This window comes from Cornus florida, unplaced genomic scaffold, assembly GCF_030987335.1.
Source record: "Cornus florida cultivar Cherokee Brave unplaced genomic scaffold, ASM3098733v1 CherokeeBrave_3.0.0_Hap2_Chr04, whole genome shotgun sequence".
Classification (NCBI taxonomy): domain Eukaryota; kingdom Viridiplantae; phylum Streptophyta; class Magnoliopsida; order Cornales; family Cornaceae; genus Cornus; species Cornus florida.
Window position 1 is genome coordinate 53304126 of NW_026775574.1, and position 67195 is coordinate 53371320.

The following is a 67195-nucleotide window of genomic DNA, read 5'->3' on the forward strand; positions in this document are numbered from 1 at the left end:
CCTGACAACTGAAGGACTGGATGATGGCTCGGCTGGAGTAACTATATACACACGACCCTGGGTCCTCGGCCCCTGAGAACAACCTGCCTAATACCCAAACTGCTGAGTGGGTGCACTAAAAGAAGCCCATCTGCTCGGTCGAGAACTCTGAGCTGTCATAGCTGGCTGAGATGGCTGAGGTGGTGGTGGCAGTCGAAACCCTAACTGAACTGTGGCAGATTGTGTCTGCCTCTGCTAGGAACCTCCACCCCTGCCTGAGCCTCTGCTCTAATGTGGACAATCTCTAACACCGCTTAAACCTACGTGCACTGAGACTTGAGATGCCCCGTCTGCCGACACTTGAAATAAACCACCTGAGCCTGAGTGCACTAGGACTTGTAATATCCCGATTACCCGCATCTAAAACAAGTAACATTCTGTCTAGAAGACCCAATGGACACTGAAGCAATGGGTGCGGATCTGGCTGACTGCTGTCCCCTGAACCCTGACTATTCATTCTTCTGCTTCTTATGTAATTGACCCTCGGAGATAGCACCCATGCTCCTACTGTGCTTAAAAGACTCCCTAATAGCTTTGTTGTCTTTGATTTTGGCCTCAACCACTAAGGCTTTCCTCACTGCTTTTGCATGTTCAGTCAATCCTACGACGGCCACAATTGGCCTAATAGTGAGATCTAGGCCATCAACAAATTTTTTTTGTCTTCCCTTCCTCATTAGTAGCGATCTCTGGTGCAAACCTTAAAAGAGATATGAACTTATTCTCATATTCGGTGACTGTCATATTTCCTTGCTTTAAGCTGTCAAACTCTTTCTTCAACTCCCTTCTCTTGGGCGCCGAAAAATACTTCTCATAGAAAAGTTTCTTAAAAGCATCATATGTCATGGTGTCTAAATCGTGTGTGTGAGAAACGGTCTTCCACCACATCACCTGTAAAATTATAGGTCGCCAATGTAATCTTCAACTTGTCCAACGCCAAATTCATAGCGTTAAGATGCTTTTGCACCCTTTCCATAAAATTATCCGCAACAAGCAGATCTGGGTTGCCCTCAAATAGAGTCGGCATCAACTTCACAAATTTTGCAATATAATAAAGAGTCTCATTTGACTCGCTTTTCTTTGGATGTGGTACCGGTGGTGGCACAACTTGCGAAGATGACATCCCTGCCGGTTGAAACACATCATGCAAGACTGCCTGTACAGCCAACTTCAACTGCTCCTCACTTATCTGAAGAGGTGGATCAACGGTTCTCCTCGTTTGCTCCCCTCTTAGTAGGACCAAATCACCCAACAAGACATCTTCTTCGACTTGCTCCTGATCCCTTTCCGTGGGATTAGAGCTAAAACTCTCCCCAAGATCCTTTCGTGGTGGCATGATGCTATAAAATGAGAGAACGGATCAAAACAATGACACTTATACGCATATGAGAACAGAGTCTTCACACAATGACTCGACAGGAATGACAACACTTAAACACGTTCCATACTCCCGAAAAACCCGACCAATGATGAGCATGATCATGCTAATAGTATACAACAACACTAAGTACTTAGCACACAATTACGAAACAGGTAATCAAGTAAGCAAGTAGGCATGCTTTTCTAACAATTTAAACACTTAACACGTAAGCAATTAAACATATAATTCAACTTCCCCATGCAATCCTAGGTAGGTCTCTACCCGTCGTCCTAATGGTATTCGAACTACGGCTTTGATATCAATTTTGTAACGACCCGAACCCATGGGCAGAACCGTTAACCGGGTCTATACCCAGACCCGAGATCAACTAAAGGTACAATCGTCATTTCCCATACTAGTAGGTAGCACTCAATCCATCTCAATACTCAAGGAACTCCAAATACAGTTTTGGGAATAGAGGGTCAAGGTGCAGGTTAAAAAGGCAGGGTCAGTCGGGTCAATGGAAGGGTCAGCCGGGTCAATGGAAGGGTCAGCCGGCTGATGGCCCTTCGTCGGCCGGCTGAAAATGCATAATCGACCGGCTGACTGAGATGGTTAGTCGGCCGAAACGATCTCAAATTTTGCAAACTCTCGGGACTTTGCTATAAATGGTTCATCGACCGGCTGAAAATGAAGTTTGGTCGGCTAAAAGAGATGTTCGGCCGGCTGAAACGATTTGCCAAAATGAATGCTCTCGGGACTTCAGAAAAGAGGACTGTTGGCCAACCAAACATCCAACGTCGGCCTGACAAGGGGGGGTTCGGTCGGCTGATAGTGCTTATTAGCCGACCGAAACAACATCCATATTGAATCAACCTACTAGAATACCAAAATTTTGCACTATCAGCCAACTGATTGTCCTTGTCAGCCGGCTGATAAGCCTTGGAATGCTGCTATATGCAGCTGAGACATCAGATGAGCTAGGCTTGTTGTGAGCCAGCTTGTAACAAACCTGATACGCAAACAAATCCCGAATTCACGGCAAACACTATACAACAATAACGCACAACATTCTACAATTATAGATATCAAAGATTACTCAAAACATATATATATGTTTCCCGTTCATTATAATATGCCGACATAGTCCTCAATTTACATCAAACTACTTTCTAGTGTTATATTTACAGTATATGGCCATGCTATACGAAAGGAATACATTCTGAAATTGTAAGCTTTACAAAAGAAATGGTTTCAAGTGCACAAAAGGTAGCAAAATAAACTTCAAGCCCTCGAACTAAACTTGTGATAGACCGTCATCCGCCACTTCTTTCCTGAGCCTTGAAAAATGTTAATAATAAAGGGATGAACATAATGGCTCAGTAGGAGGTGCCTAAGACACACCTCTTTAAACCCTGTGAATCTAACTATGAATAGGAGGAGTAAGGGAAAATGGGATCATGCATACAGGGAGAAAAACAACCACAATATCAATATCAATTGTCCAAGTCATGAATAATCTATACCATGCTATGAAATGCAATGTCACTCACCATTTCCGCAACATTTTCATTTCATTATTCCAAACTGTTAATGCAATCCGACCCATAGTGCCTTTATAGCGTTATGAAAGAAGGATTGGCTAACTATCCCTGACCCATAGCGCCTCTATGGCATCGTCTAGGCCTAAGTAGCTGAACCACACTAGAGTCTCTCCTTAGTTCCCTCTAGATTACATTAACATCACGGACCGCTAGGCGCCTTCTAAGCGTCTAGATTTTCGTAAAACTTTTTATCAAACTTTCTCAAAACCTTTTACTTTTCATTTAAATCGAATTTTTCCATGCATGCCCAATGATATGCATAGATGTCTCATGTTTTCCAATGTTATGTCAATAAAGGATTTTATAACTCACAAATCATCATGCTTCTATATTTCAAATTTTCAATAATTCATACATAGTAGGCATGGAATTAACCACATAAGCATGCTTTCTCACACTATTCAACTAATACACTTAGGCATATGGTACATATACAACAATTAAGCCAATTTAGAGAAAATTTACACAAATTTAACTCGTTAAACTACAAATCAAATAAAGATTGACTCACTAAAGTCTAAGAAGTCATGGATTAGGAACCCCTACCTCAATTTGATGAAAAGCCCCAATTTTTCACCCCAAGCCCTAAAACTTCGAATTCCCTAAATGTGGCCAAATAGAGATTGGCTCCGATCAAAAGGACGGTCTCGCCGAGCTCTACAACTTTGCCCAAAGCGGTACTAGAAAATTCTCAATGGACAAGGCTAAATCAAGCCTTGAAGCTTGTAAAAAGAAAAAGAAAAATGAAGCAAAGGGAGAGGGAGAGGGAGAGGGAGAGGGAGAGAGAAACCAATGATAGGGAGAGAAAAAAGTGAAATTGAGGCCAAGAAATGGCCTCTTGGCCATTTAAAAGGAAAAGTAGGGTGGGCCTCACAGCATAAAAATCCATTTTTCTTTTCTATTTACGTATATGATTTAATTAAATTATCAACCACACCATTTAACAAATTATCACAAAATTATGCATGGAATATAATGAACCTTAGACATAAACCCCGTGTACAACAAATCCGGTAACGAGTCCCACCCGAGACCTTCCGGCCCGAAAAACGAAAAATGCTGAAATGGCAACCATTGCATTTTCCAAAGTCCTAAACTCAAGAAAATGTCCAAACCCACTCTCGGATACTTCCAGCACAACCCACGGTGTCTAGCACGCAAAACGAGAAAAGACAAAAATACCCTCAAAAATTAAAAAATTCTAGAAATTAAAAAATGATAAAATTTAGGAACATTACAATTTCTTACTTAGTGATTCACTTATCTCTTGGCGCAGCAAGAAACAGATTGTGGTTGCTCGATTTAGCACATAATCTGAATACAGGGTGCTTGCTGATATTGCTTCTAAGCTTCTGTGGTTGCGTTGGCTCCTTCAAAACATGGGAGTTTCTTCATCCACTGCCACTCCTATCTATTGTGATGATAGGAGTGCAATCCAGATTGCACATAATGATGTTTTTCATGAGCACACTAAATATATTGAGATTAACTGTCATTTTGTTCGTCATCATCTTCTTCAGAAGACCTTACAATTACGGTCTATCACTTCACATGATCAGATCGTTGATATTTTCACCAAATCGCTTCCGCCATGCTGCTTTCAAGATCTCATTTCCAAACTCAAGATGGTTTCATTGAATCCACCTTGATTTTGAGGGGGACTGTTAGAATATATTATAGAATATATTATCACTATATTATAGAATATATTCTAACCATGTATAGGTTTACCATATAGGGTTTAAGTTTTTTGCTCTCTACAAATCTCGTCACCTATATAAAGCCCTATGTATCTTCACATCTTACACATCAATACAATATACAGTTTCTCTCTGTTATATTTAACAGTGACTGTGTTGAAATGAGACCTCGAACTAAATTACATCATTAACTAGAGAATTAAGTACGCCATTCTCCTATACAGATCTTGAGATTAGTCGGGACAGAGCCCCCGATACTCAATAGTCCAAAAAAAAAAAGTTCAGCCATTCTAAAATAATACCAATAATTAGGATTTGAAGAACATAAAAATTATTAAATTAAAATTCATTTGTCTAAATGGCATAAACTCCCCCTTTGTCCTAAAAGAGGTTGACTGTTACAAAAATATATTGGCAACTTGTGTTTGCTTGAAATATGTCAACGCCCCAATTAAAATTGATCATATATAAAAGAGAGCAAGCACATAGTAAATTTAGTTAGCATGGTATCCATCCGATATAGAGATTCTGTAATGGTAGTCAAGTTGTCGGTGATTTATTCATGCATTTTGTTTTTTTTTTTAATTGCTGCTTTGCTCGACTGATTTTCGATCAACTATTATTTTTCAAGTGGCTCTTGGCTTTTTTTTTGGGTAGCTAACTTTTGTCCCACTGCTGTGACTTATTTCCGCCTTTTGTCCTAGTGCTATGATTATATAAATTATATCTCTTACTTTAAGTCGTGGGGCTCACAGTTCAGTTTACCGGGCCACGTTGTAACATCCCTCTTTTATTTATTTATTTTTCAATCCTTCTTTTATTGAGATAGTGATTTCATCACGGTTATGCACTTCTTGATTTTTCTCTGCCATCGGTACTTAACTACTCATTACCCAAAGAGCAATGATTTATGAATCGAGTTTAGAAAATATCAAATATAATTTATGTGGAAGGAATGATTATGATGACATGATATAATGAGGTTTACTATCACCACCGTCATATAAATTGAATTAGGTAATTATTATTTAATTCTTAAATTATTATTCTTAAATGGTTCAATCACAAATATACATATAATTTGTAATTACAAAATTTAAAAAGTAATATTTCCTTTGTCCTAAAAACAAATGTTTATATTTTTATTATCTTAAAATAAAAAAATACTAAAAATAATCTTTTTTTAAAGCTAGATTCTTAAAAAAGGATTTATTATTATAATTATTATTATTATTTTTTTTCAAGGGCTTTATACATTAGTGATATTTTCTTTACCTCTTAAAGTAGATGGTAAGGATTTGAATTTCTAAATGAACAAAATGGAATGAGATTTTCTTTTGTTGGGAAAGTAAATAAGAAAAATAGAAAGTGTGGCTGAATTTATTTCCTAAATAAATTATTTTTCTTATTTATTTTTATTTCATAATTACGGATTATTATGTGTATTTGTAATTGAAGCAACAACCAGTAGCAAGTAGTTGTGTCTCTCTCAAATGGCGTTTATTGCCTTTATAAAGTGCCTTTACGCGCCATCAGGGACCTTGCTATATTATTGCCCCCTGCTTTTAGGAACTTGACCTCACAGCTTGTATGCTTTTGAATAGCTCCATGTTCGGTTAATAGGAGATGAATAATTTCTTTCTTCAATTTCATAAAATGAATAAACAAACTGGATTGATGCAAGATTGACTTAATTTGTTCTTTATTTGTCACAAGGCCAACAGTGGAGCTTTGGTCGAAAAGGACTGAAAACAGGAAGAAGGGTTTCATTAGCTACGTACACACTAGTTTGAAACTTTTAGTCTTCTCAAGTTAGGGAGGCCCCTATGTAATTTAATTGAATAAGTAGGATTTAAAGATGGAAAAGGAACATAACACATAACTCATTATCACAAAGCCAGATCTGCCAATACTAAACAACAATCTAAATTCAATCAAAAAAATTATTTATTGATCATGATTTGTCAAGGTCCTGCCAATACAAAACGACAATCCAAATTCATATATATGTGAAGGCCATGATTTATCAACTATCAAGGTCCTGCCAATCTCCAACATTTGATTCCGAATGCTCTGTTTTCCTGCAAGCTCTTCTCTTTTGGAGAGAGACCTGTGGGTATATTTTGTGTTATGATTTTTAAGGATAATTTTGACATTTTACCTTCGTTTTTTTTTTTTTGTTAATGATAAAATAAGGTTAATTTATAAATTTTATTGCTAAAATTATGATTCGCTCTTATTTGCACTAAGTAAAAAAAGTATAGGTCTTTTTCGAACAATAGAAAAGTAATTGCACATTTTGTATATTATGTGAAAGTTTTTTTACACTTAACCGTAAATAATAAAAAGTAAAAAGAAGAAAAAAAATCACAAAACCTACATATACTATCAAATTGGTGCAAAAAAAAACTCCATTAAAATTAAAAACTCCCAAAATAAAAAATGTTATCAAGTTGTCGATATAAAATGACAAAACTATCCTTATAATTTAATGGTTAAATTTAAAACTTATAATATTATTATAAGATTACCAAAATAGATTACAAAAATACCCGAGTCTTCCTCTCAACACCATCTCTTTCTAAAACTTAAATGGATGGCCAGTAGAGGACTTCTGGAAATTGGAACCGTATATGAAGATTTTACACAATCCTCCCAAAAATATATAAACTTAAAGCGAAAACTGGATTATAATGAAGGAAAACACAGCACATATATGCTAGTTGCATACATAGAAACACCAAATGTATTGAGCAATTTACAGATACTCACTATGGCCACATCAACTGACACGAAAAACTAGCTTAACATTTTACACAAAAAAAAAAAAAAAAAAAAAAAACCGCTATTTGATACGACATAGAAATAGGCAATGCAATCAAATTGACCACCAAAATCACATGTGCATACCTCAGAGACCCACCAGGCGAATTGACGAAGAGTCTGATATCTTTGCGTGGGTCTTGTGCAACCAACAACAGTAACTGACTGATAATGGCGTCAGCAATGAAATCGTCGATGTTGTTGCCTAAGAACACGATCCTATCCCACAGCAACAACCCCATAGCGTGAGTTTCGGCGCCTCTCATGGCCGTGGTCGGCGACTGTAACTAGCATTTGTTCATAAACTGCATAAGCAGCATAAGGAAATCCTATGTCGCGGCGATCATCGAATCGTTGGAAACCTGAACGTTGTCGCGAACATCGCTGACGCTTCACTGAAGAATCAACCTCGAGAGCCACTAATTCGACGCTTGCGAAGTCGCCGACTCAGAATTCATGTGCAGATTGAGGAAATTGCCCTCGCCGTACTGGTTATATTGCCGGAGAATCGCGCTGTTGATCTACGTCGGACCGACACCGCCGACTTGCGAGGTTGATGCGGGGGGTGGTGGTGGTCCGGCGGTTTTCTGGCAGACTCGAAGATGAGTCTCTGTATGTCCTTGTGGTCCCTTCCGGCACCGTCCGGCGAAGATTGACCGAGCTGTTCCGGCGATATAGTCCGTAGAATTAAAGTGTTTTCACCTAAATGTTGGTCCGAGAAATGTTTTAACGCCATTTCTTGTGAGAGGTGGTTGGGAAACGCCATTGACGAAATAGCTAGTGTCACAAATATATATATATATATAAATAAACTGAAAAATGGGTGTGGTGAGAGTTTTAGACAGAGGTGTTGAAGGAAGAAAAATCAGGGGATATTTTTGTAATCTTATAATAATATTATAAGTTTAAATTTAAATTATAAAGGCAGTTTTGCCCTTTTATATCGATTTGGGAGAAACTTGATACTTTCGTCTGAAAATGTGAGTCATAGTTGTCAAAGTACTTAATTATTTTGGAACATTTTTTAGTTTTAGGGAGATTTTAATTTTGGTGAGGATTTTTTACACCAATTTGATAGTACATGGGGTTTTGTGATTTTCCCTTCAAACAAAAAAAGGATATATTTGTTTTTATATGAAAATCATGTGGGGTAAATTGGTCCTTTCAAGGGTAAGCTTATTCACGGCTTTCACCAAATCAAAATAAAAGAAAAAAAAAATAAAAAAAAGAAAGACATTTCACAACTAATGACACCAATAGCTTAATGACACTAGAGGTGTTGATAGAAGATTGTCACTGTAAAAATTAGATTTTAGTGTTCAAATCAAAATATAATTGTTCTACAATGACTAAAAAATTAAGGGTGGAATGCTCTCACACCTCACTCAAATTTGCCTTTATTATTCGCAGATTAAATTTGCGAAAAAAATAGCTATGATAAATGCAGATTAGATTCTACACTAGAAACGGGAATTGGGCCCAATTTGTAATTTGGGCAAGTCATCATTAGGTCAGTAGAAACCCAGAATCCAGCTCTGTACTCTTGCCCTCTAAGTCATGGTTTATAACCAAGGTTGTTAAAACCGAAATTCTACGTAGAATCGTTTTGGGCTCCGTAAAATCGGAATCATAGACACGGATCGTGAATCGTAAGATTCTACCAAATTGTGAAAAAATAATTGAAACTAACTTCCTAAACAATAAAATATGTAAAATATAACTAAAATAAGGCCAAAACACACCATATTACATATTCATGACTTCAAATCTCAAATCCTAGCAATATTCTATAGTCCGAATATAAATAAAAGTAAAAGAAAATATTTCAAAGTTTGAATATAAATAAAAGAGGATGTAACACAAAATAACATAGTCCACAAATCTCAAATCCTAACTCATACCTCTCCAAAGTTAGAAACTAAGATTACATGTCCATAAAGTCATCATTGAACCCTTCAACCAGATAAGAACCAGGGAGAGATCTACCATTCCTCCATGATACAATATCAAAGTAAATCTAAGAGAGAGAGGAAATGGACTTTTGGAATTCCAAGTGTGAAAGACAAACGGAGCAACAGAAAACAGAGCATGAACTGCAAATAAAGAAAAAACATAACACGAACAACCTTACTGAACTAGAAAATGAGAGAGACCGAGATGCCATCAAAGAAATTCTTGCAGTAAAAAATATTACCATGCCAACTGCTACACCATATCTTATGGACAACATATTAAAACATAGCAAACTCGACTTCATTTATATGGATTCAACTGATAAGAGTACATCTACCAGAACTTAAAGATGATGTTCATACTCCAAGTATTGCATAAATTTCAATAGAAGTGGTCACAGCAGTTCAGCTAGAGCTCAATTAGCCACAGTAAAAGCTCTAAAAAATAGTGATAAAAATTTAAATGGCCAGGTAAACTTAAAAAAAAAACTACAGAAATCGGAAAAGATAGTCAGAACTTAAAATTAAAAGTAAAATTATACCATTAATGCAAAAGATTATCAGAACATGATGAATAATTTCTAAGAACAAGTAGATAAAAGGTTAGAATAATCAAGGAATAATCAAGGTTAGAACAATCTTAGAATAATCAAGCTACGTAGGGTTATAGAGATTAGAGAAAACTCTTGAAATTTCTTGATCAAGGAAGAAAATAAATATAGAACATACCTGGCCGAACCTGTAAGCTGCTGTATGGATCCGATGATTCCGATCTGCTCACTATGAGCCTCTGCACTGCCGCCTCCTCTCAGTCCTCACTCCTCTCTGAGATAGGGTTCCCGTTTCTATTTTCTAATTCTATAATAGAGTAGGTTTTATATTTTATGATTTATAGAATAAATAATTAAATATATAATTTGGTAAATTAAAATAACTTTTTATACAAAATTTGGGCCAGGCTTTGGCCCAAACAACTAAAAGAATAAAGGCCCAAAGACCAAATAGTATAAAGGCCCGCCCAAACACACATTTTGATAGAATCGGTAGAATCGTGTAGAATCGTACGATTCTACGATTCTACTAACGATTCTATCGATTCTACCCCCGATTCTACCAATTGGACGATTCTGATCCGATTTGAGTCGATTTTAAGAGCTGAGTCGTAGAATCGTGCGATTCTACAACTCAGAATCGCGATTTTAACAACCATGTTTATAACATATTGCTAGGAAGGAATTTTAGAATGCACCAGAAAGCCCCGTCATCACAATCAGAGGTTCTCAAACGGGTCACCATTGCCATCGCCGGCACACTCAGCCAATCGAAGAAGGACAACATCTCCGGCCTCGCTACTGAATGGACATACGCTCCGAGCCATCCAAGACCTCCCCCACGTCCACCAGACTAATCCGTAAGGGCGATCGGCAATCAATGATCAATGAATCAATGATCAACGATCAGCTCCAGATTGCCTATGGTCACCATCATTGTCTCTGCTGTTACAGTTAACAATGCCTATTTTGCTCTGTATTATAATTGGGCTGTGGGTTGGGCCATCGTCCCATTCCCTTTGGATGGGCTTTGTAGGGGTCATTGCCTCTCGTGTTGCTTTGTTCTCCAGGTTTCCTGTTGTTGGTTGCCTGGGCCTTCTATTTTTTTTTTTTGGGAAGGTGGGCCTTGTATATTTCATACACATATATATAAATGGCTTAACCGTTTAAAAAAAAAAAAAAAACGTGAGGCGGTTTATTTTTTAACGATTCACATGCTTTTACCATTTTACGGTTCTTTTTAATTCAATATTCTCTTCCTTTTTATTTAAAAAATAGAAAAGGCTTTTGGGATCCATAAGGTGCATTCAATACAAAACCTTACCAACCTTTTGCCAACATCATTCTCGGCTAAGCACCCAACTGTGGCTCGATGACAAAGCACCTATGATCGGCCAAACACCCAACTGTGGCTCAATGACAGCAACGATATGTCTAACTATAATATGTCGGCGCTTGTCCATTTATCCAAAAGTTCGAACTATTAAGTAATGTTGCATACCCACCCATTTATACACACATCAATCCATATTCAAATCTGATTTGGGACAAGTTTTACTTGTAACATTCTCTCCCATCCGAACCCGCGTTGCGATTGGACCATCCTGCTTACTAGAGGACAGACCCGGACGCCCTCCGGGCCGGGCACTTGGCGTGACATCGGATTAAAGATTGGGTCTGGCTCTAATACCAACTGTAACAAGTGGGTGCTTGCCTATTTACCAAAAAATTTGAACTATTGGGTAGTACTGTATACCCACCCATTTATACACATATCAACTCCATTCAAATCCAATGTGGGACAAGTTTTACTACACCAACCATAATGCAGGTCCTACACCACCGTTCACTCCTTTTACCCAATTCATAAAATAACCATAGCAAAATAGATGGTGGTGGTGTGTCCATTTATGAGTAAATTAAAGCTAAACAACAATGGCATGCATCTGTATCTTCTCTCTCTCTAAAACAACTTAATACCAAAATTATCTTGCTTATCCATAAATGCCTTAAGCGATCAACAAAGGATCAAAGACAAAAATTTGGAGTCTAAATCAAATCTAGATCTTTTTCTCCATATCATTGAATTCATCAATAGATGAAGCAATTCTAGCAACGAAAAGACCTGTTTCAAACTCGCTCCCTTCATTCTGTTGGGTTTGTGACTCAAAATTTGTGTGTAGAAAATTAGTTTCCTTTTTCGTTTTGGAAACTGCGAGAAATAGTTTCCTGATTGGTTTTGGAATCCAGAAGACTTGGGGAAAAGGCTAAAGATTTGGGAAAGAAGTTATACCTACTATTTTAGAGTTGAAGATGGATATGGTAATTCCTTGTAGGTAAGTTGATCCTTGTCCAACAAGAAATTGGATTTGAGGAATACTTCTCCAACAAGGAATTGAATTTTGAAGACTCTATAAATAGAGATGGGTATGAGGGGTTTAGAGAGAGAAGAGAGAAAAGATGTAAGGTGTTTAAGGGTGAGTGTTGTGAGGAGAGAGGAAAATATATGTAATTCCTGAGTATATACATGTAACCTCAAAAAAGATGATGAGTGAGTGAGTGGGGTTTTGACATGTGGTTATATATTCTCTTTCTTGATTCATAATAGTGAAATCTCTCTCTCCCATGGACATAACCCTAGAGTTGGGTGAAGCATGTAAAATATTGTGTTATGCGTGGATGTGTGTGATTATTATTTTCATTTATGCTTGTGTTGATGTGATGTGATGATGCTTCCGCTGTGTGTGATGAAGGAGGAATTTAACTCTCAATAACAGCCAAACGTTGAGTGAGTTGGAGGGAGTTAATTATTCCCCAACACATTCACCCAAGACTAATCTCGACATCTCATCAAAACAAATACACAAGAAGTTGAACCAAATAAATCTCCAAATCAAAACCAAACTTTCATCCAATATATAAATCTCCAATTCAGAACCTCCATCGATGATAACTGCCGCTTTAGGACTCAAGAAATCCCAAATTTAGACTAGGGCTAAACACAAACCCGAAATTGATTTTTCAAGGTACGAAGAGAAGTGGTTTATGGAAATATTTAGAGAGAGAGGTGAATATGTGAGTGATAATTTGAATGTTGATGTAGAAAACTCTGGAAAATTAAGTGAAGAAAAAAAGTGTTGGGATGAAGGGGCATGGTGATTATGGCATTGATGCATAACCTGGAAATTATTTATGTAGCTAGCAAGAAGTGATAATGAGAGAGCAGTGTTAGTACAAGACTACTTTCAAGGTTTTTGCATGATATATGTGCAATTTTGGTTTAATAACCATTGCCTGAACATAAAGAAGTTCTAGTATGGATATTATGGAGGGGTAGTGTGGTTAAGATGGGAGAAAGAGAGAGAAGGAACTTGCGGTGGGCAGTGGCGTGGTGGTGGAGGTGGCGACTAAGGGGTCGATGGTTATGGTGGAAGTGGCAACTCTGGGAGCCGGCGATTGTGGTGGAGGTGGCCTGAACTGTATAAATCTGTATATAGTCATAGATTATCTATATAGTTATATATATCTAGTTAATTTAGGTCAATATTTGTGTCAAAATAAAAAATAAGTTACATGGTACTTTTGATATTTTATTTATTTTTGAATTAGTTTTCTTTTGACATTTGGGGTGTCAAGACAAGATTAACCAAAACTTAAGGGAGATACTAATAGGCATGTGGTCTAACGGTATAAGGTTCCTATTTCTTAAAGGGAAGTTAGGGATTCGAACTTCACCGAAAGCAGTATGTGTGAGTTTCAACTAGCAAAAAAAAAATCTTAGACAAATTTTTTAAACAATAAAGGCAAAATATTAGGATAGTATCGCATTTCACTCTAAAGTCAGGGAAAAAAATAAAATAAAATTAAGTCATTAAATTTAAAATTTAAATACTAATAAGTGACATTCCTTAGAAGCGGGCCTTTCAAAAATAATATTTTTGTCAAACCACTATTTTTAGTTTGAAGTTGAGCAAGGCAAGAAAATGTAAGACCGCGCATTAGCACCACCACTGCAGAAAGCGGCATACAAAATCCCAGTACTTCCCATTGTCGACAACGCCCAGTATTTCTCTCCTTCCACCACTCTACAAATGCTTTTTGACAATTTCTTTTTATTTCCAAAAAGCAAATAAGAAATATATAAAACAATTAATCATTCAATGCAAAATATATTAATATTAACTCTCTACTATCTGAAACTCGTCTTCAAAATTATTTTAGAAGTATAAAACAAAATAATTTACGCACTTCATTTGTTTTGGCAGCTTCTTTTTACATGGACAGAAATGGAAAGTGCTACTCCTTTTGGTTCACATCAATTTTATTAGTAAGCTCATAATTTCAGGAACAAGTAAAACTAATGACCTTGGTGATAAAAACCCTTTTGAGTAGTCTTTTAGGTTTAACTTATGAATTATAACGACACATTAAAATGAGGTCTAGATCTAAATTACATCATTAAATAAAGAATTAAGTTAGGCCATTAAGAAATAATACCAATAATAAGAATTTAGACTAATATTAAAATTATTAAACTAAAATTTATTTATGTAAATGATATAATCTCTCCTTTGTCTTAGAAGAGTCGAGTGTTACAAAAATGTACTGTCAATTTGTGTTTGCTTGAAATATGATAATGCCCTAATAAAATTTGATCATATTTAAAGAGAGTAAGCGCGTAGTAAGTTTAATTATCTATCCGAGATAGAGACTCTGAAATGGCACTCTGGTTGTCAGTGATTGATTGATGCATTTTTTTTTTTTTTTTTTGGAACCATTGATTGATGCTTTGCTTGACTAATTTTGGATCTAACTATTTTTTTCCAAGTGAATTATTTTTTTCGCTTTTGCGTAATTAACTTTTGTCCTAGTGCTATGAATTATTTTTAACTTTTTTCCTAGTGCTACGAATTATTTCTTCTACTTTAAGTCGTGGGCCCATAGTTCAGTTTTCGGGGCTCCGTTATAACATCCTTCTTTTATTAGATAGTGATTCCATCTCATGGGTTTGCACTTCTTGACTTTTCTCTCCAATCAATGCGTACCTCGGTTAGTAGGTGAGTTCAGTTTTATTTTTGTTAGTGTATTATAATGAAGTAAAAAGCACCATACATGTTTAAGTAATATTTATTATGCTTTTAAATAGTATCGAAAAGTTTTTAAAATTAAAGTTAAAATCAAAAATATCAAAATGGTAGTTTTGTTTGTTTCTGTACTATCAAAAATATCAAAATGATAGTTTTGTTTGTTTCTGTACTATAACAAAACACTATTCATAAAAAAATTAAATTTTTTTCTAAACTAACATTTTTAACTAATTATACAAATTTTCAAACTTTTAACACTTTTTACTAAATATGCTTTCATGTTTTTATTTCTAAAAATCTTGTAACAAATTTATGTTACCAAATAAACTTTTAAATAGTGTTGAACACACTCTAAAGGTAGAAACACTGTTTCTGCTTCGGATTAAAACAAAGTACAAAACAACTGTGGTTACTAAACGAGAAAGAGCCTTGACCCTTCAATCGATGTATAAGGGGGATCCGGGACTATAAAACAAGAAGAGTAGGGTGTAGAGTGTTGTTTGATAAAATAAAAAATTAAATTGAAATTTTTAGACTATAAAAAAATAAATATTTTTGAATATTTTTTGAATTTTCAAGGTACAATAAATTTGTCATTTAAAATTTTACTATATTTTAAGTGAGGCTTGCCACTTTTAGTAATATTCAAATATTACTTAATCGGTTGAGAATTATACACAGAATTGAGTTTTTATAGCACGCTTAAAACTAGGTGAAGCTATTTGAGATGGGATAATAAAGAAAAGCTCTCAAATCTCAATGTGCATGGTACCATTTGTATGGTACTGTCTTTTTTTTTTATTTCATTTTATTTTTTTGATTTGGAATCCTCTTTGAAACTTGCATTAGAGCATCTCCAATGCTAAAACTTATTTTTACATGTCAAATTTATATTTTGACAAGTGTTACAGTCTCAAAATGCTACATTTTAGCAATTCTGCTCCAATGGTACATTTCACACAAAATGCTATTTTTTAACACAACCACTATTCTTTTTCAACTACCATTCCCACTATTCATATTTGCATCAGTAATATTAATATTAGACACATTACAAGTCAAGTTGTAAACATTAGAAGGAAACTAAAATTAAACCTAATTAAAAAGAAGTACAAATCTAAAATATCTGGTCAAAAAAAAAAAAAAAACAAATTTTTTATATTTTTTTTACCACTATTTGTGAATTAATTTTTTTATATAATTTTTTTTTCGAAAATTTATATATAATATATATGTATATTATATATATATATTATATTATATATATAATATAGATTTGGAGATGAGAGTGGGTGATGATCGGTGAGAAACGGTATATATGAGAAAAAATTTGAGAATCTCAAATTTTGAAAGTTCAAATAAGAGCCCATTAGAGAGGCCCTTTTTTATATAACTCCAATATTTTGAGTTTGAGAGACCCAAATAAGAGAGTATTGGAGTTACTCTTAGCAAGAACAGTAAAAATAAAAATCATTTTACTAAGAATAAGATTAAAAAAACCACCTATGTGATCTAACAAAATAAAGTGCGCAGTACAACTATAAAAATAGACCACTATCATGATCGTTAAACCACACTTCCGATCACCAATTCTGTGTGTGTGTGTGTGTGTGTGTGTGTATATAGATGTATATATTTCCTTGGTCAATACTGTGTATCTCATTAACAGCCATCTCCTAACTCCTCCTCTATTTTATATTCATTCAATTTTGTAAAATGATTTTTAAAAACAGTTATTTTGCAATGCAATTAAACTATATATAAAATTTAAATCCTCAGTAAGTTTCATAGTTTTAATCAAAAAATAAATTAATGATACATATTAAACATATATACATATTAGACTTCCAAAGTACTCAATCATCTACCACTTACATGTGTAGGTGTTTTTGTAATAGTCGAAATTAAATAAAGTTTTAAGTAGATCAGTTTTAATATACATGTACAATGTAGAGCTAGTTTTTCTAGTACAGTTCTCTGTCTTCCCACAATAATTAAACAGTTTTCCTTTCGAAAAATTATACATATATACAAACAGCCAGAATCGAATTATTCAAAACTGCTCAAGTTCATAAAGCAAGCATAACTTCATTGGGAAATCAAACATTTTATTAGGAGATCAATCATACCAATGAACCACAACAGAACTTAGGCGAATGAAACACCACACGGATGATAAATACATACAAATAGCTAATTCAGATATGCTCTTACAAACACTAGCAGGATTAATTGAAATCAAAGACATTCAAAACTACTTATCTGATGACCAGACTTCTATGGGACAGATTGTTAATAATAAGAAAGAATGGTAAGGGTGAAAAGAATGATGCCAGCAATGACTGATATGGCAGACCACGGGCTACCAAAGTAATGATTTTTGATCCTCCCGGTGCAAACTCGCCGAGGCTAGTTGCAGAAATCCATCGCCTGGTTGTATTGTCTGCCATAAATGAAATCACGAAAAATGACATTCTTGCAAATGCCATTGAAGAGTCGGCCAACTTTTTTGCCTGCAGCCTAAATAGTTCCGTATGATTCCTGCTTTCGCAAACAATTTAACATCTTCTGGGGTGTTGTTGAGGATATCCATGAGGAAAGCATGTGATGTGAAGTAACAATCCATGAGGGGCAACTGAGCTCGAATGCAATGAGGTTTGTCAACAAGGAATCGGTGGATTCGGAAACCGAGAAAGTTGGAATTTCAAAGTGGCCTTTTCGAAACAAAAACCAACAGCTGCTAAAACTAAAAGCAGAACAAAACTTTATGTCGAATAGTCCTCATTTCTTACGTGCCTTTTTATTCAACTCCTGCCGAGCGATGCAGAGTAGTTGATTTCAGTTGGCTCTTCATCTATGAAAAAAACTGCATCATCTTCGGTAAGAGGTGGCAGGTAGTAAATATGGAAAAAATGGAGTATATGATAAAGAGTGCTCATGTTTCTTATTTTGGTGTTTTCAACATTTTCAAGGCCCATCATGTGGCCAAAGGACAAAATGGTCCAATCACCACGTGTGAGTTGTGCAGCAAAAGATTACTTGCGTAGAAAGTTTTGTATTTTAAAAATAGATCCGTGTCTTTCTAATTTTATTTATTTTAACAATTAATCAATTAATTTCATGTAATATAAAATAAAGTAAAGTAACAGAGTTAGAGATGAATTCAAGATTTTTAGCGATGAAACCTCAATTAGTAAAATAGACCAATCGTTTGCGTAGAAAAAATCTTGTGAACTGTGCAGCCCAAAGTAAATCGATCCACTATATTTGAAACAAAGTACAATGGACTTTGACTCAGGCTTACACCCTATCATTCTACCAAACATCAATAGTTCACAATTCTCTACCTTTGTGACGTCTCGTCCAACAGCACTTGACATCTGGCTTACTCTTGATCTCTGTAGAAGGATTGCTCGTATATCAAATGACACTCCTCGAATGCTTTGACCCTTTTCAAAGTGTGATCATTTCACCTCTGTTCTTCAAGATTTAGATTTGATGTAAAAGAAGTAGATCTGCTTTTTTTATCGTTGTAAATGCAAGATTTTGATTACGATCAAGATTTTAACAACACTCTAAACTCACTCTTGTGCTTATGTGTGTGTTTTAGAAAGAATGACAGAAAAATCAACTTTGATTTTCTGCAAAAATATATCTCTAATAGGCTTTTAAGAATTCTGAAGTTGTAGTGCAAAATCCGTATCAACCTAGATGAATATAAAGATTTATATAGAATTTTCAAAGACCTAGATATGCATAGGAAAATGTAATTTTCGTGCATAGGACTTTTGGTAGTAATCTAAACCAAGTAGGAAGTTTTAGACATAATAGGAAACTAAAATCCTAAACTGTATCAATAGTTGGTACCCGTGGCCAACTTTGGAACCGGTTCCTAAAGGATAGAATGTATTCTTCGAAGTTATGGCTCTTGAACCGATTCCCAAATATAGTACCGGTTCCCACTTAACAGAATTCTGAAGAAAGTGTAAAACATGAAAAAATCCTGTTTTTGGTAACTTGAAGAATATACCATGTAGGTATAGTATCCTAAGTGGGAAACAACTTCTTAAAGTGTTGTTCATACTTTATTCATAGATCAAAGTTTAGCAAATTTGAATAACCTTCCAATTCCGCAGTTGATCTCAATCTTGATATGGTAACTTGAGAATTACAACTTAATCAGACTTGTTTTGACGTCAAAATTTGCTAATTATAAAAATTATATCTCACACCAAGGATATACTGGTTTCTCTCGCCAAGATCCTTGTCACTTTTGTGAAAATATGATAGAGGTCTTAGGGCATAGGAATCACCACTAAGCTTGTCTCTAAACCATTAGCATTCATCTAATTAGGGAAAGAATAATGTTGTAACAAAAACGTGTGTTATCAATTGCAACAATGAGCATGGATTATCAATTACAAGCATGAATTGTCCATTTAACAACAAGTAAACTAAGATGTAGCACAACTCATCAAATCAAAAAATAAATCATTCAATTAATCCACAATTGTAATACACATTAATTAATCTAGAAAATCAAACAACTTGTAACAATAAGCATGGATCATCAAATACAAGCATGGATTGTCCACCTATCAAGGAGTTAAAATGCAATTACACTACAGTTAAACTAAAACAGGGAAATTAAGACAATTAAGAAAAAGATGTGGTACAATCCATTAAGCATAGACATAATCCATCATACTAATCAATAAGTGTATCAAATGAAATCCATGCATAACCATCACTAGATTCCCAATTTAATCACACATAGACATGCAATTAACATAGAAAAGCTAATGTAAAGATGAAATCCTCAATTAATTACATGTCGACATGTAACTAATCTAGAGAATTATAAGGAAGCATTCAACCATACAAATCATAGGAAAAACCAAGATTCATATATTCATAAGGCTATAGCATTCATTACAATAATAGATTCTCCCAAAAGATAAAGAGTTAGGGTTTAGAGAGCAAGCCTAGGGTACATCCAAACCCTAAGATGGTGTTTAGCCACTCATGGGGGAGGTAGATGTGGAAATGGAACCCTCAAGGGCAATCCCCAAACATGGCTCCATTTTTTTCCTTTTGGTCTTCTTGGTGGAAACCCTATGGATGATGATGATCTTGCCTCTTTTCTTCACAAGAAACCCTAATTCTAGAGAGAGAATTTCTATGTAATTCCTTAACAATTTATAGAACAAACTATGTAAATTAATGGAACCCCTAACAAATGGTTCTTTTTACTTTATATACAAGCTCCTAGGAGTGTTAAAAAGTTAGAAAATAGCCTTCTAATTGGTTCAATCTTACAGCCACTTGGTAGGTGAAATTCAGGCGAAGTCGGGAATAAAACAACTCACTGCCAGTAGAGTTGCGATCGATCGTCGACTTCGGCGATCGATCGCCAACTTTTGCGATTGATCGTATCTGACGTGGCAATCCTATCTTGACAGCTTGCTATTTTATCTGTTGAGCTGGCGCTGACTTGGCACTATGAATGATTGCAGATTGGCTTCGATCGATCGTGACTTTGACGATTGATGATGTGACAGCCTTATCCAATGTTGACGTGGTTGCGATTGATGACGTGGCGTGCAATTGATCGTGGAGAATCTGCGATCGATCGCAGATGCTCTAGTGCAGTTTTCTGAACTTTTTTCGGATTTTCTGCTTGACTCCAAAAAGGGCTTAATAGACTGTTTTTAGCTCATTTGAACCTTATTGACCTAAAATACACAAAAACAAGAATTAGAACTAAAACAGGAAAGTAAATTAGATGAATGGACTAAAATACCCTAACCTAGGTACTAAAATGTGCAATGTTTTAACACTTATGAATACCAATTGTGAGTTTGTGCAACGGAAGATATTGTGGAAAGTTCAAGTTTTTCTTATAGAAAATATTGAATCAGTGTCTTTCTATTTTAATTACATTTACTTAATTTAGCAAATAATTAAACAATCACATACAAAGTAAAGTAAATAGAGTTTGAGAGATGACACCAAAATTTTTAGCGAAGAAATCCCAATTGGTAGAATAGACCAATTGTTGTGGGAAAAACCTCATGGAGTGTATAGTCCAGATCAAAACGATCCATTATATTTGAAATAAAATACAATGACATTTCTCAGGCTCACACCCTATCATTCTACCAAAAATCAATTACTAACAATCCTTTGGCTTTACGATGTCCCGTCCAACAACTCTTGACTCCAGGCTTACTCTTGATTCCCGTAGAAGGATTGCTTATACATCAAACAACACTCCTCGAATGCTTTGACCCTTCCAAAGTATGATCGCTTCACCCATTTTCTTCAAGATCTGAAATTGATGTAGACGCAATAGATTTACTCTCTAATTGTTGTCAATGCAATATTCAATAAACTTTGAACACGATAGGGGTTGAACAATACCCTAAAATCACTCTTGTGTTTATGTGCGTGTTCAAGAAATAAAAATAAAAAAAATCAGATTTGATTTTCTGCAAAATATCTCTCAAATAGGCTTTTAAAGAATCAGAAGTTTTAATGCAAAAGTCATATCAACCTAGATAAAAAACAAGGTTTATATAGACTTTCAAAGACCTGCATATGCATAGGAAGGAAGTAAATTTCATGCATAGGTCTTTTAGAAAGAAATTCAAACTAAATAGGAAGTTTAGACAGAACACGAAATTGATATCCAATATGCAGAAGCCTTCTGAACCGATAACCACTTCTGGAACTGGTTCGGAGTGTCCAGAATTAAATACGGATTTGAAGCTAAGGTTCTTGAACTGGTAGGAAAAGTTGGTACCAATTCCCAAAGGATAGATTAGGAAGGATACACTTGGAAAAATTCCTGTTTTGGAAAATCTGAAATATACCATGTATGTAAAGTGTCATAACCTTTAACTCAACTTCCTAAAGTATTGGTTATACCTTTTTCGTAGATCTCAATTTATCAAACACAAACAACTCTTCAATTCCGTAGCCAATCTCGATCTTGAATTTGAAACTTGAAAATACAACTCGATCGAACTTGTTTTGACACCGAAATTAGTCAATTACAAAATATATATCTTACAATTTTAACATTCTAAGATAATTTGAGAAAACTTTTATTATTTTTTTTGTACATTAAATTTTATTATCACTCCTATTGTATTTATTGTTTTACTTCCTATCGACTTTTAGAACTGTATTTCTCTTATTCTTCTCATAACAATTTTTTTTTTAAAATCCATTTAGGAATTCTAAGGGTTGTTTGGGTTGTCACTTAGAAAACCATTGTCAATAACTCAGAAAAGAGAAAACATAAAAATAAAAAATAAAATAAAAAAGAAAGATTTTTTTAAGCCAATATTAAAAAAAATACTCAACCAAGTAGATTTTTGAATAATTTTATGACTTTTAGTTGTTAGGGGGAGGAAAAAAAAAAAAAAACAATTCTTATAAAATTTAACCGGCCTTCCAATTTTGTAATATAGAACTTCGAATTCAAATAAATTTTCTTTGCACCATAATTCATTATTCATATAATTTTTTAATCACATTTTATTTAAATATTGGATCCTTAAGCTATCATATCAAAATTTGGAGCTTCGGGGCAAACTTTAAAATATTTTCCTGGTTAAACAAATAGTTTTCTTTCTCCCTGGATGTAAAATAATTTTTTTAAAAATATATATATTTTTTATTAGTGTTTGGTTGTAAAATATTTATAGAAAAATAATATTAAAATTTAACAAAAATAATTTACCCATCAATATTCGATAAGTTACTTTACGTGTCTCGGCATATGAAGTCGAGTTAAACCTTTGTTAACTATCAAAAAAATAAAAATAAAATATATTTAATGTTGGCAAACAATCTTAATTTCTAAAAACTTTTGGGGTTTTCTTAAATTCCATTATTTTCTTGGGGGTTTGGGAAGAGGGGGTGGTTGGTTTAGTTGTGAACGACTAAAATGATGTTGAAAGGCATACGGTGACAGTTGCCACCCCACTTGAAATAATTAATATTTTTAATTAATTAATATCAATATATGATACAAACAAGTTGCGTCTTTTACTTTCTGAAAAGTTAAACAATAATATTATAGTAATTCTGAATCTCTTATTACATGTTAGTAGGATGAGCTAGGATTCGCAAAGTAGTAGGAGTTAAATATATGTTAAAAAAAAAAAAAAAAAAGTTTCATGTAATTTTGTTTTATTATGAATTGGACACAGGCTGAGCTGTGACTCATTGGATTGGACTATGATTAATAGAAAGTAGCAATATTATTATTATTATTATTATTTTTAAACGTGGGTCTGTCATTCCATCTTTCTCCCCGTGAATCCATCTTTTATTTACAATCATACAAGGAGGGGTGTGCATTTTTGAAAATCTAAAATAATTTCTCAACCCTCGCCCCCACAACGCCGGCGCCTACGACACCTTCGCCTCTCTAACTGCTCCGTTCACCATCACCGCCCTCAAATATATCTCCATTCTCACCAATCTTGAGGTCCATCCATCATTCTTGGACACTTGAAGAAGCTCAAAGCAATAGGCATCACTCACTCCTCTCTCTCAGGTAGCTTCCCAAAAACTGCATTTGAACATTAATTGCATGGAGTTGTCACAATGCCAGAAGAAGACAGCGTAACTAGCATCATGCATGACGTCAGCATCAATCAGCCAGAATAATTGAGTCTAGTTGTACATGGTCCACCTTTAAAATGTAAGGACCATTTCTTTTTCAGAGTCGGTGGGTTGTCCCCCACTACTTTTATCTTTAAGTCGTCGATGGGGCCCAATGAGCACCCGGAATTATTTTCGGAATTGAAACCCTTTGAAATCGGTGTCTTCAGATTGAAAGCAGAGAGAACTAGAGCAGAGCACAAACAAACTCAAGAGCAAACTTGCTTCAATCTTTGAGTCTTTGTAGTTCAGTAATTTCAGAAATAATATTTTGAAGTATGTTTTCTTATATTATAGTTTCATATTAAATCAGCATGTGTGAGTAGTTTAGTTATTGGTATATAGACTAAATTTAGTCTATCCTATAAGTGTGCTTGCCCAAAATTTATTATAGTTTCATATAAAATCAGCATGTGTGAGTAGTTTAGTTATTTGTAAATAGACTAAAAGTCTATCCTATAAGCATGCTTGCCCAAAATTTTAGAATCCTTTGTATTCTTATTTGATATTTTAACTTTCAAACCCTGCACACTAAACATAACATTAGATCCGAAAGGAAAACTTAATAGATCTCATTATGCTAAGGATACTCGCTACTTCTTAAAGGCCATACGCACTTTTGGTAACCCTGTTGTGATCCTAGGGTGGATCTTTGTTGGGTTTTTATTGAGCACCGGTTTTAGCCACCTAAGAACAAGCCCGATGACTTATATTTAACCAGATTTTATGTTAGCATTTAAGGATTTTCGTAAAATATAAGAATATCAGTACAGTCAGTAGGATATCAGATGAAACCAGTAGAGAAAAATTTATTAATAATGATAGGATTTATGGGTAGATTAACTAAGAGTGCTAAAGTCAGAACTAAGTCAGATTTTGAAAACAACTTAGCAATACTTAGTCAGAAAGGTATTCCTATAATTCAAGCTAATACAGTTAGCATTACAAGGATTAGAATGGGATTTAGATAAAATTATGAAAACAAAAACAGGACAGATAGAAGCACCACAATCAGCACACTTATACAGTGTTAATGGACAGACTAGATTACAGTTTGGTAATTATGAACCTACAGAAGAAATAAAATTAAATTCTGAAGAATCTGATGATGAATCGTAAGACTGTCAGAAAGAACTTAAGCTCAAAGAAAAGATACCCAGTCCGTTATCTCAGCTCGAAGTTGATTTCTTGCATTAATCTCTCAACATTTCGAATTCTTGTAGGGTTCTTATGAATTTTTGTTTGCAGATATGTACACACACCGTATATATACATATATGTATATATAATTGCTCGCTTAGTTCGGAGTCTTTAGCTTATTGTTTTATTTATTTATATTTTTTTATCATTAGCAAAATAATTCTTTAGCTTGTTTTAGATAGATATTGAAGAGAGAGGCCTTATAGATATAATTACTTGCAAAAACCAGATTTATGTAGCTATAGCCTCTAGATCTTAGTATGTTTTTTTTCAGAGAGAATTTACAATCTCACTCCATTCCACAGCATGTTGATGGAATTGAGACACCTTACTCGCTCGGCCCCAACAAAACTTTAAGCTTGTTAGAGGTACGTATTTCTCCAACTATATATATATCTCTTTTACTTTCTTCAATACTTACACTTCTTACAATATTGTCTTACAGTCATCGCCAATATTTCATTTTTGAGAACATTTGAGTAAGATTTATCTTTTAATTCAGCAAGTTTTAATAATTATCTATGATGTTCTTGTACTAGCGTACTATTAGGATTGAAAATTTTAAAGACAATTAAATGATCTTAAAATTTAGTTTCAAATAACAATAAAAAATAAAAATTTATTTTTGCTTATGTTATTATGATGTATTTGTTGAGAGTAGTAGTTTATATTATGGTATTTTATAAACATTTTCTAACATAGTGATGGAATTAAATGTTCAGTTTAGATGGATAAGATTTTAAAAAACTATGTTTTCTATTTTTTATTAGATTTATGAAAGATAAATGATGATGTAAATTTAAAAAAAAAAATCAAAATTTTATTAATTGAACCGATTAACACAATTTCTTCATTCGTAAGCACAATATTATCTTTCATTCATCCCAATATTTCATTTTTCAGAAAATTTGAGTAAGGATTTGTAATGTATTTTGATTGAGAAAATTTTATTTATTTATTTATTTATTTGGGTGCAAAGATACTGTTAGGATTGAAAATTTTAAAGAGAAATAATGATCTCAAATTTTTATTTTCAATTAATAATAATAAATAAGTCACTCATTTTTATTTATGTTATTACTTTTGTATTGCGTTTGCTAATTTATACTATGGTATTTTATGAACATAAAAAGTAACTTCTCAATGTTTATGATTTTTCAAAACCACCTTTACTATTTTTTATTAGATTTATGAAACATAAATGATGATGTAAATTTGAAATAAATAATCAAAATTTTATTAATTGAACGGATCATCACCATTACTTCATTCATTAGCACATCGCCAATATTTAATTTTTTTTAGAAAGTTTTTGTAAGGATTTATAATTTCTTTTAATTTAGAAAAATTTACTAACGGTCTATTTTTTCTTTTTTAAGCGTACTATTAGGATTGAAAATTTTAAAAAAGACATAATGATCTCAAAGTTTACTTTCAATTAATAATAATAATAAATCTTTTTTATTTAGGTTATTATGCTTGAGTAATAGTAATATACTATGTTGTTAGTAATATAGTATCATGAAGTAACTTGAAAAAATAATCAAAATTTGATTAATTGGACTGATCAAAAACATTGCTTCGTTCATCAGCTAGCTAATATTGTTGTACAATCGTTGCCAATATTTTATTTTTTTAGGAAATTTGAGTAAGGATTTATAATGTCTTTTAATTCGAAAAAATTTATTAATTGTCTATTTTGTTTTTGTACAAGCATACCATTAGGATTGAAAATTTTAAGAGAAATATTGATTTCAGATTTTTTATTTTTAATTAATATAAAAAATATTTTTATTTAGATTATTGTTTAGGCATTGAGTGTAGTAATTTATACTATGGTGTTTTATGAACATTTGTTAACTTACTGATTAAATTCAAATGTTGACTTTATAGGCATATGATTTTTAAAAACTACATCTTACTATTTTTATTAGATTTATGAAACATAAATGATAACATAAAATTGAAGAAAATAATTAAAATTTTATTGATTGGACTAATCAACACCATTACTTCGTTGGTTAGCACAATATTGAAAAAGAATTTATAATATTTTAATATTTAAAAGAGTTATAATATTATTATTTTATCTTTTTTAGTGTTGGACAGAGTTGTAACATTATTATATTACCTTTTTTTAGTGTTGGAAGAATTATAATATTATTCTATTACATTTGTTTTGTGATTGGAAGATAATAATTTATATCTATATTATTATTAAAAGTAAAAAAATTTGTATCCAGTTTTGAATTTCTATATAATTTTGAGGTTCTATCCTACTATATTCTATATCTATGTATATTCTATACTATTATTATAAATACAAAGAATTTAATCCAATTTTGAATTTCTATCCGATTTTGAGTTTCTATCCTATATTTATTTATTTTTTAAGAATTTATTTTTTATTATTTGTTTGTTTCTATATAAAGCTTTTATTATTTTAATAAAAAGAGTTGCCTTATGTAATTTGAAGTTAGATTGTTATTATTAAAAAAGAGCTTAAAATATTATTGAAAAATTGATGTCAACCTATATTTGAATAGAGCTTTAGCTAGATCTATCTTTTGCATCCCTCCCAAGTTCCCAACACCTTCAATTGATAACATACTTGACATAGTACATTTTTTAAAAATAAATTTAGTAATTTTTCAATTTGGGTATAGAAACAACAATAGTATTCTTTTGGAAAGAACAAAATAAATAAATTTGGGATTCTGTTTAACCAGTAAGAAAATCGGTAATGATTATTTTTAAAATTTTATACATGTTTTAAAATTATATTGAGTCACATCAGCTAAGAGAATGAACTTGATTCTCAAAGAAAGGACCCAAATATTGTCCTTCTTCTAATTGTTTCCCAACGTACCTCGTAAGGAAATTTTTAAAAATCTATTTAAGAATTATAAGGTTTACTTAGTGTGTTAGTCAAGAAACAGTTTTCAAGCATAAATTAAAAAAAATCTACTGTTTTAGAAAAAAATTGAAAGCATACAATTTCTTTAAAGTGAGTTTTCAAAAATAATCAATCCAACAGGTTTTTGTATAACTTTTTAATTTTCAATTCTTAAAAAAATAAATAAATAAATAAAAAACAAAAAATGTCATTAGAAAAACTGACCCAAACAAACCTTCTTTTGTGGAGTGATATACTTTTTCATTATTCATATAATTTTTTAAGCGAATTTAATTTAAATATTGGATCCTCAAGCTATCATACCAACTTTGGAGCTTTGAGGCAAACTTTTAAAATATTTTCGGATAAACAAAAGTTTTATTTATAATGTTCTTTAAGACCCATTTTTTTTCTTGCGGGTGTTGAATGAAGTAGAAAGACGGATCGTGTCAATTGCCACTCGCGAGTAATATTATTATTATTTTTTTTACGTAAGCGAAATCGATAAATTTGTTTACGAGAAATAGGTTTACTTTGAATGAGTATTAAGAGAAATATGATATATTATTTGATAATTGAATGAATAAATGTTGATTATGTATTTTGCCATACACATATCTATAATAATACAAAACATAACTCTAGAAGAAAATTAAAACATAAACAAACTTAATAGTAAAAGAAAAATAATTCCTCAAAGAAATTAAATAAAACTAAATTTCCTATAAAAAATATAAAATAAATAAAAATACTAACTAGATAAAATTGTTCTACATTAATCCCCTCCACTTCGAAAAAAACTCATCCTCGAGTTACGCTACGACTCATCATATATTAATATGAATAAAATTCGATACCATTGATAACTTGACCTTGGTGCTTCATAAACTTGCTTTTTAGTTGTCTAATTCCAAAAAAAACATATCATTCTCACTTGGTAACTCAAACGGCAAGAAATTATTTGAGACATCAACTCTTTGCAACTTTGGACAATACCCAATTTCATCATGATTGACAACAAAGAAATTCTTCTGACCCACTTCAAGAATTCAAAAAAATCAAATTAGAGTGGTGACAAACAGTAGGAGTCATTCTTGTTGTTGGACAATTGTATAAAAATTTAACTACCCAATTATGTCTGCGAAGTCTTTCCAAATCATCTTCATCTTTATCCCTCAAAGAGGTGGAATGCGACGGAGATATTCTATGCTTGGAGACTTTTCACGGTCTGTCACGCTCAAAGCAGTGCTAGGTGTTGTGGTATTAGTGCCAAACACCTGATCATTCCCATGTGATATGGATGGAGAAAAACCAGTACGTAAATTTGCACATATGGCTATAGCTACGGTCCCACCATGTATATGATGTATGCAGCTTTCATCACTGTCTTCCATTGTAATTGCACCCAATGTATGCAAACTGATGTTGCCGCCATCAAGTTGTGCTATTTCAATCAGTTCTCTAAACTCCATCAAACAATCATTACCCTCTTCAATCTCTTCCAAGCTATTCTCGTCCTTTTGCTTTTAAATTAATGTCTATTCCATTGCTCAACCAAAAAGAAGTTTAGTAACACATGAATGGAATAAGAAAAAAAATTAGGATAAAAATCTTCTAAGATAACCATTGTGATACTTAGTGGCATTCCAGCATTCTGTGGAGGGATTGGCAAGCAATGATTCTTGCACACAGATATGGGCCAAAAAGATGTAAAAAGTAAAAAGAAAAAAGAAAGGTAGAAGATAGAGAGATACATGCAAATAGAAAAGAAAAAATAAAAAGTAAAAACACTATTGATGCATTTACAAAAGGGAGAGTGAAGAGAGAAATAGGGTTTAGAAAACCTACCTTTTGTAACAGCCTACTCTACCACGTGATATGATATTGTTTGCTTTGGACATAAGCTCGCAAGGCGTTATTCTTAGATATGATACCAAAAGGCTTCATATCATTTGGAAATGTCACTAACACATATAAACACTTCACATTCACCTTACCTAGGCAATGTGAGATTGTGCAACCTATAGTCGCCTAGTGTGGCAGCTCGACCACATTACACCCACCCACATAGGTCGCCATAATCACCCCCCTTAAGGGGTCTAATGTTCCTGTTGACCACACTTCTAGCTAGGTTTCATCTCTAATACCATTTGTAACACTCCACTCCACCACATGATATGATATTGTCTGCTTTGAGCCTAATTCCACACGGTTTTGTTTTTGAATTTTAACCCCATAGGCCTCGTACCATTTGGAGATAGTACTAGTGCATATAAACACTATATTATTGAATAATATTAAAGCTTGTAAACTTTCCTTTAGGCTCCGTTTCGTTAGATGAAAATAACGAGAAAATATTTTTTTAAGGGAAATTTACTTTCCATAATCACCTAATTTTCCTTTAAAATTTTCGTTAAGAAAGCAAAGAGAATTTTTTATTTCTTGAGAAATTTTTATGAACGAGCATCTCCAGCAGTCTGTTAATATATCCTTTTTGTGTAAAATATACATTGCACGTATGATGTGTAATTTTATTTTATTTTATTTTTTTATCTCCAGCAGTCTGTTAAGATACACAAATGTGTAAAATTGTTGTGTATTTTACACAACCTTTTTACATAGCCACATCAGCATATTTCATTTTTTTTCTCTCTCTATCTCATTCCATTAAAGAATTAACCTTATATTAAGTAGATTTGTAAAAGTTATGTGGGTCCTGGCTATTGAGAGATAATTTTTACACAAAAGGTATAAAACAACCATTGGAGTTAAAAATAAATAATTTAAAATATTTGTGTAAATCAATTATGACACATCAGATTTACACAAAAAAAATATACACAATGGTTGGAGATGCTCTTTCAATAATGCGCCATCTTTTATGGTAATTTTCATGTTATTCAAACTATAAACTCGTAGTTTGTCATTATAAAAATTTTTGATTTCTTGATAAATTTTTATGAACATACAATAATGCTCCATCGTCTATGGTGAGTTTCTTGTTATTCAAACTATAAACTCTGTCATTATTATTTTTTTTTTTTTGAAAACTTTCAACCCAATCAAATACATGATTAAAAATTGGACAATACTTGCTGTAACGACCTGAACCCGAGGGTCCGAACCGTTAGTTGGGTCCTTACTCGAACCCAAGGTCAACTAAGGACATAATCGTCCTTCCCTACGTTAATGCGTCATCCACACCTCATTCTGGGGTGTACAACTTCCTGGACTCCAACTTCCCAAAAGAGGATCACAACCATAGATGAAAAGGACAAAGTCAGGCGACTAACTGCCATGTCTCAGTAGGCTAAAAGGACATGTTCGGTCGGCTAATTGAAAGGGTTAGCCGGCTGAAACGATATGCCAAATTGCACACTCTCGGGACTTCCAAAAGATAAACTGTCGGCCGACTGAACACGAGGGTTCGGTTAGCTGAAGGTGAAGGTTCGGTTGGCTAAAGAAGGTCGTCGGCCGGCGGAAACGACACTTCAGAAGACCCAACTCTATGGAATGGCCTCAGAATGCTCTATCAGTCGGCTGACATGCCTTCTCTGCCGGCCGACAGGCCCTACTGTGCTGCTATCTGCAGAAAACAGCTTTACCCCCCTCCCCCCCCCCCCCCCCCCCCCCCCCCGCGGGCTCTCTATGAACCAAACCTGGTAGCAATCAATCCCGAATTCATGACAAGATTTAAACAACATTCCATAAAAATATACACACCAATAGGCTTCCCAAATTATTCCATCACTATTCCATTCTATATATGACATCAACATAGTCATTAGAATTAGTTCAAAATACTGTTAAGAAATCATAGTTACAATACAAGCCTATGCTTTACAAAATGAACACGTTTCCCAGATGAAGATTTACAAACGAATGGGTTCAAAAATACAAAACACGGCAAAATATCTTCTAGTCCCTTCAAGCTAAGGGTGGATCATCATCCGCCACTTCCTTTTCATGTCCTGAAAAAATGTTAATAATAAAATGGAGTGAGCCAACTGCTTAGTAGGAAGTGTCTAAGACACACCTCTTATAACCCCGCGAATCCACATAAAGAATAGAGTACAAGTGAACAGGATCATACCTCGGGAAGTAAATAAAACAATAACAACCATAACAAGAATGTATACCAGTCATCCGACCACCAAGCACACAATTTATGCCAATGAAATGCAATATCGTTCCCTATTTTCAAAACAATACCGTTTCACCTTTCCAAACCGTTAGTGTAATTCAACCCATGACAACTCCATGGCGTCATGAGACGAGGATTGGTTAACTATCTCTAACCACATGGTAACTCCAAGGCGTCGTTAAAGGGCCTAGGTAGCTCAATCACGCTAGGGTCTCTCCCTAGTCCCCTCTAGACCACACTAACGCCATGGACCACTAGGTGACTCCTAGGCGTCCGGATTTTCGTAAACACTTTTCAAAAACATTTTCCCAAAACAATTTCATTTGCTTTTCAAAACATTTCCCTTTTTCTTTCCCAATAAATGCATTAATGCTTCATGCTTCTAAATACCAATTCAACCATAAAATTTCACACATTCCATCTACATCATCATCACATTTTGATAGGGAGTTCTAAACATTTATTTTCATAACAATAACATCAATTTTCATAGCAATAAAAAAAAAAAAAAAAAAAAAATGACAAGACATACAACATGTCAATACTAAGCATGCTTCTCACCACAATGAAAATAATCATGTATATGGACTCAATTAACACATAGAACACATTTATCATCTTGATTACGTACAACCACAACAACCATAGACAAGATAATTAAATTTTAGCATGCTTAGGATCGACGATAATTGATGCAAAGTCTCAAGGACCCATCCTTCTTCTTCGCAAAAAGAATCGGTGCTCCCATAATGAAACACTAGAACGAATAAAGTCCTTAGCTTTCACGTCATCCAGCTGACCCTTCAGCGCATCCAACTCTGCTGGTGATTTGAGAGAAATTCACAAAGGACCAAAGAAGTCGTAGATTAAAACACCCCTACCTCTCAATTGAAGAAAAGCCCCAAATACACAAAATTTTTGAACTCCAAAAGGGTGACCAAACGACACATTGCTCTGATCAAAACGAAGATCTCGATGCGCTCGTTAACTTTGCCTTAAGTGGCAAAATCAAATTCTAAAAAATGAGTTCAAGATTTGAGCTTGAAATTGATGACGAAAAAGAAAAAGAAAAAGAAAAAGAAAAAGGAAAAGAAAGGGAGAGAGAGAATGGCGAGAGAGAGAGAAAAACTAGTCGCTGTGTAATGGCCTTAAGAACATATTATAATGGTGGCATATCAGTGGGTCCCACAAAAATAAAAATATCTCACCTTTACTAATATTATATATATATATATATATATACACGCCAATCACTTAACCACCATATATTAATCATTTAATCATATATATATGCACAAAAAAATAATGTATGAAATGCAATGGACCCCCAACACAACTCCCATACTCAACCACCCTGGTAGCGGGTCCCACCAGGGACCTCCCTGTCCGAAAAATAGAAAAATGCCAAAACAGCAACCAATGCATTTTTCAAGAATCCTGAACTCAAGAAAATGTTCCAATTAACACTCAAACACACCTGGTACATCCCACGGTGTCCAGCACACAAAACGAGATAAAACGAAATTAACCCCAAAAAATCAAGAAGATACCAGATAATGGAAAATGATAAAAATCGAAAACATTACATTCTACTCTCCTTAAAAGATTTCATTCTTGAAATCTACCCTCTTTAAAGAAGGAGATCCGTAGTCACAGACCTTCCTATGAACACCTCACAAAACCTCAAGACTATGAGGTAACCAACCTTATTGCCTTTGATACCAGACATTAATAGGCAATCACATACCACTGCTACAAAAGCATAATGCTTGTATCAGGGTACTCATCACTCACAACATCATAATACAAGACCAACTGGATTCTACATCCTACTCAACACCGACATCGGTTCACTCAACACTGCCACGCAAAACTTCGAAGCTCGAAAGAAGAACGGTCACAAGACCACCGTACATAATAACATCTAAACTCCACTCATCCTCTAAATGACACACAAAACCCTAGACTGGGAACCCCGTCCATCTCACAATCAACCTCAAACTCAAATCTACAAATCCCTGTCAGACCAAGCAATCACTATTTAAGGCATAGCTACACCGTCACATATCGGTACAAGTGACTACCAACTGCACCATTCGGCAATCATTACACTTATAACCTCAAGCAGACTAAACAATGAATTTCCCAATGACTACATAACCATAAGTCACCAGAACAATAAAACATGCTATCATGCACCAAGGACACAAATCCCTAAAACAAGATATTCAATAATCAATGATCGTACCACAAACCCTTTATCGGACACTTGATCTTACCTATCATACCTCGTCACTCAAGACAAACCACCCGAATCCACACTGTCACACCGACACAACACGCAATACCGTGCTCTCACTGTCCCTGACAAATTGAAACAATCATTGACCTTTGACCCTACATCATGTTAAAGAGGGACTGATTTAGGAGAAATGGTTGGCCAGGCCATTCTCATCATCGATCCGGTCTCAACAGAAACGTCGGTCCTGGCCTTAGGTTCAAACCTCAAACACAATCTCACACAGTCCACAAGATAACCATGAAATCCACTCACTATCAATCCATCGCTATACGTAACCTCAATAACTAAACAGTCATATACTTGCTAAAAAAAATCACTATCATACCTCAATCATACAATTATAACAAGTTAAAAGCAATACGGCACCAAATATCACAATCATTGACCCACATAAAGGCTCTCTGATCTCTTCATAACACTCATACCATGTAAACGACTCAATAACATCATTCGATTCAATTCTCACTCGTTAAAACAGACAATACTATTATCTCATACCTGAAATCTCAAAACTAAAATCAATCATCCACATTATTCCTCTACGAAATCCTACATTCACATCTCTAGCTGCTTAACACCCAAACAACACCAACATTTGTCCTCAAGATGTTGCTCAACCCAAACATTTATGGAAACATCCGAGTACATGACTCACATAATATAACCTAATCATCCTCAAACTTCCAGTTCACGAAACATCCCCTAGCCATCACCGCTAGTACCAAACACTGGAAACACATGCCTCACACATCACCGATCAATACCACTCTCAGAATAAGCACCACTAAAAACAAAGACCTCACCTCCCTCTATGGGAGTGAGTGGACCAATACAACCAATTCTTTACCGTTGAACTATAACAGTAAAACAAACCACACATGGGTCAGCCCATCCGCAGACGCGTACAACTCCTAGATGGAGGACAAGACATACGACAAAAGACGCCTTGTTAAGGGCCAGAACAAATGGAAAGGGTAATGAACCTTGCTCTCACCAGAGACTGACGACTCGTACTTGAATGTACTTGACACTCTGTCACACGCTGCTCACCAATCGTCCAACTATAGACACCTAATCTCACCTGAGATGAACTGAACTCCTTACACATAAGGAGAAGAACCAACTAGATACCTGTACGAAACTACGAACTCAAATCTAGGCGATCTTACCATTAACGGACCATCATGCACTGTCAACACCGGAACCACGCATACGCTACACCACGATACCCATGCAAGCCAAAACCAATCAGATCCATACTGTGATACCCCTAGATTTCCGGATGCGGGTTGGCCAGGCTCACGCCCAATTACCCGAGGATATCAAACCAATTAGCAATAAACGAACACAGAATACAATTAAGGAAACAGGAATAAATAAAAATTTGCTGAAAAGAAACTAGAATGATAATCCAAATACTGAAACCTCAGAATAAAATTAAATTAATAACAAATTATTCTGATATATCCAAATTCTCCATTTCTAATACAACTCGGGAATCCATCTGGTGGACTCCTAAAAACTCCAACACTGAAATCATCAACTGAAGAACTCCACTGCTAAATCATAAAAAGTTCCTAAGTCGTCGAAAGAATGAGAAGCCGTCTCTGCTCAGTACGAACAAGATCTAAGACCTGGAACCGTCTGTTACCTGAAAAATAATAGTGGGTCAGGCCCACGAACAAGTTCTATCCTAACTACAATCCAAACAGAGACCCGATAAGCAGATATATCTTAGATGTCTCAACCATATCTATATAGTCCATAATAGATAAATATATATCCACACTACAGGACTCTCACTAAACTATGCTGAGGGTCTCAACCTGAATAGAAGGCAGCATGCAATACGCACCTGAGTGGGCATGACTACCTAAGCCTAACAGGATATATCTCAACCAACATAGCTAACTACGCATCCTACTGCATATACGCACCCTAACCGTCGACTATGAGACTCAAGCTCAGATCACAGTACCATAATTTATATATATAAATTCCCATCCAAACCAATGTAGTGCCGCTCAACTGTTTATTGCCATGACACAACATAAAATTAGGATTTAAATGTTTTAATTAAATCCCTATCCCCATTATATATATAAGTTTCCTCCAAGTACAATGTTGTGCCAGTCAACAGTTCATTGCTCAAGACACAACATGTAAACAGGATTTAAACGTTTTAGTTAAAACCCTATCCTTCCTAATACAGAAATATAAATAATCATCCAGTATGTCGTTCAACTATTTTAGTTGACAGGACATGAAACCATGTAGGATTTAACTGTTTTAGTTAATCCATTCCGTATGTATGAATAGGTAGGAATTAGCGTTGTAACATAATCCATCCCTTCGTATGACACCGTCCCATACCGGTGCATACATGCAAATGATCCGTAAATGATGTAACATTATAAGCAATACATCAAATAAAGTCCACATTATCCATATAGTTGATAAACACAGAATTTAAACAAGTCATCAACTAAAAATCCAGAATCCATCCATGTAATTAAACAAGACAAAGTTTACTAATTCATCAAGTTATATTCCAGCATCCATCCAGGTAATTGACAGAAAATACATATTTAATTCTTCAATTAATTCCAAGCCAATGTCCAATTAGATTGACAGAACCTAAGTACTAGTTCAGCAATTTAAGTCCAAACTCTAATTCAAATAATTGCAGTGTAGTGCTTAAAATTCCCGCAACTAAAGTTTCAAGCTTAAATCCATGCATTGCAGAAAAGTATTATATATTTCAACAATTAACATCTAGAATATGCATAGATCACACTTGTTAATTAAATGATACTAGCATGCACCTACAACCAGACTTATAAATATATATATACTCCATTAAATTGCTAAAACTAAATTAAGCAATGAAACCTCTTCCATCTGTTAACAACCTGCACTGCTGTATACCTTCCTACAGTTAAATCCCTGAGTACAAAGACATTAATTTATTAAAAATGGCTCTAGTATAGCATGATATAATGTTTGGAATCCATGTTCCAACTCTTTTTAATTTATAGACCCAGTTTGCACAATTGAATCCTTTCGGTCCACTAAGTCCGTAAACTACCTGCGACTTGCTTTAGATTTTCCCACGGTTTAAACCATTAGTATATAAATAAATTAATACACCTTAGGCCTTTAACACTCCATGAATTAATGTTTAAAACCATCACATTAACCCAAACACAGTGGAACAGAACACAGTTTAAATCAACAACGCACAAACAAGCTTCAGTACACACTTAGGATTACAGAGCCTGCTCTTAGAAACCTGGAGCAGGCTCTAAAACTTCCTAGAGCTGGCTCTCCCACAAGGGGAGCCGGCTCTCCTTGCCTAGAGCCGGCTCTCTCTCCTTTGAGAGCCTCTGTTTCGTTCCTTCGCCGATTCCGATGATCTGCTTCATCTACGCCCCTTTCCTACCCTTCTTTTCCTTCTTAAACCTGATCTTAAGAGTCCTAGAAACACCCAGTAGCTTTCTAGAGATTTGATTATACCAGTTGGACTAAATTACAAAGGTTAAAAGTGCTACCGATTTAACTTGCTTAATGAACAACTTGAAACCCAGTTATGCACAAACCAATACAGAACGTATTGAACACTTACAGATCATCAATAAAGCATGTAATAAACATGTAACGTTTAGTTAATAATCAGTTTAACCCTAGAGACTATCTAGGTGAACTAAAAACACAGGCCAAAGGGAAAGAGGAAGGAAAGAACTTGTCTTAACCGTCTCTGAATTTTCCAATGAAATCTCCGACGACCATTCCACCTGTTGCTCTTGGTTTTACCCACAAGCCAACCTCTGCTCCTCCTCCTCCTTGGTTCAGCCCTAGCCTAAGGCAAAACCCTAGACTTTCTTCCTTTATCTCTCTCTATAATTCCCTCTGTAACTCTCTCTGTTTTACAACCAGTATGCTCACGTCTCTAAAACCCTAAACCACTGAAATGCTTATATTTATAAGCTTATTACCATAACCCTAGTCCATATCCAATTAGAGACTAAGCCCTAATTCCAATCCCAGTCGGCCCATAGAAACAAAACCTCAGTTATCATCTACGACACCTACATACGTGACTTCCAAAAGACTGTAAATAATTAACGTAATAAAACACTTATTTAACTTAATTACCCAATTATAAAAAAAAATAAAAATAAAAATTATAAAAACACTTAAGGAGACTGTAAATAATTAACATAATAAAACACTTATTTAACTTAATTACCCAATTATAAAAATAAAAAATAAAAAAAAATTATAAAAACACTTGAGGACACACCATCACACAAGTTAAATCCACTAATGTAATAAATACAACTAATTCAAATAATGACAATTAAATCCTTAAACACTAACTCCTTAAACACAATTAATGTAACTACAGAAAAGCAAAATTAAATTTAAACAAATTAATTAATTCAAATAAACACAATAAAAAAAACAATTCATTTAAGTAAAACAAAATAAACCACTATTCAATAAACAATTTGACACATAGAAACAAATTTAAATTCCAATCTTATCCTTTTGAAAACTAGGGGTATTACACATACCACCTATTCGTCGAGTACTAGGATATAGCTCACAACACGACCATCAGACGAGCATCAATGCTCACAGTGTACCAATACTAGAAACGATCACTGCCCATCGGATACCGCATCCCGTTTTATCTGAAACCAGTCACTCCCAAATGACAACCTCAATGCTATACGATGACATTAGGTCACCCATTCCATCTCTACCTATTTAGGCGACATTGCCTCAAACACTGTGTACACAAGACTCGTGACCTCGTTACAGCAACCCACTGACTCGTTAGAAGAAAATGCACCCATATGGTAACACCGCCCTCACTGGCTTTAAAAGCTAAGCCGTCCACAATTGCCTTGACCGTGCACACAACTCCATCACCTACCTGAGAACATACGATAAACAACTTATACTCCCTAATCCACCCCCGGATCATACCTTAAACCATTTTGCTCATCAGTACTAAACCTCACACCATAATGCCTCTACTACCATTCTTTCCAAACAACAGTTCAAACCTATCATCCCACTACCAAGCGATTCTTCCTCAAACATCCTTAAGATAATACCATTATGACAAGAGAATAAGCATTACTCTCGATACTCCCCACAATGGCCACTACTTATCACTAGAAAAGAATCTCCATACGGCAATGCCATTCCATGCCGACAAATCCCAAAGGAAAAATGAGCACAAAACCAGAATACTCAACATCCAAATGTCTCCTTAAACCATCTACAACATAATCAATCACTAGCACTTAATCGATTACTCCGACCATTCCTCCTAAGACAACTTAAATACTCAGTCAAAGAAACCTTACGCCCTAGCGTCAACATCGTCACCCACCTTTTTCACCGTTCCTCAGAACACTCTTAGCCCTGACAAAAGTCAAATGGGACTACTAGCTAAACCTAAGAAGTCACCCTCATCCCAAACATTCTAATCATTAGTTCATCTCTTTGGATCCTCAAACAACAAGTACCACCTCCCGGTAACACAATGCTTACCTTTTATCACCTTATTCATAAACGACTAAACATACCAATGACCACATGCTATTTGCCTTATCATGCAATCTTGCACTACACCACTGAAACTGACCACTATACCCCACCTCGACACTCTCTCGACAATTGTGATAATCTAAAACCCCGCTCATCCACCGGCCCATACAATTAACTCACTGAAAGTCAATTACCCACAACACGCTCCTGTAGCTATCCGAAATGGGAATCATTCCTCGACAAACCAGTCCCTAAAACAGACTATTACAAAACCACAAAATGAACCACTTCTAACCATTGGTCACCAACATTGGCATGACTCCAGTCAATGCCCGCGCCATCTTAGACTTATAGAGTCCAATAAATCCCTTTAACAGTCAAAACTACCATACGTTCGTGGACCGTACTAGAATATCCAGAATACACGTCTACAACCTATAGACTACACTCGTGACTCTAGCAACATCCATCACACCTATCACAAATCGGTTCGAAAAGAACCTTCACACTATACCATGACCTAAGTCACAAACACCAACCTTCTAAGGTCATACCTTTCCCACGAAAACCCCATCTCGCCCACTTGAGTAGGCGGCTCAATAATCCTCCTCACTTGCCCCCCTTTAGGTAGGACCAAATTACGTAACAAAACATTCTCTTCAACATGCTCCGAATCCCTCTCCATGGAATTAAAGTTAGAACTCTCCTCTGGATCCCTTCTTGGTGGCATGATATTATAAGAAAAAAGAAACGAATCAAAAATGATGACACGAAAATACACACGAGAACGGAGTCCTCATACGAATGACTTGACATGAAATGACGACACTTTAACATTTTCCATACTCCCGGAATACCCAACCAATGATAGACATGCATACTACTAATATGCGTCAACATAAACACATAAGCATGTAATCACGTAAGCAGTTAAGCAAGTAAGCAAATATGCATGTTTTTTAAGTAACTAAACATTTTAACACATAAGCATGTAAACATGTAATTCACTTCCCATTCAATCTTAGGTAGGCCTCTACCCACCATCCTAATGGTTTTCGAACCATTGTTCTGATACCAAATTTGTAACGACTCGAACCAGAGGATCCGAACTGTTAGTCGGGTCTTTATCCGAACCTGAGGTCAATTAAGGGCATAACCGTCCTTCCTTACGTCAATGCGTCATCCACACCTCATTCTTAGGTTCATAACCTCCTGGACTCTAACTTCCTAAAAGAGGATCACAACCATAGATGAAAATGACAAAGTCAACTGGCTGATTGCCATATATCGGCCTACTAAAAGAACATGTTTGGTTGGCTAACTGAAAGGGTTGGCCGGCTGAAATGATGTGCCAAAGTGCACACTCTCGGGACTTCCAAAAGATAAACTGTCGGCCGACTGAACATGAGGGTTTGGTCGGCTGAAGGTGAAGGTCCGGTTGGCTAATGAAGGTTCCCGAATTCACGGTAAGATTTAAACAACATTCTATAAAAATATACACACCAATAGGCTTCCCAAATTTTTCCATCACTATTCCATTCTATGCTGGACATCAACATAGTTATTATAATTAGTTCAAAATACATCAAAATACTGTCAAGAAATCATAGTTACAATATAAGGCTATGCTTCACAAAATGAACACATTTCAAAGATGAAGCTTTACAAAAGAATGGGGGGAAAAAAAAAACAGAAAAAAAAACAAAACAAAAGATGGTAAAATATCTTCTAGTCCCTTCAAGCTTGTGGTTGATCATCATCCACCACTGCCTTTCCATATCCTAAAAAATTGTTAATAATAAAATAGGGTGAGCCAACCGCTTAGTAGGAAGTATCTAAGACACACCTCTTATAACCCCATGAATCCACATAAAGAATAGAGTACAAGTGAACGGGATCATATCTCGGGAAGTAAAGAAAACAACAACCATAACAGGAATGTATACCAATCATTCAACCACCAAATGCACAACGCATGCCAATGAAATGCAATGTCACGCAATGTCGCTCCCCATTTCTGAAACAATACCATTTCACCTTTCCAAACCGTTAGTGCAATTCGACCCATAGCAACTCCATGGCATCACGAGAGGAGGATTGACTAACTATCCCCGACCACGTGGCAACTCCAAGGCATCGTTAAAGGGCCTAGGTAGCTCAACCATGCTAGGGTCTCTCCTTAATCCCCTCTATACCACACTAACGCCACAAACCACTAGGCGACTCCTAGGCGTCCGGGTTTTCGCAAACACTTTTCAAAAATATTTTCCCAAAACAATTTCAATTGTTTTTCAAACATTTCCCTTTTTCTTTCCCAATGAATGTATGAATGCTTCTAAATACCAATTTAACCATAAAATTCCACACATTCCATCTACATCATCATCACATTTTGATAGGGAGTTCTAAGCATTTATTTTCACAACTATAACATCAATTTTCATAGCAATAAAAAATAAATAAATAAATAAATCACATGACATACAACATGTCAATACTAAGCATGCTTCTCACCACAATGAAAATAGTCATGTATATGAACTTAATTAACACATAGAACACATTTATAATCTTGATTATGTACAACCACAACAAATATAGACAAGATAACTAAATTTTAGCATGCTTATGATCAAAATTTGAGAGAAAAATTCACAAAGGACCAAAGAAGTTGTAGATTAGAATATCCCTACCTCTTAATTGAAGAAAAGTTCTAAATACACAAAATTTTTGAAATCCAAAAGGGTGACCAAACAACACTTTGCTCTGATCAAAACGAAGATCTCGATGCGCTCGTTGACTTTGCCTTAAGTGGCAAAATCAAATTCTCGAAGATGAGTTCAAGATTTGAGCTTGAAATTGACGAAGAAAAAGAAAAAGGAAATAAAAGGGAGAGAGAGAATGGCAAGAGAAAAACTGGTGGCTGTGTAAGGCCATTATAATGGTAGCATATCAGTGGGTTCCACAAAAATAAAAATATCTCCCATTTACTGATATTTATATATATATATATATATACACACACACACACACACGCCAATCACTTAACCACCACATATTAATCATTTAATCAAATAAATATGCACAAAAAACAATGTATGAAATGCAATGGACCCGTAACATAACTCCCGTACTCAACCACCCCATAGCGGGTCCCACCTAAGACCTCCTGGCCAAAAAACAGAAAAATGCTGACAACCAATACATTTCTAAGAGTCCTGGATTCAAGGAAATGTCCTAATCAACACTCAAATACACTTGGCATATCCTACGGTGTTTGGCACGCAAAACGAGACAAAACGGAATTAATCCCAAAAAATCAAAAAGATACCCGAAAATGAAAAATGATAAAAATCAAAAACATTACACTTGCCTACTCACCGGTAAGTAGGTCATCCCTATTGACCGCTGATGTGGTTCAATCACAAATATACAAAGTCTATAATTATAAAATCAAAAAAGTGATAAATAATGAAAATAACTTTTTTAAAGAATAAATTCAGTCACATTCTCTGACTTCCTTATTTATCACTTTTCACATTTTGTAATTATATACTATTTGTGCATTTATGATTGGACCACATCAACGGTTAGTATGAATAACCAGCAAAGGTTGAATGCTATTTCTTCAAGAGAATTCCTTGGTCCTCAACGGAGGATTCTTAATTAATTTTGGAAGAGGTGAGTGTGGTTTTATGTTTTGGATAGCTTAGATTGGAGTTTGGAAGGTTTGGAGGCCATTTGAAGGCTCAAGACCACTTCAGATTGCAAAGAGGAGGTCACTAGGCTGTCTTACCTTTTTCGTAATGACTGAAAGGAGGTATTTATAGATGTGTAAAAAAAAATAAATAAATAAATCGGACCCTTACAGAACTCTTTTAATAGGAGAGGGTTGGTTTAATGTTTTGGATGGAGTTTGGGAGGTTTGGAGACCGTTCTGAGGCTCAGGACCTTTTCAGATTACAAAAAGGATGTCACTAGGTTGTATTACCTTTTTCTTGATGGAGGAAGGAGGTATTTATAGATGTCTAGGGGCCAATTAACATTACATTACAAAAAAAAAAAATGATCATCCAACTAGAAAAAAAATAAATAAAAACAGGAATAAACAATCAAAAATAATGAAATGGTGGAATCACCAGAATTCATAATTTAGGCCAAATTTGGAATCAATTCTACGATCTGACGATGGGAACGAATTGAAATATTAAGAAATGATGAAAATTCACATTTGCGGTGGATTTGGAGTCTTTAGATCATCTTGATGTTAACTGGACCAAAATTAAGAGACCAAAACCCTAATTGAGGCTCTATTTTGGAGTGATTCTACAATGAAATGGTGGAATCACCTTAGAATGACTTGTAATGATAAAATGTCACATTCGGAAAGGATATGGAGTCTTTGGAGCTACTTAATTATATCTATTGATGGAATTTATACAGTTTGATTGACAAAAAATAGCTGTAATAGGAGCGAGGCAAAATGCGGTATCTAGAGTCTCAAAACGTAAACCAAACCACTATTTCTAAATAAAGAGTATAATGTATTTAACCTCCTCAGGAATGTTCAAGTTTCAAACTCGAATACATTTGGAATCACTTGGCATTGTTTTATCTTCAACCCTAAATGCTCTCTAATTCCAATACCTTAGGAATAAACAATCAAAAATAATTCAAGTCAATGATTCACTTTTCAATTTTTTTGGTAAATAAGTCAATGCTTCACTTTTCTAAGTGGTAGTTCATAAAATACTTGCTATTGAATGATTTTGATGTCCCTAGTACAGCTTGATAAGAGAATCGACTCAAGCTCGGTGATTATGTCAAGCATACATGTATAGGAGTGCTTGGAAATTAATTCTGGTTAAAAAAGCTAAGAAAAATATTAAACCCTGTTTCTTCAAATTCCATTAAAATCCAAATTCTATTAAATACGAAAACCAAAGTCATTTTCCATATTGGATTTAAATGCACCAGTGAATGTAAAATTCGTGCAGATAAATTAAGCTTCCTAACATATTATGCAACCCCTTCCCGAAGAAAAAGAAAAAAAGAAATTTTTTTTTACGAAATTTCTGTACAAAATATCAGACTTGTGGTGGTGGTGATGGAATAAATATTTCTCTGCATCTGCTGCATTCATTTTTCTACTTTTTTCTAAATCATCTCTCGTTTAAAATCAGACTTGTCGGGGTGGTGGAATTAAGCAAGCAATCTGAATCAAAGTAGTTCTATCCCATCAAATCCTTAAGCTTGTTAAAGGTACGTACCCAACTATATATATCTTTTTTTAAATTCTTTAATACTAACAGTTGTAGCTCTCTATATTTCATGTGCTGCTATTTGCTTTCTATACAGGAAAAAAGGTAGCTAGTGAGCTGAAAATGGAATGTGCCATTGTTAATGCTGTGGTGGGCAAGATGGTAGAGTTACTTACTGGGTGCTTCTTGACATCCACTGGGCGTCAAATTGGTCATGTGGTTCATTACAAGAAAAATATGGATGACCTTGATGCTAAAGTCGAAAATCTTCGAGGCTTGAGGGACAAGATCAAAGAAAAAGTCGTTACTGCTGAGAACAGTGCGGAAGTCATTGAAGAGGCTGTTTCGCAATGGCTAACGGATGTGAGTAAAAAGGAGGAAGACTTGGAAAGAATATTGGTAGACAAAAGAAACATCAAGTCATGTTTTAATGTTTGTTCAAGGTATCGGCTTAGTAAGGAAGGTAAAGAATTGTCGTCTGGTCTTTCTGGGCTAATAGATGTTGGCGACAAGTTTGAAACAGTTGCACACCCTGCTATTTGGTACACAGCTACCACAAATTTTGAGCAGTTTGAATCCAGATTATCTGTTCATGAACAGATCATACAGGCGTTGACAGACCATAAAAATTACTACATTGGGATACATGGAATGCCAGGTACCGGAAAGACAAGAATGGTGGAAGAAATCGCAAAACAGGCTAAAAAAAACAACTTTTTTGATGAGGTTGCCAAGGCAGTCTTCTCCCAAACTCCAAATTTGGAAAAAATTCAAAAAGAGCTTGCAGACTGTTTAAATCTGTCATTCAACACAGACACTGAAGTTGGGAGAAAGGGGGAGTTGTCCAACAGATTGAAAAGGGGGAAAAAAATCCTTGTAGTAATTGATGATATTTGGGATGATTTTGAGTTGGAGAAGATAGGAATCCCATCTAATGATAATCATATCAAGGGCTGCAAAGTTTTGTTAACCTCTAGGAGAGAAGATGTGTTCATTAAGATGGGGGTTCTAAAACGCTTTCCAATTGGACTTCTACAGCAAGATGAAGCATGGATCCTGTTTAAGAAAACGGTGGGAGATTTTATTGAATCTCCTCATGAAATTCATTCTGTTGCAAAACAAGTGTGTGGAGAATGTGGTCGTTTACCCTTGGCAATTCTTGTTGTTGGAGCATCACTAAGGGATCAAAAAGAAAAGCCTGCTTGGGATGATGCACTTTCACAATTGAACAATTGTCGAGGTGATAACATTGAGGGAATATACGAAAAACTTTATTCACGCATAGAGTGGAGTTACAATTATCTAAAGCAGACAGATGTTAAGTCTTGCTTTCTACGTTGTTCTATGTATCCAGAAGATTTTGAAATTCCGATTGATGATTTGGTGATGTATGGAGTGGGAACGAGGTTTCTCGAGGACAGCTCGTATACAATGAAAACAGCTAGAGATAGAATTCATGTGTTGGTTGGTATCTTGAAGAGATCTCATTTGCTGTTAGAAGGTAAAAGTAAGGAGTTCGTCAAAATGCATGACATTATTCGAGATGTTGCAATCACATTTGCATCAAGAGAGGGATTTCTAGCAAAAATAGGTGTACCAAGGTGGCCAGAGAAAGATGAATATGAATCCCGCAAGGTAATCTCATTGATATCTGAAAATATTTGTGTGCTCCCCTGTCAGTTGGAATGTCCAGAACTGCGCACTTTGCTATTGGCATGCCGCGCTGATCCTAAAGCACAAGTTCCAGATAGCTTTTTTAAACGGACTGAAAAGGTTGAAGTTTTAGATTTGTATCTAGTTCAGCTGCCATCATCACTTCTAAATCTGGTCAACCTTCGGATGTTGCGTCTATATGGCTGTGAAAAGGTCAACCTAGCTTCTCTCAAGAAATTAAGAAATCTTGAGATCCTAAGCATTGCTGATTCTGATCTCAAAGAGATGGCTGTGGAAGTAGGACAGTTGACTGGCTTACGGTGGTTGGATTTAAGGAAATGTGAAAAGCTCGAGATGATTCCATCAGGTGTCATAAAAGGTCTATCCAACATGGAAGAATTGTACATTCCACCCAACTTTGTGGGATGGGGGGATGAAGGGAGTGTAGGGCTTGATGAACTTAAGTCATTGACTCACTTAACCACTTTACAAATTCACATAGGAGATGGCATGGTACTGCCCAATGAGCTCAGTTTTGAGTTGTTGAACAGATTTAAAATATCGGTTGGGAGGACTCAGGGTTTTGAATATGGTGAAGAAAACTTGGGAGCAAGGATCTTGAGACTTGATTCTGTTACTTTGAGGAAGGAATTTAATGTTTTGATGGAGAAAGCTGAAGTACTTTTTCTAAGCAGCCTGAAAGGTTTAAAGAATGTGCTTCACTATGGAGATGGAAAGGGGTTTCTGGACTTGAAATATCTTCAAATTAGGGACTGCAGTGACATGGAACATCTACTTGGCAGACTAAAAAGGAATTTACAAACTCAGGGTTCTTTCTGCAAATTAAGTGTGCTAATAGTTGAAGGTTGTACTTGGAAATTTCTGTTTTATTCATCCACAGCAAGAGCTCTTCCACAACTCCAAAAATTACATATATCAGGATGCAGAATCATGGAAGAAATAATTCTAGAGGATGAGGAAGTAATGGATAAAGATATTTTTCATCAATTAAAGAAAATGAGGTTGTATGATCTGCCAATCCTCAGAAGCATCTGCTCCAATACGAAGAAAACGTCAACTACAGAGTGCAATACTTCCGCCCTTGCACAAGCTCTCTTTAATGAAAAGGTATGCTCTTGCAGTCAAAACACTCTATTTAATTGATGAGAACATCTTTTTCTTGAAAACTGTTTGCCATATAGTCCTTGGTAGTAAATAAACTAATTGTCCAATTTCAGCAACTAGTATTTGCCCAATACAAGTATTCCAGTTTAACTCTTTCAGTAAGTTGTACGAGGACTAGTCTGTCACCCAATACCAATTGCAACCAGGGCTCATTGGAGTCTCGCTTCTCATTCTCCATGATTTTCAGTTTTAGGAAAACTACTGGTATAAACGAGCCTTTTGTGGTTGATAGATTGACGAGTCAAAAAAATCTCACTCTTAAACCTAAATATAACCTGTAAGACCACTTAAACTCTCCTATGACACAGACATACAATAAACCAGAGTTGTTTGCTGCTCACCCTTATATTGATAGGAGTCAAAATTTAGTAATAGCACTAGTTAAATAAAGAGCTGGGGATCCTAAAGTTATGAATTGATCGTAATATGATGAATTTTGCAGGTTTCATTCCCTGCATTGGAGAAATTGAGGATAGAAAAATTGGAAAGTATTACAGCAATATGGGAAAACCAATTATTCCAAGGTTCGGAAGCAAAAGAAAAATCCTTCCAGCAGGTAAGTCGCATAACGATAGAAGAATGTAAGAAACTGGTGAATGTGATACCCTCCACTTTGATTTCAAGGTTACAGAATCTGGAAATACTCAGTGTTAACCGGTGTGATTCAGTGGTATCATTAGTTGAAGTGCGTACGGTTGAAAAAGGGTCAGCAACAAGAGCACCAGAAATTGAACTACCTCGGTTAAAATCAATGTATCTTGAGTCACTACCTATGCTGATGCTCATGGGTTTGAACAGAAAGGAACATCCTGATCACAGACTTGGTGCCTATTCAAACCTAACATCTCTCAGGATTCGTCACTGTCATAGTTTGAGAAATGTATTCTCATCATCTATGGCAAGAAATCTTGGGCAGCTACAAGATTTGGCAGTAATAGACTGTGCGTGCATAGAAGAGATAATTGCATTTGAAACGGGAGAAGGAAAAGAAGAGGTAAGGAATGATGAGATTATTGTGTTCCCTCAATTAAGCACAATGAGTCTACTTCAATTGTCAAACCTCAAAAGTTTCTGTGGATCCAAAAAAGCAGCAGTTGATGATGACAATATTCCCCAAGTAGAAGCCCTCTTCAATTACAAGGTATGAACTATATATATATATATATATATATATATATATATATATCCGAACTCCAAATTCAAATATGCAGTGCTCAAAATCCGCATTTTTGACGTTTTCTTTATAACCCTTTCTGGCATGGTCAGTTCTTTTGGCCATTGTCACCTACGTGCACGTTACTTTATATCTTAAATATGTATAAATCATGCCAGTAACCAGGAATTCAAGCCTTTAGCCTGTAAATATTACGCTCATATATAGACATTGTTTTAGTACATTTCTAAAGAAAAAAAATGAAAAAAATAGTAATAATAATTTTGGCGCTCTTCTTAGATTGTAATATGTTTTGAATATAAAATTATATGTGGGTTAAGCGCTTTACCAACTAGGCCACTCCGTAATACCCCATGCACTTGCCTTTAAATCACTAAATGTTTTAAACTTTCTATTTCTGTGCTTGGATGACATTTGGTTACTTTGAGAATTCTTTTAATAGAAAACCAAAAGCATCACAACATAGTGCTTTTCGTGAGTAATTTTTTTCTAGGTAAGGAAAAATAAAAAAAAAAAATAATAGTATTTTTTAAAATCTGGACCACATTTATAATATATATACATATACTCTTCCCATACACACAAGATATAATATATACACACACATATATAAATTGGTCATTCACAAGAAGTATTTTCCAATTAATCCTAAATGAAATTCTATTCTTTTTTCACAAAATTACAGGACTACTTGATTTAATCATTTAATATTGGTCTTTGTTGCATACAAATTCAACATAGCAAGGAATTTAGGAGTATTTTACTAATTTAAACAACCAAACGTACTCCAAACAAGTACCATTAACAAGATAGGAAATCGAATGAAAAATTATTGGCATTAATTAATTGTTAAGCATTCAATGAATATCAAGAACCTCTTGGAGCGAAGATGTTCTATAGAAATGATGGTTTGTCCTTCCCCATTTTCTTTGTTCTTTTTATAACTAATGGTTATCTTGGTTAATAAGATCAGAAAGTTGATGTTTTGCAGGTCAAATTTCCTTGTTTGGAGAACTTTCAATATGAGATGAACCACAATGTAAAGCAGATATGGAACAACACAGTTCCAACCGAGTCTTTTTGCAAACTGAAAACTCTGATTGTGGAATATTGTTCCCAACTACAAAGTGTTGCTCCATCAAAATTGCTTGAAAGTTTTCAGGACCTAGAAGAACTTCGCATAAATTGTTGTTGGTCCCTGGAAGAGGTATTTAAAGTTGAAGGGGGTTCAAATGCCGAGGAAGGAATAGTTGCAAGAGATAAAGATATACAAAAAGAATTGGAGACCATTTCTGAATTGCCATCCTTAGTAAACATGACAATAATGGGCTGTCCCAACTTGAAATCTGCAGCTTTCTTTTTCTCCAAAGAAAAGGTGCGTCATTAATTCCTTCTGGTCAATCACTTCTAGCTGTTCTACAATCGCTACTGTTTGCAATTTATTTACATTTAGGATGGGCTATGTGGTCTTCCAAGGGTTGTAAGGCTTTGTACCTTTGTTTGGGCCTTGGACCTTGTATGGGCTTCCAAGGGTTGCAAGGATTTGTGCCTTACTTCGGGCGTTGTACAATTATATATGTATCACACACACACACAATACAACTAACCCTTACCTTTCAAATGCTGATGCATCTTTGAATTTTAGAATGGAGCCTTGAATTCTCTGGAATTCATGGTCTACCCGCTGCAATAATACTCTACCGTGGACTTTCCCTGGTGTTTGGTATTTGACAATGAAACCGTTGGTTGTTTCTAACACGTCCCAACTGGGCACGGATGTACTTTGTTATTGCATTTTAGATTCCTAAATTTGTATTTTATTTTATTTTTTACATTTATATCCGTAAAATTTTGAAATTGTCTCTATTGAAATTATGAAAAAATCCTTTAAATATAAATTTATCCCCCATTTTTCCCTCATATGAATTTCTAGATTCGTCCTGATCCCAACCCCAAATCATCTCTAGCGTAAACCGTGTCACAATGTTTGATCATCTTACATATTTTCTTGAGTCTCTAGCAGATGTATTAAAAACCATTCGTGCTGGTTTCTTTCACTCCTTGTACTCCCGAGTCTCTAGTTTTTTCATTTCCGCATTAGCATGCCTTTAATTAATTTACTCCTGTTACAATCAAATGAAGGGTTGACTTAGTTTTTCGAGAATAGTTTTATGTTATAAGAGAACTAAAACACTAGAAAAGAAATGGCAATTTTAAAAGATGTTTTGCTTGACATTGTTTAAAAAAAAATACTTTATTCTAATTTTTTTTTATTGATTTTCAGAATTCCTTAAAATTGTTTTAAGGTAACATAATCAAACACATCTTAAATCTTCAAAATTATTTTGCAACTAAAAAAAATATAAAAATAAAAAAAACCGATTTGATCAATTTATTTACATGAGAAATAGTTTTTAACATTCGATAATCCTACAAAATTGATCAATAGGTTTTTGAGAGGGTTGTAGTACGTGTTGAGAAATGTCTGTCAAAACTCCAATTATGTTGTGTGTTAGATTTCTAAATCCATCGTCTACTGTAATGCTATTAAACCTAGATCTATTTCTTTTCTAGAACAGTCCTGCATATTTATGTTGGTGCAAGAACCAGCCTTTCACTGCTCGAGCCTTTCAAGCTCTTTTTTATATGAATCGCACTGGAAGCATCTCTCTCTCTCTCTCTCTCTCTCTCTCTCTCTCTCTATATATATATATATATGCGTACAGTACTTCTATATTATACCTCCAGTCTAAACAAACAAGCTTTAATTTACTGTTGCCACGAGTTACACGTTTAGAAGTAGCTAGGAATTCAGCTATTCTCTTGTATTGAACTTTTGATGCACATTGGATCCAAAATTTCCTTACCTTGCCATTATTATCTGGTAAAGCTTTCCTTTGAATATCCAAAATTTCCGGCAATGATTTCTTTTATTGCGAGACCATTAATTTTGTCTGTTGCATTTATTTGATCAAATATACGTGCTTGAAAGAGTACTGAATGCTTTTGTGCAGGTTGCTTTTCCTGTCTTGGAACATTTGGCACTCTCCGATGGAAGCATCTTTGAAGATATTTGTTATGGCCGTGTCCCAGCAGGATCATTTGGTAGAGTAAGAGTGTTGAAGGTGTATCAGTGGGACATGTTAGTGAATGTTTCTGCTCTGCTACAGAGGTTTGAAGTTGTTGAAGAACTCACTCTGTTAAATTGCTCTTCATTAGAAGTTGTCTTCAACCTTGAAGGACTTGAAGACAAAGAAAGAGGTGCAACAATGTCTTCTCAAATAACAAAGTTGCAATTAGATCATTTACCCAAATTGGTGCATCTTGGAATAATGGACTCCCAGGGACTTCTGGCCTTTCACGACCTAAGATCTTTAATTGTTGTATCTTGCGATAGCCTGAAATATTTATTCTCACTTTCAATGGCAAGAAACCTCACAAATATTGAACATCTGATTGTTGCTGATTGTGCTGCGATTGAAGAAATAATAAAAAATGAAGATCAAAGTGGAAAGGATGACGACATGGATGAAATTGTGTTTCCCAAGTTGCAGTCTATAGAGCTCTGCCAACTAGCAAACCTCACAAGTTTTTGCTGGGCAAATAATGCTGTTAAAATGCCATCCCTACAGCATGTTAGGCTGAACAAATGTCCCAAAATGCATACATTCACATCTGGACGGATAAGCACACCTGTGATAGAAGTATTTAAAGAAATGTATGGCTCAGAACAAAAAGTTAGTGACCTCAATAACTACTACGTACAACAGCACCTTCAAGAAAGGAAAGGTAACTATGGAAATGTCTTCTCAAATAACAAAGTTGCATTTACCCAAATTGGTGCACCTTGGAATGATAGACTCCCAGGGACTTCTGCCCTTTCACGACCTAAGATCTTTAACAGATCAATATTGCCATAGCCTGAAATATTTATTCTCACTCTCAATGGCAAGAAATCTCACAAATATTGAACATCTGAGCGTTGCTTATTGTGATGCGATTGAAGAAATAATAAAAAATGAAGATCAAGGTGGAAAGGATGACGACATGGATGAAATTGTGTTTCCCAAGTTGCAGTCTATAAAGCTCTGCCAACTAGCAAACCTCACAAGTTTTTGCTGGGCAAATAATGCTGTTAAAATGCCATCCCTACAGCATGTTACGCTGGACAAATGTCCCAAAATGCATACATTCACATCTGGACGGATAAGCAGACCTGTGATAGAAGTATATAAAGAAATGTATGGCTCAGAACAAAAAGTTAGTGACCTCAATAACTACTACGTACAACAGCACCTTCAAGAAAGGAAAGGTAACTATGGAAATGTCATCAAATTTTAATAAAAGATTATATAGACATTCTTTTTCCTGCGTACGTGGTCTGCTATCCTTTTATAATTATGAACTTTTGTCCTCAATTACTACAACAGAAACAAGTGTCGCAAGTCTTAGAGAAGAAATCGAGGAAGATGATGAAGATCATATTCTGCTTAAGGAGTAATGTAAGGTAATAGTGCCTTTTCGTTTTTTCTCTTTTGTTCTCTTTTTGCATATCACATGTGGAATCTCTTGATCCGAGTCAGAAATTTATTTTTTGTGGAAATGACCGTGAATGATAATAAGATATTTATTTTCTTAAGCCAAAATGATAAATACTAAAATTCAAATATTAATTCATAGTATTTTCATTAAATATACTAATAATTGTCTCCAACAACTTTCCATCTCTTGAAACCATTTCATGATAACCTCATTATTAATTCCATTAAATGTTTTTTTATCCCTCAATATGTACAATCACACAATCTATTGATGTAAAATACTTCTTCTTCTTCTTTTCTTTTTCTTTTTTTTTTTCATATTTTGCATAAACAACATTACTGGCTCATGCACACCAGTATTCCTCTAGTTCATTATACCAGAGCTTCAACCATGCTGTCCATGATCCCAATCAACTTTCAGTAGTTGGGCACTTGAATGGAAGAACTGAAAACCTACACCTAGCACGCTTGCATGCTATCAGGTGTTTCATGACTTATGTGGTTTCCTTCTTCTCCTAGAATTCTGAGTTATTTTCACATATATTATCCATATTCGTATACATCAGTATATATGCACATTTCTTTCAACTTGGTAACCCCTTTTGCAGTTGAAGTTTCCACTTGGCATGTTTCCATGATGCCAAGTGTCCCATGTTCTAATAACACTTTGCATGCATAAATTAGACATCACCTGGGTATTTACATATATATATATATATATATATATATGTATGTATAAGTGTGAATATATACTTCCCCGTTATTTTGCTCAATCACCCACGCTTCCATTTTGAAAAAAAAAAAAGAAGCCATAATCTAGCAAAACAATGTACCTGGACATTCTTTCCATAACAATTGCTAGAGTCTTTGGAACCATCCTACAAAATAGGAGAAATTGTAGGAACAAATTGTTACCTTCCTTGATGACTTGGTCAACCACCTTCAAAACTTATATTACCAAAACTTACTACGTGGTTATTATATGCCATGTGGACTTTCGTGATAAGACTCTTGTTCTTTTGATGACATGTGGCATAATCCAATTGGTTTCCTCTTTTACGTGGAATCGCATGTAGGATATCAAGGCTTTTTGATGTCAATATGTAATTAATACACCATACTAGGCTTTCTAGTGCCCAATGGCATCATTGAATGGGTCAAGATTGGAAGCAACAGGATTCGGTCAATGTGTAACCTCGTGCAGGTTACACGTCAACCGGTTCATGTAAATCGGACAACAGATTCTAGACACGTCGATCAGTTTATATTGAAATGTCAGTTTATATTGAAATGGCATAAGGCCTGTTTTGGTGGTCTAAGCCCTTGGCTCATTTGTGAACCTAAATATCATTTTAACCTATCCCGAAAACATACATTTGATCATATACAACAATTATTTGACATCCATGCATTTATATAATCATTAAACGAGCTTGGTACGTCATATATAGTAAAAATAAGTCTAGTTACATCATTAAGTGGCTATGAAGCCTTACATGGAAATTAAAATGCAATTGAATACAAATTTAATTACAAGATCCAATTTACATTAAATTTACAAGCCTTAAAACAAGCTTAACATCAAATCGATAAAAGGAGTCCACGGTAAGCACTACTGCTGAGTAGAGGATGCCTAAATGGCGTCTTCTCAAGTCGAGTAAACATGGCACATAACACGTAAGAGCATAGAAAGATGAAGAGGGATCATGCTGGGGGACTTTGATCGCCAATCAACCATCAAACACGTAAACAAGCTCCAAACAACAAATGTGCGCTATGCATTATTCGTCCTTATAGCCCATTATTCCCCAACGCCGGTTTTAAGAAAAACCATATTACTTCACAACTTTGCGGAAATCCATTTCTGCCCATGGCTCCCTACACACCACTCTACCCGCACCAACCACATGCCAAGAGAATGTCATGAATATGCATTACAACATTTTTTTTTTTTTTGACAACCTTGCATTCCAACATCAACACACAATTTCAATTAAAACAATATACATGCTTTTGCTCATAATTTATCAAGGAGTTAATATTGTCCACTAAAGCACATTGCATTCAGATTCCAATGTAAAAGACATTCTCATGTAAGTAGGTTGTCATTTAATAAACATGTTATACATGGTTTAAATCACTAACACTTAGCATTTACTTCAATTAACCCACATAGGAATGCACAATCATACACATGGTAAATACAACTTCCAAGTTAGTACACTTAGCAACATAATCATCATGCTTTAAAACACACAATATAGCATAGATTTCAATTTAAACAACAATCTAACAATTAAGACTCATGCTTGAAAACCCTAGAACACAATTTCCTCAAATTACACCTTAATAATCATGCTTTCAAGGGGAAAACAATAAATTGATTACCACAACCTAGGATTACACAAGTTAGACAACCCCTACCTCAAAGCAAGTTGATCCCTAGTTTAGCTCCAACATGAAACTCCATCAATTCGAGAGCTTGAACCAACCATCAAAATGAAGATGAGGAGAAGGGGAACAACATTCCCTCTTGGAGCTACCCCCAAAACCCCCTAACTTGTCTTGGCCAAAATCTCTATGGTCTCCAATAGCGGCAATATATACACTAACATATAGCCCTCATCTTGATCTCTCATTTCTCTAACTATAGCACCACCAAAATCCTAAGCTAAGGAAATGAAAACTAAGCTCCAAGGTGAGCTTCCATGGAGGAAAAAAAAAAATGGAAGAAGAATCAAAGAAGAGAGAGAGATCCAGGTGGGGAAGAATGGAAAAGATGGGCCAAAATATGATATTGGCCCCTTAGCCACAAGTTTGGTTAAGGTGGGTACCACTTTGACCTCCAAAAACCCCAAAATGACCCTCTTTGAATACATAATCACAACCTTGCCATTGGAAATATCTATCCACTACTATATACACATAAATATATATAATTGCATCAAACTAATCAATTAAGTGATTAAAAGAATCTCGGGAAGTCCCCGAAAATGGAAATCAAGAACATATTGGTGAGTTCAATAAAATTATTCGTGATTTATCTGATGTTGATGTCAAGTTAAGTGATGAAGATAAATCAATTATTTTGTTAACACCGGTACGCTCTACCCATAAACATTTATTCAATATCTTGCTTTATAGGAGAGATACTATATCGGTGGAACAAGTTAAAAGTGCTTTGTTCTCTAATGAAAAGTTGAATAATGAAGAGATTCATGATACTCGGGCTCAAGCTCTTATTGCTCAAGAGAAGAAGAGATTTGGAACTTTAAGAAACCTTGTGCCATTGTCAGAGAAAATATGCTACAAGCGTGGAAGAAAATGGCATATTCAGTGGTACTGTCCGGAAAGAAAAAAGAGTACATCCGTTAATGTTGTTATGTCTGAGGATGCAAAAGAATGGAGTGATAATGATGATGCATTATCAATCATTGATAACAAGGGAGAAGCTAAGGAGTGGCTACTTGATTCTGCTTGTTCCTTTCATATATGTCTTCATAAAGAGTTGTTTTTGCTACCTACAAACCTGTAGGTGGTAAAGTATTTATAAGGAATAATGCTTCTTGTAATGTTATGGGAATTGGAACAATCAAAATCAAGACAACAAATGGTTTGGTAAGAACTCTAATGTACGTCATATTCCAAATGTTAGAAGGAATGCATGATCTCTGTGGGAGCATTAGATTCTAAGGGTGTTAGTGTGAAGTGAAGAATGGATTGATGAAGATTAGAAGAGGACCATGTGTTATGCTTTTAGGAAGGAAGGTCAATAGTTTTTATATTTTGTTGGGAAATACTATACTAGGTGGAGCAATTGCAAAGATATAATGGAAGCCTGTTTTGAGATCTACTAGATTCGCGGATGAAGTGCAACAAGAGAAAGAAGAAGTCTTGGCAATTGCAAGAGTACTAACCTTTATTTTAGAAGCAAAAAGAGTTCGATTTGGTGATGCGAAAGTAAATTCCAGGTTCAATTATTTGAACTTGGAATTTGCTAGGAATAGATGAGTGTGGCCGAACGACGAAGAACGTCTAGAAGAAATAATATGTTAGGTTCAAGGTGGAGAGATCTTCAGTCAAGGTGGAGCTATGGAGGAGCATGTGAAGACGAATTTCAAGCCAAGGTGGAGATTGTTTGGTTTGGGGCTCAATATTGCAGAAATTAGTTTCCTCTTATGTTTTGGAAGATTAAAATTTGTGAGAGATATTGTCACATTAGGTTTCTATTTTAGAGTTAAGATTGATTTGGTAACTCCTTATAGAAAAGTGGTATAATTCTTATCCAATAAGGAATTGAGTTTTGAAGACTTCATAAATAGAGATGAGTTTAGGTAGATCGAGAAGTAGAGATAGAAAAAGATAATTGCAGAGAGATAAAAAGATGAGTTTGTGATAAGAGAAAAGTGTGTAAACAAGTGTTGAAGTAAAGATAGTCGTTCTTCGCCCACAGACACAAGCAATTTGCCGAACCGCTTAAATCTTGATTTGCTTGTGTGTGTGCTTTTATCTGTTCTATTTGCCAATTATGTGTATGAAATCCTAACAAGTATGATCCCTTTTTCTTTTTAGAAAAAATTAAGGAGTCGAGTGATCTCCCGCCACAAAATGTAGAACAATGGTATCTCCTTTGAAAAAGAGTGTGCAACCTTTCAAAAAAAAATAATAATAAAAAAATATATATATATTATAAAAATGAGGAAGAAGAAGAAGAAAAGAGTGCGTGTAAGTTATTTGCGAGGGGGAAAATATAAGGAGTTACTATAAAAAGATGAATGTTCAAAATCAAAATAAGGAAAATGTGAGTGGCCATCTAATATTTTTGATAATTTTTAGGATTGTTTTATAATTTTGAAAAGTCATGTACACGGAAAATTTAATAATTAGTGGGTGGCGGCTGCCCCATTGAGACCTTAGTGGCTCCACCCCTAGTGATGGTGACATTTCTAGCACCACCATCATGGTTTTTCTCTCTCTGTATGCGTATGTGAGAGAACGAGAGAGATGAATTTACTTTTAATATCAAAATTTTATTTTAGATTGCATAGCAATGAAGCTAACTTCCACAAAAATGTGATTTTTTACTACCAAAATCATGTGGTTGGGACCATTTCAATGTGTTAAATTTATATGATTTGGAAAAAAAGACCATATGGATAGCCACAATTTTGCTAGTTTCTACCATATGATTTTTCACAATGATTTTTCTATTGTTAGGTCAATAGTATAATTTGGGGCCTAAATTATGAGTTTGTAATTTTAATTTTAGTTAGAATTTAAAGATTTAGTGTCAAGTTAGTTACCTCTTGTCCAAGGAAGGAACTGAAACTGAAGCTATACCCAAAGGCAGAAAGCTAATCTTCAATGTCAAGTGTAAAAAGTAAAATTGACACTCATGTATGCACTCACCAATTAAGGTTCATGCATTTGTCAATTAGGGTTCATAGATTTCATGCTTCATTCTTCAAATCCATCCTTTTTTTATATGCATCTTGTGTTTTTGGAAATATCCATGTTTGAAAATTTTCTAAGTATACAAGTGAGGGGACTTCGATCGATCGGAGGATCAGCTCAATTCATGGAGCTCTGTGAAAGTGCAGTTCCTCTTTTCCATTAAAATTCTTAAAATCCAAATTTATTTTCTCTATAAATACCTACTCTTCAAAAAAAACCTAACATACACAGTGAAACACATATAGAGTCATAGAGAGATATATACTTAGTGGGCATGCATCATATAGCATTCATACAATTTATTTCTAAGAGTTTTCTAGCAATACTTCCCTGGAACTTTTGTTTTATTCATACATCATTCATACTAGATTGGTGAGTGGACATATATGTATTGATTAACTATTGTTGTTGTGCTTGTTGGAAGTTCAGCCAATTAATCAATAGAGATTGAACTGGACAAGTGGACCAGAGATCGAAGTGTTTAGGTGAAGCAGATCTTGTGAGAAGCAGATCTGTTGACGGAGCTAACTGAGGACCTAAAGATCGACTTGAGTGGAGAGTTTGGCTAGGGTTTGGGAACTGATAATCTAGTTACAACTTCTTTGTGTTTTTTTTTTTTTTTTTCATTTAGTGGATTTGATCTCTCTATGTTACGTCCAATGTTTTTTCTCTTAGATTTTTCACGTATAAATCTCGCTATCTATTGTGTTTCTTATTTCACTACTTTTATATGGCATGTTTGGTTGCTCGCCAATTTAATTGCATGATGGATTAAGTGACTTGATAGTTTATGCTTTACTTTAACTCTTGGATTGTTGAAAATTTAGTTAAAATTCAAAATTTAGTTAAAGTTAGTTAATTTAGTTATCAGTTAAAGTTCAAATTTTTATGCTTTGCTCCATTAATTGTATGCTCTGTAGTTATGTAATGATTTTGAGTTACTTGCGGAGATATATTTGTTTAGTGAATTTGATTTATTTTTTATATTGTTCATTTTTGGTCCAGAGTCCAGACCAGTCAGCCTCTGTCAATTGGAAGTGGAAGTGAGCTCACAAACCCATCCAAGTGACTGAAGATAAACGGTGGTGGATCCAATCCTCTGGGTTCCCTCTTGCTAATGCCAACTTAATTAACAAATTGAAGGGGCACCAAAATGGTATTTAGGGATACCGAAATTGAACGCTTCATATGATTTATTATTTTTGTTACAATGTGTTAGCTTTATTTTCTTCCATATTCCTTTTCTGCTCAAGTGTGAATTGTTAGTTCGTGGTGTTGAAGATTGTTTTACCTATGGTTGAAGTTTTTTTTTTTTTTCTTCATTTGTTCTTCTTGAGTGATATCAGTTTTTCTATATGTTTAATACATTGTGACTAATTAATTGCTGAACAATTTTAATATTTCTAATACTTAGTTATGATTTCTCAGTTAATTTAATTTGTTAATCACAAGAGATGGGTACTTCATTTGAAGACTAATGTACAAATCATTGCGTACACTACTAAACATTGTCTCTATAGTTTGGGCTTTAGACTGGTAATACATGAAGAGAAAAGAAACAGAGTGCAGTAGAATGAGAAATGTTAATGAAAGTATCACACGTGCAAGCACAGTTTCATGCCCAATACTGAAAAATGGTACTCATGTATGCACTCAACAATTAAGGTTCATGCATTTGTCAATTACAGTTTCATAGATGTCATGCTTGATTCTCAAATATCATTTTTGATATGCATATGTTTGAAAATTTTCTAAGTATACAAGTGAGGGGACTTCGATCCATCCAAGGATCAGCTCCATTCATCAACCACTGTGAAAGTGAAGTTCCCTTTTATATTAAAACACTTAAAAACCAAATTCTTTTAGGTTTCTATTTTCTCTATAAATATACTATTTTTCAAAAAAAAAAAAATCTAACATACACTGAGATATATATACCAAGTGCACAAGCATCATTATATATATATATATATATTCTAAATGGGCTTATAATTTTTTTTTTTTTTTCATACAATTTATTTCAAAGAGTTTTCTAGCAATCTTGTAGTTTTATATGATTGCAGTACCCAATGGGGCTGCCTTCATTTGTATTTATAGAGGAGATTTACAAAATATTACAAGTATACAATCCCTATAATCGAGCTATGCAATAGATAAGCCCTACAGTCAAATATACAATAGGAAATAGTTACAATGATCCCTACAATCAAGGAGTTCAAATCAACCTAGAATCAAGGTGGTTGATTTATATCTTTACACCCTCCCGCAATCACAGCGGCACTGGTTTGAGAGTATTTTGGATCCGAACCGATTCTAACGGTTTCAGAAAATCTAGAACCAAACCAAACTATTTGACGAAAAGAACCAAACCAAACAAAACTGTGAGAAACCGGTTTGGTTCGGTTCAATTTCACAGTTACTTTTTTTTTTTTTTCCCTCCTACAGAAGTATTCATTTTTCAAATTCGCAAATACACAACAATAAACCAAGTTAACCAAAATATTCAAAATTGGTAATATATTCAAAACTTTTAATTCATTCTTCTCTGTCACTTCTAGAACTGAAGTGAATACATTCAAAATTACTAATAACCTAATACATTAGAATTACTAATTCAACAACAAACATTAATTAAGCTAAAATTAAGAAAATCAACAAAAAAATTAATAAAATATAAGAATCATATAATAAATTGATAAGACCTAAAAGAATTAAGAGTGGAATGTATAATTGATAGTTGCTACAAATTTCTAACTGATTTGGATTGTATCATTATATTATATTATATATATAATTTAACACACACACACACACACACACACACACACACACATATATATATATATATATATATATAACTAAACGGTTTGGCCTTAAAGGACCTCAAATCGTATCTTTACGGTTTCACAAATTTAGAACCGTGATAGAACCAAACCGTTAACAAATCGAACCAAATTGTCCGGTCCGGACTGGTCCGGTTTGGACTTTCGGTTTGACCAGATTTGTGTGCACCCCTACTAACGACTCTGAGATTGGCACGTTAAAGGGTTGGGAAATGCGAACGGACCTAAGTCGGGCCAAGTGTAGCCCATAAGACCCAACCGACTGGGCTGCTCGTCATCTAAAAGGTCCATAATTCAGGCCCAATTCATACATAACCAAAAATAGCAAGAGCTAGCCTCCGTTTGAGCCAATTTGTATGGGCGGACCACCCCACAAAGGAAAAAGGCCCATCAACCTTCAACCTAGGGACAAAATGTAAGAAATTAGGGTAAAATGTAAACTTCTATAAATAGAAGTGAAAGAAGGAAAGAGGGGAGATGATTTAGAGTGTTAGAAAATCTTTTCCTAATATAGAATTGCATTTTCTTGCATTTTCATCTGGCGTTGTCTGTGGGAAACGACGGAAGGATTCATTGATTTCAACGACGAATGACATAACTCCGATCAAGGACCATGATCGGAGAGGAGGGCTCCCGCTAGCAAGAAGAAGATCAACGGGTAAGACATGATGAATTGATGTAGATCGTGGAGACTTTACGAAAGGAGAACGCAGAGTTGAGATTTAGGATGGAACGAAGGGAAGTTCCACGGCTCCCTCACCCACCGGTCGCTGATGAGGGAGTGGAGCTAACGAACGTCAACCGACGGGCAGAGAGAGTATGATCCGTTCACATGGACCCTCAACACAGGATACCCGAAATGGAAGAAGAGGTGGAACACGTTGAAGTTGCTCCATCATGGCATAAAGAATCAACTGCACATAGGGTGTTCGACGATTTGTGCTAATCAAAGGTAAGCACTCATGTCCAGAGAGCTGATGAGTGCTGAATATTACATATTTGAGCCCCTAAATGTGCATATGTTAAGACCTTAAGAAGTAATTTTATCCAGTTTTAGACTGATTTTAGTTTACTTTGCTTTTGTAGGTACTTTCCCAAAGAAATGGATAAAACTAGAATTTTAAGATAAAAAGACTAATATTGGAGTTTACAGAGTTGTTCCCGATCATCTAAAGCAAGCTTGGAGTCAAAATGGTGATTTTGAAGAAGTTCAAGTACAAAAGCTTGAGCACAAAGTTCCTAACTCGAGCATAAAGTCAACTGAAACAAGAAAAGCAACCAAGGCCAAAAGGCTCGAGCAGAGATTCAAGTTACTCGATCCTTTGCAAAAGGGCTCAAGCACAAACTCCCTCGGAATATGAAAAGACGCGTCGGAAGATTCATGTTGTCAAAGCACGAGCAGAGACCAAAAGGCTCAAGCATAGTTCAAAAAGCTCGAGTAAAATTCCTAGTGCTAGAGCACCCAAGCAAGGTGATCGAGCACCATGAAGAATATATCCCGATTCATATTGCCAAAGCTCGAGTAAAGACCAAAATCTTCGAGCATAGTTCAAAAAGCTAGAGCAGAAGTCCTATTGCTCAAGCACCATAAAGAAAATATCCCAAAATATTCTAAGTGTTGATGAAAAAGGCGCTTAGGAAATTATTTGAAGAAAAATGGCTAAAGTATAAAATTCCTACTCGAGCACAAGCCAAAAGGCTCGCGCACCAACCAAAAAGCTCAAGCAGAAGCTTCTTTGCTCGAGCCTTTCCTGTTAAGTCAGATTTCAAAGTTGCGGGATTAATTCTAATTCATCCCAAACGGGCCCAGATGACCCCAGAAGACTTAAAGCCCATCTAATCCTTATTAGAAATCATTAGCTTCTATAAAGGGATGCACAAGCCCACAGAAAAGCTCTCTCTTCTTCTTGCAAATATTTCTAGATCTAGTGGTGGCTTTTAGGGTTTCTAGTTTTCTTCTAAAGCATTGAAACTGAAGATCCTCAGATGATGAAGTCCACAACAACACAGATGATATCTTGCGTCGTCATGAGTAGCTAAATCTCCTCTAAGGGCATTGATGTAACCCGATTTCAAATACTATGGTTTGATTGATCTATTCTTTATGATTTTAACTGTTTATGTGTCAAATAAGGAACTTCCTTCCACTTATCTTGAGGAGTCATTAGCCTTTCTTCAGATGTATAAGAGTTTAAACACCACAGATGAATTTTCATGCAATTTCCAAGACTTCTCAATGAATTTTTAGATTTGAAATCACTTAGATAGTGAGATGCAAATGAGAAGGAGCTTGACAGGTTGTGTGCTTGTTTATCAAGAGTAAAGAGCATCCCTTTGGTGCTTATGATCCAGACAGATAGAGGATAATCTTCCTTCTTCCTAAAACTTTGCAGCATTAAACCCTTCTTCTCATTGTTAAACTTTTGTAGATAGCTCCTTTCAAACTTCCATCTTCTAGGTTTATAATAGACCTCAATATCAACTTGACATTTATTTTTGAGCCCAAGGATGTGGAGATCCTTTGCAATGTAACCATCCTCAACAATAGAACCTTGTTCAGCCTTGCTTCTGTCTGTCAAAAGGGTTGTAGCTCTCTCTTTAACAATGTTGTTCTTCCACAATGCTTCCTTTGATCTGAGCTTCCCTATGTTACAAACAAGTGAAAAAGAGATTAAGACTGAGAGCTTAGACTTGAAGTCTTTAACACAAATATCTTTTTCAGTTTTTTCTTCTTGAATAAGAGCTTTTGTAGACTGAGTGGTCATATCCTTGGTTTTCTCTGATGCTTCATAATTTTCTTGAAAAGTATATTTTGTCCCAAGTAAGTCCCACACTTCCTTGGATGATTTACAGCCCCTGGCCTTCATAAGATCCTAATGGTTTAGACCACTGAGTATAGACTGTTTTGCCCTAAGCACAGATAATCCCTTGGTGGCAGCATACCACACATCATATGACTGAGACATAAGGTAAACCTCCATTCTAACTTTCCAGTCTTCAAAGTTTGTACTATCAAAACATGAAGCATTGTCAATGCACAAACCTTCCATTATGTTCCAAGAATCTTTACTGCAGGCTTGTTAATTCCTTGGTTGTGCAGACCAAGGCTCTGATACCAATTGTTGGACCAAGAAAGGGGGGTTGAATTGGTCTTAGGTACTTTCTTCCTTTTTCACTTGATTACGAACATGTTAACATAAGAGATATAAACTAATGCAAACAATCAAAGCACATGGACACAAGGTATAGAAATCCTATAAATAGGGAAAAACCTTGGTTCTTGGCCTCAGCCAATAAAAGCCTCCACTAGTAGTATGAACCTTGTTACACACTCAACTATCTCACTCACTGCACACACCCTTGTACAAGAATAGATACTAGCTTTCACAACCAATCCATACACACTAGCTCACCATCTTCACTTGCTGCATGCAAGTAGTTACTCACTCAGCTACCCCACTTTCCAATCACCTTGTACTAACTAGGACACTGACTTTCACAGCCTCTACACACACACAAGATCAAACAATGCGCACATAGGCACTCCCCAGTCCACAGCCCCTTTGCTTGGACACTTAAAGCTCTCAATAGCTTAATCAACAATAAATAGAGGTGTCGACACACCAAGTACAATATACTTAAGCTGCAACACAAAATAAGAATGAATACTCAGCTCTAAGTATCAAATATAAGAAACCTTAGCTTCACTTCTCTGCAACAAGGTGGATATAACTGTCAAAACTCAATGTAGCTTCACCTGATGATCAAGGTAGGCTTAACCTCACTAAACCCTAGCTTTTAGGCTTCAAAGGGTAAAACTGTAAACAAGCTTCAGAACCAGCTCAAACTTTACTCCTCCAGTCTTGAATAGACACTATACACTTGCTTGAATGTTTAGAACAAATTAAACAGCAAGGTATAACATAGATATAGACTCACAGCAGCTACACAAAGGATAAAAACCCCAATTCTCAATTTTGTCAAACACTGCCTTAAGAGGCTTCAAACCCTTAACACCCCAAAGGCTTCCACGGCTTAAAAAGGATGTATTACACTTATTTTAAAGCTAGGACATAATATATCAACAGAGGATTACCACAGCAGCTCACACAGCAGCAAAAAAACAGCTCACAGCAAGTGTATTTAGCTGCACCTGTAACTTTCAGTTTTCAAGGGTAATTTTGTTAATCCTTGACTGAATGTTCTTGAGTATAGTCCTCACAATATTCTTTCAACATATAAACCATGCTTCAGACCTTACTCCTCAGTTTATATCAAGCAAATAATAATTTGCAGTTCAATGAAGGCTTCACAAAAAAGTTTCTGTTGCAGCACTGTTGTCAGGGGCAAATGAGTAAATTCCCAGCAACACAGACCAGTTTGTGGTTCTTACATTCATATATTATCAATATATATATGCTCGGATGTAGAGAACAGCAAATACAAACAGATATTGCACTCACAGTACACACAACAGGCCTTTTAATACTTAAAACCCTAAATTGTGAGGTTTATAAAGTGAAAACAAGAACAAGTCAAATTTCTGGTAAAGACTCAACTTCAACAAATTCTTAACATCAACACAATCATGCTCAGTTGATGTACAATCAAAGTATAGCAAGAGTATAACATGGTAAGCTCGGTTCAGAAGTGTAAACCAGAAAAATAAGCTAAATTGGAGGTTTGAGATGTGAAATTCAATACTAGCCTCAATATATGGTTTTAGTCACCTTCAATAGTTGTAAACCACCAAAATACATTTGCTCAGCCCTTGTTCAAGCTCTAGAAATGACCACAGCCATTTTGAACCACCTCAGCCTCTCTTTGCACCAGAAAATCAGCACCTCAGCAACTCCTTGATCTTTACTGTAACTGTGCTTTCTTTTGGCAAATTTCAGTGCTTCATTCAAGCTCAAATTATCTTTCAAACCCACTGAAATATGTTCTTAATTTTAGACCTCGAAAGGACCTCACACAGCAGCTACATTCAGCTTTTTTTTCACTCAAAGAGGCACCTTTTGCTGAATTCTATAACAGCATATTTATAGGGTCCTCATTGCAACCCTACTATAGATAAGATTGTCACTACAGCCAATGGAGTGAGTATATAGCTTTCTCTCTGCAGGACCAAAGAGCCACGTGGCAGCACAGTGCTCACAACAATAAATGGACAATAATGCCCTTG

General features: G+C 35.1%; 1 protein-coding gene and 1 long non-coding RNA gene across 7 annotated transcripts in view; one reads left to right on the forward strand and one right to left on the reverse strand.

The window, feature by feature from the left end:
• Positions 1 to 23443: 23443 nt before the first annotated feature.
• Positions 23444 to 60599, forward strand: LOC132303243 (probable disease resistance protein At4g27220). Of its 4 annotated transcripts, none has more exons than XM_059800424.1 (9): positions 23444 to 24068; positions 25298 to 25360; positions 45083 to 45161; positions 45258 to 47941; positions 48441 to 49139; positions 50164 to 50547; positions 52187 to 53484; positions 53603 to 53679; positions 59597 to 60599. In XM_059800424.1, the coding sequence occupies exons 4-7, from the start codon at positions 45284 to 45286 to the stop codon at positions 53090 to 53092; spliced, it is 4647 nt and encodes a 1548-aa protein (XP_059656407.1). In that variant the 5' UTR covers positions 23444 to 24068; positions 25298 to 25360; positions 45083 to 45161; positions 45258 to 45283; the 3' UTR covers positions 53093 to 53484; positions 53603 to 53679; positions 59597 to 60599. The 4 variants fall into 4 exon arrangements, with proteins under 4 accessions (XP_059656407.1, XP_059656406.1, XP_059656408.1 ...); XM_059800423.1 differs by having other exon boundaries at positions 60173 to 60599; XM_059800425.1 differs by having other exon boundaries at positions 53603 to 53674; positions 60173 to 60599.
• A 5838-nt stretch (positions 60600 to 66437) lies between these two features.
• The window catches only part of LOC132303244 (uncharacterized), a 10799-nt gene continuing 10041 nt past the window's right edge, over positions 66438 to 67195 (reverse strand). For all 3 annotated transcript variants that reach the window (XR_009481152.1, XR_009481153.1, XR_009481151.1), the window contains one exon: positions 66438 to 67195. This exon is cut by the window's right edge and continues 500 nt beyond it. This is a non-coding gene — a long non-coding RNA (uncharacterized LOC132303244).

Excerpts from the sequence above, each read along its gene's own strand:
- LOC132303243 (XM_059800424.1), top strand. The coding sequence starts at position 45,284 with ATGGAATGTGCCATTGTTAATGCTGTGGTGGGCAAGATGGTAGAGTTA. Across the intron at positions 47,942-48,440 it reads AAGCTCTCTTTAATGAAAAG|GTTTCATTCCCTGCATTGGA; the intron begins GTATGCTCTTGC and ends TGAATTTTGCAG. Across the intron at positions 49,140-50,163 it reads AAGCCCTCTTCAATTACAAG|GTCAAATTTCCTTGTTTGGA; the intron begins GTATGAACTATA and ends GATGTTTTGCAG.